Source organism: Mustela putorius, unplaced genomic scaffold (genome assembly GCF_011764305.1).
Source record: "Mustela putorius furo isolate JIRA1106 unplaced genomic scaffold, ASM1176430v1.1 tig00003853_pilon_pilon_pilon, whole genome shotgun sequence".
Classification (NCBI taxonomy): Eukaryota; Metazoa; Chordata; class Mammalia; order Carnivora; family Mustelidae; genus Mustela; species Mustela putorius.
This window is the reverse complement of record NW_025422005.1, coordinates 62,118,225-62,190,313: the sequence shown is the minus strand read 5'-3', so window position 1 is coordinate 62,190,313 and position 72,089 is coordinate 62,118,225. Positions and strand designations below refer to the sequence as shown.

General features: G+C 39.9%; 1 protein-coding gene across 1 annotated transcript; it reads right to left on the bottom strand.

Moving 5' to 3' along the window:
- Window positions 1-30,461: 30,461 nt before the first annotated feature.
- On the bottom strand, window positions 30,462-53,577 carry LHX8 (LIM homeobox 8). Its single transcript, XM_004758179.3, has 8 exons — window positions 53,442-53,577; window positions 52,885-53,046; window positions 48,902-49,023; window positions 46,670-46,890; window positions 46,066-46,169; window positions 40,808-40,903; window positions 34,863-35,046; window positions 30,462-31,173 (listed from the first exon to the last, which is right to left on the bottom strand). The coding sequence occupies exons 1-8, from the start codon at window positions 53,514-53,516 to the stop codon at window positions 31,097-31,099; spliced, it is 1,041 nt and encodes a 346-aa protein (XP_004758236.2). The 5' UTR covers window positions 53,517-53,577; the 3' UTR covers window positions 30,462-31,096.
- Between the last annotated feature and the right edge of the window lie 18,512 nt (window positions 53,578-72,089).

The following is a 72,089-nucleotide window of genomic DNA, read 5'->3' as shown; positions in this document are numbered from 1 at the left end:
GGGATTTCTCAGGAGAGGTGAAGAATTACAAAATAACTAGTCTTCTCTTAGCCTCTTTACTAAACTGTAAGAATGCCATGACAGTACTTTCTGATCTTCTTCCTCGCACAGGTAATGGATGTGTCTGTGACACTTAATTCTTAGGAGAATCACCCATGAGTGAAGGGAAGGACTGAAGTCCATGAGAGAAATTCCCTGCTTTCCCTCGAGGCACGGGAAAGTTAAGTATGTCAGCTTGGAAGAAACACTGGAGTGAATCATGAAAGCACAGGTGGTGGCTATAAATGCTGAGAGGAAGGATATCAAATGCAGACTTGGCATTACACTGAAAGCACATTTCTACACAAATCTTCATGGTGTTAGTTTAGTAAGTGTACTATCTCCAGAGCCATAGGCTTTTATAACAATTATGTCACCAACCACACTTACCACCTCTCCCCCCCACCCAGCCCAAAACTCTGCCTCAGGCAAGGGCCTAATAACCCATGGTGCTTCAGTACCTGGCTCCTACTGTCCTTCCCACCAGATAATGCTGGCCTTGTTCTTTGGGTCCCGCCACAGGCCTCTCAGGATGGGGTTTTACATAGAGACAGCACTCAGAAATGCAGGGTAAATTGAATAAAAGGTAGGAGGCGTGCCCCCAAAGTCCTAGTCACCCTCAGTAATGGCTAACAGTATGAAGCTATCTGAGCCTTTTTAGAATTTGTTTCATATTTTCAGCCTGTATGAGTTTAGATAATTAGTGACAGAGTACTTCCATTCATTTGTTTTGAACAGTTCTTTCTGCTTTGAAGCATCTCCTCAAGAAGCGCTGGGTCTGGGGCGCCTGGGTGAATCAGTGGGTTAAGGCCTCTGCCGTCAGCTCAGGTCATGATCTCAGGGTCCTGGGATTGGGCCCTGCATCAGGCTCTCTGCCTGCCTCTCTGCCTACTTGTGATGTCTCTCCCCCTCTCTCTCTGCCTGCCTCTCTGCCTACTTGTGATGTCTGTCAAATAAATAAATAAAATCTTAAAAAAAAAAAAAGAAGCAGCAGCAGCTCTGGGTCTGATGGAAGAGGTAGCAGATATATAAATAGAAATTACAGAGCAGACGGTGAATCATCATAAATAAAGTAAAAAAAAAAAAATACCCACTGTGAATTAAAGGAGAAGGTGATGTTTGAGGAAACAGAAAGGTTTCGTGGACTGAGGGTATTTGTGTGAAGATTCTGAGTAATAGAAAGAAAAAGAGCAAGACGACATCTTAAGCAAATTATAGAGCCTGAGCAAAGCATGAAAGGGAAGAAAGGGAAGAACACATCCTGAAAGGAACTAGTCAGATTAAATGTAGGCTACTTAGATAAATTAAGTTAAATGTACGCTGGGGATTGTAAGGGTTAAGGCAGAAGCACAGGTTGAGGTTTAATCGTGAGGAGATTTTATTTACTATTCAATTATGTAAGCCACAATATTTTAGCAGGAAGAACAGGATCAAAGTTTAGGAACACTAACCTGAAAATTGGACTAAAAAAGAAAACATCTGGATTCTGGGGCTCTCACTAGAAGACTAAGTGTCTTGCTTCCCAGAGTGTGGTAGGTAACCAGCAGCTTTGGCACCACCTGGAGCTTGTTAGGAATGTGGAAACGGGTTGTTCCAGGCCTACAGAATCAGAATCTGTATTTGAACGGGATCCCTGGATGATCGACATGCTTATTAAGATATAAGAAGCACTGGTCAAAGGAGGGCTGAGGGGAGCCTGAACATAAGCAGCTGCTCAAAGATGATCGAGGAGACCCAGAAGAGATGTGGAGAGACAATGCAAGCCATCTAGGGCATTTGAGGCTTTGCACTAGGACCAAGAGAATGGTGGGGTCCTTCTCAGGAAGGAAACGCTGTAGAGCTCATAGGATGATAGGAAAGGTGAAATTATGCATTCACTTACAGAGGTGGAGAAGCCTTCAGGGAATACCTAGGTATAGATGCTCAAAGGTATTTGGAGCACATTAGATTACAAAGTCCACTTATAGACATGTAAAAAGGTTTAAAAAGAAAGAAAGAAAGAAAGAAAATCACCTGTAGTGTTGGAATAGAATAAGAAAATGTCAGAACTCAAAGGATAACACGGATAACACAGATGTCATCTAGTTCAACCCTCTCTTGTAATGGGAGGAGTTGTAGGCCCAGGAGAGGGAAGTGATTTGGACAAGTGACGCAGAAAAAACTACCTCATCCAGATATTTGTCACCTGACCGCCAACCCAAGGTTTATTCCACGTCACTGTTACTCTAAAAGTATTGACCTTTTTTCCCAGGAATGCCGAAACTGGCTTCCAGAAAAATATAGCTAGAAATCCCAAAAGAATCAATGGAAATCTTAGCAAATGCCTCAGCAAGAAAACTTCATGAATTTTGTAAACTAGTCACCTTGTGTGGTTCACAGACTTCAGTTAGGTTTTAGGGTTATTTCAGAACATACTTAGTATTGGCATACCAAGACCAACTCTAATCTGGGAAGTTTATTATATGATAATCATATTAACTAGAATTTATATAGCACTTACTTGCCTGGGACTCTAGTATGTGTGTGTGTGTGTGTGTATGTATGCATATGTATATGGACTCACTTAATACAACTACATGAAATAGGCACTAACCCTCTCTTCCATTTTACAGATAGAGAATCTGAGGCACAAACACATTAAATAACCTATCCATGGTCACACAACCAGTAAGTGATGCTGCTAGGATTCAAACAGGCTACAGCTTAGGAGGAGATCAGATGTTTTTCCTCTTTTTCATGTAAAACTGTATAACTTTCTGCAAGCATCAGTTCTGACTCCACAGGCTGTTGGGCTAACAGAAGTGCTTGGCTTGGGGTCATGCATTAGACTATATCCTCTTTGGTTAATCCATGTGCAGTGCTGATCTAACACTGGCTTCTATCCAGTGATGTTAATCCACTTCCATATCCTTTTTAACGCTTTTCAGTCCCATTATCTTGAGGTCATTTCTAGTGACCACCTTAATGTGTTTGCCTCTCAGTGTGTTTCAGTAACAGGACTGCTTCTATTGTTTTCCAAGAACAAAGACTTCTTAACTGGGTTTTCCTTTCTTCATCTTTGGAGTTGAGATATCTGTTTCTGGGGAGTTGAGTTTCCTTAGATGGAAGTCAGGGGCACTGGCTATGATTGTCTCCCTCTTCCATCCTAAGGAAGATTCTTCCAGCGTGCCACCTGTGCCTCCTTTGCAGCATTGTTTGGTAACCATGCTCCGACTGTGTTTCCCTTGGAAGATGCTGGCACAGCTTCCCTGAAATAAATCCTCCCAGCTGGAGAGAGAGCCTGGGCTGAGGGCGGGGTGCAGAAGCAGAGACTCTCTTATGGGGACCTTCATTAATGGCCTTGTGGGTTGCCTTGATTTTCCACACGTCTGACCAAGTCAATTTCCTGTCTTGGATCTCTTTCCTTTTTGTCAAATCCCAAGTTTTCTGCTCTTCATTCTTGGCCTGCCTGTGTGGGTGATTGATTTTAATTATTCTGCTTGAAATGTACCAAGTGCTTGCCTTCTGGAAAAGAATCTGGAGCAGTGTCAGAAGAAGGACCCAAAGTTTAGTTTCCCCAAATTATAAAACAAAGTCTATTTTCTTCCCTTCCTCCCTCTCATCTTTTTTTTCTTAAAAAAAAAAAAAAAAGGAAAAGAAAAATAATTTATATACAATGAAATTGACCTTTTAAATCTATGATTCTCTGACTTTGAGCAAATGTAGAGTCATGTAAGCAAATGTAGAGTCATAATTAATTCTTTTTTTTTTTAACTCCAACTCTTGGAACAAAATATTAAACAAACATGCTAATACTCTGTATCATAATAAAACTATTATTAGCATAAGACTTGGTGGCTTTTCTTCCCCTAGGATTGTTATTCAAAACATTTTAAACATTGCAATATTTTGTTTCTCTTTAAGAGGACTTTCTAGTTCCTGAATATGCAAATATAAATAAACAAGATTAAGATTTTCATAGTCGAATACAGTTGATTCTACCAAGTGTACCTTTAAATTTCTTGGACTCGTGAGTATGAATGGTGTTTTGATCATTCGTTTTGAAGAATCTTGCTTTTATTACTTTGAGCAGTTACTTATTTAGGGCAAGACAGGTAAATCTTATCCAGCTGAGAAATGATGTTTACATTTCATAATGTAAGAAACAATGTTGTGAAAACAAAATAAGGGACACAAATGTAGTCAACTTTGACTCTCATGTAGAACCACAATTTCCAAACTTGGGGAAAAGTAATCATCATATGAGAATGTGGCTAAGGGGAACAATCTGTTTTCAGCTTTATATTTGAAGTTAAAAAAATATAGAGTAAAAAAGAATTTGATTAATGAAGAATAGTCTGTATGATTCTGAATGGAAAAACCAAAAAGCTCAGAAAGTCAACTTAAATAGTCTTGACTTTTAAGTTCTTGAGAAAAAATATTTTTTCCTTAGATTTCTTTACTGAAGAGTCTTTGCACACTCCATCCGTTTCTTCCTCCCACCTCTCATTCTCCAAAACCCAGCTGAGAGAAATCTTTCCCTGAAAAGCAGTTCTGATTCTCAGGGTAGAATTGGGTGTTCAGCTCAGACATCTTCTAGAGATAACCATCATGTGCAACAAACCTCTCTTTATAAGTCTGTCTCCCCCCTTGAGCTGTGGTAATGGCTTATTCACTCTTGTTTTGACAGAGGCCTAGCAAAGAACCCACTTGCTGATGAATGAAAAATGAATGAATAAATATCACTGAGCAGTTAATTAAATGGCCAATATTCATACTCATTTAAATTAATATTGTTAGGCACAGCAAGATGTTGGGAATACAATGATGAATAAAAAATTGTCTTGGTCCTTGTCCTTGTGGTGCTTACAGTCTGGTGAGGGAGAAGAATAATAATATCAATTTCAATTTCAGAGAGGTTTTTTTTTTTTTATGATTGGTAGAATGCATTTTAAATCAAGTGGGTTAATATAACTTGTATTACCATTTTTATGGCACTATTAAGTTTTTTTTAAGATTTTATTTATTTGACAGATATTGAGATCACAAGTAGGCAGAGAGGCAGGCAGAGAGAGAGAGGGGGAAGCAGGCTCCCCACTGAGCAGAGAGTTTGATGCAGGCCTCGATCCCAGGACCTCGAGATCATGACCTGAGCCAAAGGTAGAGGCTTAACCCACTGAGCCACCCAGGTACCCTGGCACTACTAAGTTTTGATATTATTCTGATGAGATTTTAGTTTCAGCAAAGAGCTACTGAATATGACACTAACATAATCAGAAAATATTTGGGTGTTTTTATTTCTTGGGTTTTCTTGTTTGAGTTATTAGGTTACAATATATAAATATTAAGTTTCATGTATTTAATATCAATGGAATCTTTATAAAGAGAACAAAAAGTCAGGTTAGAACATGGCAGTTCTAATTCTAGATCTGCCACTAAGCAACTCTGTGTCTTTAATTGTTAACAGATCTCTCTCTTCTCAGCATACAGAGCTCTAAGAAAGGATGTTATGAGGCCTAGATAAAAACTGCAAAATCTAATAAATTTAAAAATACAGTGATACCATAAATTTTAGAGAAGTTATCCAATTCAGGTAAGGGAGTATTTATTGAGTGTCTTCTCTGTTAGGCACACTAGCCCAGGTAACATAAATGAGAGATCTGAGAATAGGAGCTACTCTGTAGAGGGAGGAAAAGGAGTTTGAGTCTAGATTTTTTTTTTTTTTTTAGAATTAACTACAATTTATTTGGGAAAAGGGGAGAGGAAAGAAAAGGTCCAAATGGAATTTAATTTTCTCTTTTAATTTGAGTTCTTGAAGGAAAATTTTGAGATACTTCTTGACATTTCCACAGTACCCACAGTTGAAGGGGCTGTCCACTGAGAGTTAGGAATCCCCACTGCAGATAGAATCAGAGGAAATTATAAGTTACTCTTCAAGGTTTTAAGCAACTTTCATCTTGAGAATGTATCACATAGAAATAGTGTCAGCATTGATGTTGTTAGCTTCAGCGGACAAATGAGGGTCTTCAAATAGGCCATTCAATGGAGAAGGTAAACTTCTAAGGCAGAATTCCTTAGTAGAGCAGGTGGGAGGAAAAAAAACAAGCTTTAACCACCAGAGAGCCTTTTATTTATATTTTTGTTACATACTGGAATTTGATACTAAATTAAACTTACATGAGTACAAGTGAAAAAATAAAACTACTACTTCAACCTAATACTATTTACTCTATAAATTCTGGTGAGATTTGAAAATCTCTGGAAGGTTGAGGCATGACAGGCTTGATGTTGAAAACTTGCCTTTGAGACCCAATCCGTACGTTACATTGTAGCCACAGCTGCATGTGCTACATATAGTGACATCAATAGAATGGGATGCTAGTGCCTTTCTCTTCAAAAGGCTTGAGTTATATTTATGATGACATTTTTGTAAACTAGTGGTTTTCTTGGCTGATCTAGTAACTTGCATTCAAATCAGTCAAATGCTGATGGCAAACTTTGTCTTTAGAAAATAGTCCAGTTAAGGAGTTCCACCAAAATGGCAGAGGAGTGGGAAGACTCTGTTTCAACCCTTTCGACTGGTCCCCTGAATTTAGCTAGAAATCTACCAAGCCACTCTAAACACCCACAAAACCAGCCTAAGAATATGTGTCTGGATCTCTACAGGGGCAGAGTATCATCAGTTGAGAGGTACAAAAGACAGAGCTGGGATTGCACAGACAGATATTGGAGGGTAAACAGAAAGGGGAGGGAGCCACTAGAAGCTAGTCACTGGAAAGCAACATACCAGTGCTCTGCTCTTGGGGATCAATGATAGTTGGGAGCCCAGTGGCTGTGTGAGATGGGAAGGGACTGATAACAGTGCTCAGACAGAACAAAGGTTTTAAGGGACAACTGCTGGGACCAAGCGGCTGCAGGCACAGACCTACGGTTCCCAGGACTGACCAGAGCAAATGCCCACCCATGGCTGAGAGAACCCAGTGCAGACCTGAGTCAGTGATCCCTGGGCTGGCCATGGCTGTCACTGCAGCTAGCTCTGCTGCTGCAGCTGCAACTGAGAGGACCCAATTTGGACTGGAGACGATGGTCCTGGAACAGCAGCTGTAAGTGCCAGGCTCACCTGGACAGGTATTACTCATGGTTTTGGTGGCATGGGGTACAGAGACAAGCAGGGCCTTGGCTGATCACTGGGAAGGTCACTGGGGGGCACCAGTTTATTTTGCTCTGACCCTCCAAAAGGTGGGAAAAGCCACCAGGGAACAAAAGCCTCCAGAGAACAAAAGCCCCAAAAAACAGTTTCCAAGGAGCCCAGCCCCTTAATAGGGGCAGGGCAACTCTGCAAAACAACTTGGCAGGCTCCTCCCCCAGAAGAAAAGCTAGAAGAACAAGAGGACAACAACCACAGGGTCCCATTAAACTGTAAAACCCCAACACTAGGGGAAAACAGTATATCAAGCTCCTGGTATTGCCTCATAGCCTGTATATTTCTTAGATACAAATTTTCCCTCTTTTTTTACTTACTTATCATTTCAACTAAATGTTTAATACAACGTATTCCATAGTAACTTTTTAACCTGAACTTTTCATACATATACTTTTTTCCTTTTTCTTTTTTATATAATGCATATAAACTTCAATGTAGTCCCAATACTGCCTTTATGTATACCAGTTTTAACTTCTCTATCTCTGGGAAGTAGAGTTTTCCAACAAAGAGGACAAAATACACCCAGGAAGGACTGAAATACCCTTCCTCACCCACATCAAAGGATTATAACCACCTTCCTGTCACCTTGCCCTTTTAATTTTTTCTTTTTTTGTCAGCCTTTTGTTTTATTTTGTACTTTATAAATCTTACTCTTGGAGCTCATTTTGGCTGGATTTTTTTTTTTTTTTAAGTGGTAACTTCCGATTGCTCCAAAACTTCCCAGGGTGCACATTGTCTAGATAGTGATTGATATTTTCAGCTGTACATTCCTTCAACCACAACTCCACAGAATAACTAGGAGGAGGAACTTCCAACAAAGAAAGACCCAGAGACAATGGCCTCTCCCATAGATCTAATGGATATGGATTTAAGCAAGATGTCAGAAATAGACTTCAGGGTAGCAGTTATGAAGACAATAGTCAGGCTGGAGAAAACTATTATGGCAACATAGATTTGTTAAAGGCAGAAATGAGATCTGGCAGAACTTAAAAATGCTATCAGTGAGATACCATCTAATCTAATACTCTAACAGTTAGGGTAAATGAAGCAGAAGAACAAATTAGTGATCTTGAAGACAAACTAATAGAAAAGAAGGAGGGGGAGGAGGCCTGGAACAAACAGCTTAAAATCCATGAAACAGAATACACCAGTTAGAATGGCAAAAATTAATAACAAATGTTGGAGAGGATGTGGAGAAAGGGGAATCCTCTTACACTGTCAGTGGGAATGCAAGTTGGTGCAGCCACTTTGTAAAACTGTGTGAAGGTTCCTCAAAAAATTAAAAATAGAACTACCCTATGACCCAGCAATTGCACTGCTGGGCATTTAACCCAAGAATACAGATGTAGTGAAAAGAAGGACCATATGCACCCCAATGTTCATAGCAGCAATGTCCACAATAGCCAAACTGTGGAATGAGCAGAGATGCCCTTCCATAGATGAATGGATAAAGAAGATGCCATCCATGGAATATTACTCAGATGGGATATTACTCAGCCATCAGAAAGGATGAATACCGAACTTTTGCATCAACATGATGGGACTGGAGGAGATTATGCTGAGTGAAATAAGTCAAGCAGAGAAAGTCAATTGTCATATGTTTCACTCACTTTTGGAACATAAGGAATAGCACAGAGGACATTAGGAGAAGGAAGGGAAAAATGAAGGGGGATAATTAGAGGGGGAGAGGAACCATGAGAGATTGTGGACTCCAAGAAACGAATTGAGGATTTCAGAGAGGAGGGGGCTGGGTGAATGGGTTGGCCCAGTGATGGGTATTAAGGAGGGCACAGATTGCATGGAGCACTGGGTGTTATGTGTAAACAATGAATCTTGGCACACTACATCAAAACTAATGACATACTGTATGGTGACTAACATAACATAATAGAAAATATTAAGGAAAAAAAAAAAGAACAGACCAAGATGTTAGGAACGTATGTGCTAATGCCAAAGTCTGCGTAAAATAAATAGTGAGGCACAGAAAACCCTCTTTGAAGGACAGAGAAAAGGTTCAGAAGATTAAAAGCAGGCAATTCCCACAAAGTGTGTTGAGGGGGGCTAGTAAAACTGTCTGATAGTGGGACTGAAAATGGAAAAGCGGTAGCCATAGTTGCTGATGCCAGATTGTAGCATATGTTTTCATAATGGAGGTTAGGGAACTGATTTCAGTGATGGAGGGAAGAGAAAGCAAAGCCCAGAAATCTTCACATAGTTGGAACTAGGTAATTTTACCTGCATTGATCTTCCAGTGAAGAACATTAAGAATTCTTTCACAGTCACCCAAGAAGAATCAAGCTTCTACATATGCTGTACTGGTCCCAGACCTCCCAGGCTCCACTTGGATGACAGGCAAGACAAATGTTGGCATCAGTTCCAGAAAAGGGAAAAGGGAACCCCAGGGAGAGGGAACTGTGAAGCTAAGGTCCATGAAAAATGGAACAGGGAGACAAGGGGTTGAGAAGAAACAGGACAAGCTCCATAAATGTTTTAAGAACTGTCATATACAGTCTTGGTCTGTGAATTCCTGGAGGCTGGGCTAGAATCCATACAAAGAAGTCATAAAGTGTATAGTTCACCTGAAATTATGTTTAACCAATATCTTGGATAAGCAGAGTGTGAGGGTATAAACACAACTGAAAGTTGACTTTCACCACACACCATCTCTTTAAATGTGCTCTTTGAGAGCAGTCTTTCTCTATCTGGATGAAAACTTGGGCAATCCTACGATTTTTCTGTTCCCTTTTACATAAAAAAAGAAAGTTTTATGGCTACTTAAAGTAAAAAATACAACTTCAAACCAGTAATTAGAAATGATGGGGTCCAGAGAAAATGGCAGAGTAAGAAGACCCTAAGCTCACCTTCTCCCATAGATACCACTAGATAACACCCACATCAGTTTAAATAACCCAGAAAACTACCTGAAGATTGGCAGAACAGACTCTCCACAGTTAAATATAGAGAATAGACCACATGAAAGTGGGTAGGAAGGGCCGAGATTGGTGTCCTGTGCTAAGTGGACCCATGGGACTATCCACAGGAGAGAATGATGCTGTGTGGACATGGGAAGCTGGAGAGAAACAGACTCTGACTATAAGGGAAACCACTCTAGGAAGACAAATGCCCATGACATTTGGCTTTAAAAACCAGAGGGGCCAAGTTTCATGTGTTCCTAGAATCAATGGGATTGCATACCTAGAACTTTAAAATTAATAGGCTCATGGGAGATCTGTGAAGGTGAAAGGGTGAAAGGAAACAAAGTCCCCATGGAGACATGGCATAGAAGCAGTAGTTTGAAAAACACTTGAAATATACGGGAGAGAGATTTGTTTACTAATCTCAGAGTCAGGAACAAAGGAGTTGGTGGGCACCATTTACCTCCCCTTCCCCCAGCATAAACACACAGACACCAGTGTGGCACCAATACCCACTACCTAACTTGCTAACAGTGCACCATGCCCTTGCATTCTTCTACAGACAAGTTCCCTCCAGCCAGGCCTCATCTCCAGGTCCTTTCCCACAGCAGACTTGGGAAAACCTTGCTAACACCATGCATCCTGCCCCTGTGCACTTCTGCAGATCTACCACTTCCAAACAGGCCCGTCTTGTCCTGACAACTACAGGTGCACCCAGCTAGTGCAGATCTTGTTGGCATTGTGCACTCCATCCCCATGGTCACCTACAGTTCTGTGCTACTGCATCTCTGGCAAACACCTGGTCTGACTCAACTCAAGTTGAAGGCTTCCCTGGGCTGGACCACTAACAACACAGGGACCAAACACTGCCCACCACAGTCTACTGAAGATATCTGGACTGAAGACAAAAGTGGCTCAGCCACAATATCAGGGTGAACAATACATTTAAAAGAAACTCTGGAGGTGCCAGGTTCTGAGAAACAGGGGACAGTGCACTGCAGGGCACTACAGGACCTCTTCTTCATAAGGTCACTACTTTCAAGAGCAGGAGATGTAGCTGACTCTCCTAATACATAGAATCAGACATAGGGAGTTAAACAAAGAGATAGAGGAATATGTCCCAAATGAAATAACAGAACTAAATCAAATGGAGATAAGCAATATATTTGACAAAGAATTTTAAGTAATGGTTATAAAGATACTCACTGGACTTGAGAAAGAGTGGAGGACCTCAGTAAGGCCTTTAACAAAAAGATAAAAAATAAACATAAAAAAGAACCAATCAGAGATGAAGAACTCAATAACTGAAATTAAAAATACACTAGATGGATTAAATAGTAGGAAGCAGAAGAATCAGTGACCTAGAGGACAGAGTGATGGAAAGCAATCAAGCTGAACAGGAGAGAGGAAAAAATTAATAATAAATGAAAATAAACTTAGGAACCCCAGTAACATTATCAAGTATAGTAACTTTTGTACTCTAAGGATCCCGGAAGGAAAACAGAGAAAAAAGAGAGCAAAAACTTCACTTGAAGAAATAATAGCTGAAAAATTCCCAAATCTGTGGAAGGAAAGGGAAATCCAGATCAGAAAGCACAAAGATTCCCCAATAAAATCAACCCAAGGAGGGCCACACCAAGACACATAGTAATTAAAATGGCAAAAATATTGACAAAAAAAAGAATTTTAAAGATTGCAAAGAATCAGCAAGGTTGCATACATGGGGAACCACAGAAGCCTATTAGCTGATTTTTCAGCAAAAACTTTGCAGGTCAAAAGGGACTACCATGATATATTCAAAGTGCTGAAAGAAAAAACAAAACAAACAAAACAAAACACTGCAACCAAGAATACACTATGCAGCAAGGCTATCCTTCAGAATGGGAGAGATACAGAAAATCCCAGACAAAGTTTAATAAATCATGATCACTGAACCAGCACTATGAGAAATATTAAATGGAACTTGTTGAGTCAAAAAGAAAGACCATAAGTAGGAGTAAGAGAATTAGAAAACATAAAAGCAGTGAAATTAAGTATACATATAAAAATCAGTCAAGGGATTCACAAAATGAAAGGATGTCATGTATGACACTATATACCTAAAACATGGTGGTGGGGAGAAGAGCGAAGAATGAAATCAAACTTAAATGACTGTCAACTTAGTATAAACTGCTCTATGCATAAGATGTTATATACAAACCGAATGGTAACCAGGAATCAAAATCCAGTAATAGATATGCAAAAAATAAAGAAAAAGGCATCCAAGTATGTCACTAAGGAAGCCAGAAAACCATTAAAGAAGGGAGCCAGAGAAGAAAGGAACTGGGAACTACAAAAACAATGATACAAGAAGTAGTAAAATGACAATAAGGACATACTTATCAATAATTACTTTGAATATAAACTAACTAAGAGCTCCAATCAAAAGGCACAGGATAATGGATAGGAAAAAAAGCAAGACCCATCCATATGCGGCCTACAAGAGACTCATTTCTGACCTAAAAATATATGCAGATTGAAAGGGAAGGGATGGAAGAGCATTTATCATCAAAATAGAGGTGAAGAAAAACCTGAGGTAGCAACCTTTGCACCACAAACTTTCTAGTAAAGACTGTAACAAAGATAAAGAGCCACACCATATAATCATAAAGAAAACAATACAACAAGAATATATAACAATTGTAAATATTTTTTTTTAATTTTATTTATTCCTTTGACAGAGACAGATCAGAAGTAGGCAGAGAGGAAGGCAGAGAGAGGCGGAAGCAGGATCCCTGCCGAGCAGAGAGCCTGATGTGGGACTCGATCCCAGGACCCTGAGATCATGACCTGAGCTGAAGGCAGAGGCTTTAACCCACTGAGCCACCCAGGCGCCCCAACAATTGTAAATATTTTTGCACCCAACATGGGAGCACCCAAATGCATAAAGCAGCTAATAACAAACATCAAGGAAATGATCAATAATAATACAATAATAGTAGGTGACTTTAACACCCCACTTAAATCAATGGATAGATCACCCAAACAGAAAATCAGCAAGGAAACAGTGGCTTTGAGTGACACAATAGACCAGATAGATCTAACTGATATATTCAGAATACTGCATCCTACACAGCAGAGTACACATTCTTCTCAAGTGTACATGGAACATTCTCCAGAAGAAATCACAGGTTAGGCCAGAAAACAAATTTCAACAAATTCAAAAAGATAAAAGTCATGCCATGCATCCTTTCTGACTACAACACTATGAAACTAGAAATCAACCACAAGAAAAAATACAGAAGGAACATAAACACAAGGAGGTTAAATAAAGCATGAATGGGTCAACCAACCAATCAAAGAGGAAATTAAAAAATATATGGAGACAAATGAAAATGAAAACACAACAAAATCTGTGGGATACAGCAAAGGCTGTTCTAAGAGGGAAGTATATATTAATATAGGTATAACTCAAAACGCAAGAAAACTCTCAAATATATAACCTAATCTTACAATCAAAGGTCCTAAAAAAAAAAAAAATAGAAAAAAGCAAAGAAAACCCAAAACCAGGGAAGGGAAGGAAATACTAAAGATTAGAGCAGAAATAAAAGGCATACAAACTAAAAACAAAACAAAACAAAAGAAAAATAGCCAAAAACCCACAGTGGAACAGATCAATGAAACGATGAACTTGGCCTTTGAAAAGATCAACAAAATGGTTAAACCGTTACGTTTATAGACAGAGAGAAAACTTTAGGTTCATAGAGAGACAGAGAGAACTCAAATAAACAAAATCAGAAATGAAAGAGAAATAACTTACACCGCAGAAATACAAAGCATAACAGAATATTACAGAAATGTATATGCCAAAAAATTGGACAACCTAGAGGAAATGAATAAATTCTTAGGAACATATAACCTACCAAAACTAAATCAGGAAGAAATAGAAAGTTTAAGCAGACCAATTATCAGCAATTCAATTGAACCAGTAATTTAAAAACCCCAGAACCAGACAGCTTCACAGGTGAATTTTATCAAACATTGAAAGAAGAGTTAATACCTATTCTTCTCAAGCCATTCCAAAACATAGAAGAGGAAGGAAACTTTCTAATCCAGTCCATGAGACCAGCATTACTTTGATATAAAAACCAGATAAAAACACTACAATAAAGAGAACTATAAGCTAATATCTCTGAGAAACACAGAAGCAAAATTTCTCAACAAAATATTAACCAACTGAATCCAACAATACATTAAAACAATCATTCACCATGATCAATGGGATTTATTCCTTTGATATGAGGGTGGTTCAATATTCACAGCCTCTCTTCTGCAGAGGTTTTAGTGCTCTTGGGGTGGTCATTAAACAAACCCCCCACGATGGCTTGCTCTACACACACACAATGTGCAGGTCTTCCCCATATAGCAGCATTTCTCCCCTGTTCCAGCTGGCCAAGCCTTTCTCTCTTCCTCCTCCCTTGGTCCCTGCCCCTGCCAGCTGGAGGAGGCAAGTGGACCACTAAAGCCCCTTTCCCTTAAATTGAGATGATGATAAAGAGGAGACTCTCTAAACTTTTCCCCATAAGATCATATCCAATTTCAAAGAACTTGACCCTTTATACCCTGTATGTTGCAGACAAGTCCTCTAGCAATTGCTTAGCCATAGCAGTCTGTTTCACAATTCACTTTGGAATTTGGTGGAGAGGGCTTTTCAGATGTGTAGTATACTATCATGCTGAGTTGGGGGCTAGAGTCAGTTGGTACTTTCCAAACTTTATTTTGGCCTTGTTTTATCATTTTATGGCAGTGCCTCAGGTGAAAAAAAAGAGGAATGTCTCAAATGTTGCTCTACATCCTTCACTGTTACATCATCTGGAGCATCTCCACTATTATGTTTCTGACATATTGAGGTTTTATGTAAGATTTTATTGGAAAAGTATTATGCAGCCAAATAAAAGATGGCTTACGTGTTAAAAACATCTTGACTGATGACTCATTCACTTATTTGTCTACTCTAAGTAAGATAGCAGTTAAGGCAAGTTTACTCTGATCTTAAGCTAGCACAGCTAATCAGCTGTTTTCAATTCTAATTATTATAAAAATAGCTCTTTCTAGTTAGGCCATTTACTTGCTGGGGGAACTTGAATGAGTTACTGGAATTCTAAAAATCTCAACTTTCTCATCTGTTAAAAACCTGTCTGGTAAAATGCTTTGAATCTTGTACATTGAGTGGCTAACATGATGTCATAATCATTGTTGGTACTCAGGAATTCAGTTATATGGCCCTCTCAAAGCTGTCTGGAAAGTCAATGAGCAATGTTCCTAGAAACCATCCTCTACTGTGTTACCAGTTTGAAGAACTTTGCCCTAGTGATACCTGTGCCAAGGGGACACAATGTCCTCTCAAACCATTTCCTTCTCCTATTCCTTAAATGAGAGATTTAAACTTCTCAGAGAGTTTCCTTGGAGACTTTTATCATGGGTACAGGCACAAAAAGCCCATCTGGGAAGCTGCTCCTAAACAGAAAACTGAGCAAACATTACTGGTAGCCCAGAAATGTCCTCTCTAACTTGAGTGCAGACTAGTCCCAAGGAATGGAAAGAAAGCTTTATGACAAAAGAATTAACAACTGTTATAGATTCTATTTGGAAACTGCAGTTACCTCAAGTCTGCTAATTTCCAACACCTCTTAGTGTCCCCAAAGAATAATTCCCAATACCATAATTTCCAGATGAAGTGTGGATCTTGTGATGGTTAATTTAACATGTCAACTTGGCTAGGCTATAGTGCCCAGTTGTTTGGCTTAGAAATTGCTGTGAAAATATTTTGCATGTGATTAATATTTAATCAGTAGACCTTAAATAAATGGGGGGTGGGCCTCATCCAATCATTCAAAGGCCTGAAGGGTGAAAACCGGTTTTTTGGAGAGGAACAAATTTGGTCTCAAGTCTGCAACATAAAAACCCTGCCTGAGTTTCCAGCCAGGCTGCCCTGATCTACAGATTTTAGAGTCAAAGACTTAACATCAAATCTTACTTCATTTCCAGCTTTCAGGACTCTTGTACATATTTCCGACTTGTCAACCCCAACAATCACGTGTCAGTTTCTTAAAATAAAGTTCTCTTTCTATGTTGTATATATCTGATTGGTCGTTTCTTTGGAGGACCTTGACTGATAGAGAGCCCATCTCGTACTTCTTATAGTACCTAGCACAGTGCTGAACTGACTTTTCTTGGGAGAAGTCATCATTTCTCGAAAATGAACTATAACGCTATCTGGAAAAGTTCTGCTCTGAATTTGAAGCTGCCCTGCGACGTACTACCTCTATCAGACTCATCTTTTTGCTCAGCCCTACATCTTTTTGGCAACTCGACCATATGCAGCCTAGATCATTCCCTAATGTGGTGTCTGCCCACATTAAGCCCTTCACGGCAGAAGTCACAATGACTTCAGTACTAAGGCCCAACTGACAGGACTCATGGAGACTGTTTTCCCGAAGAGGCTGCCAAGAGGGAACAGGTGACATAAATTGCAAGTGCAGGGAAATTAATGTCACCTCAGATAGAGATTGATAAAAAGAAAGACTAGAGATAGAAAGGAGTCAACAGAGAATTGTTGCTCGAAGATGTGTTGTTCTGAGATACAATGGCTTCACATGGATATTTAAACTCCTTAGAGAAGCCCATGTAACCAAGCAAATAGTAGTGGAGTAAAACACCACTTTGAATTTGCTATTCTTTCTTCTGCCTCACTTTTTCTTCATTTATGATCTCCTAGAATGGCACAACCCCCCCTCTCCCGCCAAACCAAAGTGTTGGCATGTAAGTTTTGTCTAATTTTTGTCTTCAAAAGACCTGGGCTAAGACACTAGCTGTAGGACCTTAGTAAATCATGTGACCAATCTAAGTTCCAATTTCCTCATCTTTTTTTTTTTTTTTTGACAGAGATCACAAGTAGGCAGAGAGGCAGGCAGAGAGAGAGGAGGAAGCAGGCTCTCCGCTGAGCAGAGAGCCCGATGCGGGGCTCAATCCCAGGACCCTGAGATCATGACCTGAGCCAAAGGCAGCGGCTTAACCCACTGAGCCACCCAGGCGCCCCCCAATTTCCTCATCTTTAACATGGAAACCATAAGAGTAATTTCTCTGTAGGAACGTTCCGAGGACCAGATGGGATAATGCACAACTCTTGGGGATGCTTTTAATGATTGACAACCGTAGCTGTTGCTACCCCCTGCAGAAAGTGCATAGGGACAGCCCTACATGGAGCAGGGGCTAAAGCTTTCCAAAGATGCCAATAACCAAATGACTCAATCTGTCTAATTCTGGGGCCAAGCCTATTGCTGCTGTGTACCTAAACCACGTGTTGTAAAACGAGCAGAGCAGAATGCCTATTCCCTCAGGGCAGCTGGCCTCCAAGTGAAAGAGGAATGAGGAGGGCATTCCCAGCATTCTTCCTAACCTCATTCATCTAGTATCTCTGTTTCAGAAGGAAGGTGTAATGGGTGGGCCAATCAGCCAGCAGTGTTTAAAGAAAGTGCCTTTTCATGAAGACCAGGGGTGGTGACGACATTTCCCATCCGCTGCCATACTTTGTAACATTTTATCATGTCCTACCTCGGATTTCTTTAGAAGAAATGTCACTTATCCTGAAAGAGGAAATAGGATAGATTTTGAGGTGGATTTCAGGGTTAGAGTACAGAATTAGAGGAAGCAGTTGGTCTAGGTTCTAAGCCCTTGCAGATCTATCTTGGGGAAAATGGTTGCAGAGTATGGTGTGTGTGTGTGTGTGTGTGTGTGTAAAATAAAGAAGTTAGAGAATCAAGCATATAAAATGATTGAGAACTTGGGGTTTTGGGGATAAGGAGATTCTATAACTGAGTGTACCCAGCATGGGGAATCAGAAGAGAGGCATCCTCTTCTCTATACTGGAGAACACCCAGCTACACCAGGGACAGAACAAGCCTGCACCTGCTGTTACTGCCTTTCTTTAGTGGACAGGGGTTATACCAGGCTCCAGGATTTCTAGTCTGGAAGGTGGCAGGGAGGGAGGAGGTGAGATCCAATCTCTAGGCTACCAATGTTTCAGTTATACCATATGAAGAATGGGAGTCTTCAACAGAACAAAAAATGTTCTCTTTTCAGGACCATAATAATGGAGAGACCTTCTTAGACTGAGGAACTATAGTTGGGAGTCTAGAAGCTACTACAGTAGGAGGGAAGGAAGACACACCTGTTGATGTTAGAAGGAGGTCTTAGATTAATTTTATTAGAATATTTGAAAGATCAGATCCTTTAGTAATTCCCTGAGTTGATAACTTAAGATGGCTTCTTGTTTACATCTTAGTTTTTTGAAAAAAGGCTAGCATAATGATTAAAAATATATATTCTGGGGCACCTGAGTGGCTCAGCCAGTTAAGCATCTGCCTTTGGCTCAGGTCATGATCCTAGGGTCCTGGGATGGAGCCCACTATACAGTGGGGAGCCTTCGTCTCCCTCTCCCTCTGCTTGCTGCTCCCCCTGCTTGTGCTCTAAATAAATAAAATCTAAAAAAGAAAAAAGAGAGAGAGAGAGAATATACATTCTTGGGGTGCCTGGTGGCTCAGTTGGTTGAGAGGCTGACTCTTGATTTAGCTCAGGTCATGATCTCAGGGTTGTGATATGTACTCTGCACTGGGCATGGAGCCTGCTTAAGATTTTCTTTTTGCCCCTCCCACCAGCTAACATGCATTAGCTCTCTCTCTAAAAACAAAAACAACGACGTCAAAAAGAATATCTATTCTGGAGTTAAACTGCCTGCATTTAAATCCTGGCTCTGCCACTTACAAACTTTGTGACTTATGCTTCAGTCTCCTCAAATGTGAAGTCAGGATCCTAATAACTAACTCATGCGATATAGGGATGATTAAAGAAAGTTAACATATGCAAGCATTTGGCACAGTACCTGACACATAATAAATGTTCACTAAATGTCAGGTAGTAATGTGGTCTTTTTTTTTTTTTTTAAGATTTTATTTATTTTTTTGACAGAGAGAGATCACAAGTAGACTGAGAGGCAGGTAGAGAGAGAGAGGGGGAAGCAGGCTCCCTGCTGAGCAGAGAGCCCAAGGCAGGGATCGATCCCAGGACCCTGAGATCATGACCTGAGCCGAAGGCAGAGACTTAACCCACTGAGCCACCCAGGTGCCCCAGTCTTTTTCCCCCTCCCCCCCTCCCCGTGGGGATCTTCACTTCCCTCGAGGAAATGGAGGTTCCCAAAAGCCTCCCAGAAAAGGCTGAACATGCTCACAGTCAGCTCTTAACGATGGAGCCTTTCTTCAGAAGGAAGAGCCTGAGCGGAACAGAGTCAGAAAGATAAAATTCAGAGTTTGACGTAAGGGTTTCTGGCTCAGAGTTATTTGAAAGTACAAACAGGTAGCGTCCTGAAGACTTGGGAGCTGCTCAGTGATCCCATAGAGGTACCACGGGCAAACAAATCATTTAGCAGAGCCCGGAGTGTTCCTTGGAGATTCAAGCAGGGGGCCTGAACTGAATTATTTTTGTTTCCATTTCCAAAGAGAAGCTGGAAGGGAGGGGCATTTGGATTCAGAGAGTAAAATGGGGTTATTGGATGAGATGATCTCTAAAGACCGTTCCAGAATTCTGCAAGACACTGAGTCTCCGAGCATGACGAAAAGAAGGGGGATTAAAAACTATTCAATGCAGGAGAATTCAGGCAGATGCTCAGGAAAATATGTCCCAACCAAATTCCTGCTGAGCCCCAGAATACCCTGGTAAGGGAAAGGATGTGAGATTCATAACCAGAGTTATGGAAAATAAAATGAAGCACGAAAGGTTGGGGGAAAGTCGTACATTGGCAGAGAGGAAAGCCTCTTTTCCAGCCAGTCTCATTTCACCATGACTAAAAGTTATGTTTTGTCAAAGAAAGCTTTAAAAGGATTTGGATGATCAAGTTCAACAGTGGCTACGGACAAATTATCTCTATTCTCTTTTAAAATCTCCTGTTTAAGCAACAGTTGTTAGGCCCAGACTTACAAGGGTAAAATAATTCACAAATTATATTCAATTGTGACTGTCTAAAGATCTCAGGATTCATGTAATGGTCCCACATGTCTCTCAGAAGCAGTCCAAATAGTTGTGATATGCAGTATAGTTTGTGTGCTATAAGGTCATGAAATTAGACTGTAAAACCCCATTTGATGGATAAGGATATTAAAATGGAATTAAAGTATTATTGCAAGAGAGGAATTCTTGTGCTTCAAGAGATGAAAGATGGGGGAGGCTTTGGCAAGTCCAGGGATGAGACAAGCAGCTGCTGTACAAATCTCTATGCTATTAGTTTACCAGAGCATCCCTAAAGTTTCCAGTTCACAATCTCTTGACCTACACAATCACCAATCATTCTGCCAAGATGTTGACTCCACATTCAGTACAGAAGATGCAGCCTCTCTATTCAGTTGCTCAGCAAAGCCTCAGACTCGCCATGTTTTCTCTCTCTTAGCCATTGAATCTCTAATATGGCCTTTGTCACCCTGCTTCTTATTCTTTTCTTGGGAGGAAAGAGGAAGGGAAGGGAAGAGAAATGTTAAAAGGCATCAGCTGAAATCTGAGACGAGACAGCAGTCTTCCCCTAGTGCTGTCTTCCTGCTCACACCAAGTTTTACTGTCTTAAAAGCATAGCACAGTTTTCAAAAGCAAAGCAAACCATTAATGTTATGACTCCAGCTTGGGTAAACTTTTCTTCAGAAACAGAGGACATGCCTGTTAACATTGATTCCCTTTATCTCCAGCTGTCATCCTCTTTGGGAAATGGATTCTCATATGGGAATGACCTCCAACAACACCAAGCATATTGGGACCTTACCATTTTTGAAAGAAGTGGCTATATTCACTCATATCAGGTAGAGAAAATGTACACCACCCCCCCAAAAAGTGGTTTCATCTCTTGGTCATTCAGTGACTCAGATTTCCTACCTGAAAATTAGAAAACTAATCTCAAGCCAGTGTCTCTGTGACAAGCCAAAACGTCTGAATATTTGAAAATGTGTGCATGTAGGGTACCAAGTGCACTCATCCAAGGGACTGACTCACATTTGGCAACTGTGTAATGCCAAATAGCATCTCGGTCAAAAATTTCGTGGAATTAAAAAAAAAAAAAATCAGCACAAAGAATATTTGTTGTAAACAAAACAGACTCAGTTGTTTGTTCTAATTTTTCTGAGCCCCCATGGTTGATTTAGCTCAGAGTGTGCCTTGGTTGGTTTGCTCACAGGCCACCTGTCTCACTTTTGTCAATCTTTACTGTGACATATGTAATGGCAAAAAAATCTAAGACTTGGGTTCAAATTCCAGCTTGCTAGGAACATTTCTAACTACCCTAAATCTCAGTTGTATCATCTGTAAAGTGGAAATGAGAATAGTTTTCACTGTGATAGTGTTGTGAGGAGTAAACCTAAGGTACTTGAAGCCCCCAGTTTACAGCAGACCCTTGGTAAGTAAATAGCAGCTTAAGAAGGGCAAACATTGTGAATGAGTGATTTTGCACAGGGCGCAATCATTCATCTATTTAAAGCCCCTCCTGTTGCCTCAGGGTTTCTCAAAAGTGTGATCGCTGACCATTTGTTACAGGATCCCTCAGGGTGCTTGTAAGACACAGAGATTTCTGATCCCCATCCCAGATATTGTAAATCAGGAACTCTGGCTATCACTATATGTAACGCCCACCCCCCCACCCAGTGCCCACCGAATCTCCAGATGACACTTGAGTGCCTTAAATTTGAAAACCATTGATTTTAGGGCACTAGCTACAATCTATTATCCTTTTTATTCACTGCTTTGTAAAAGACATAGATAGGTTATAGGTTTCAATGACTAAAAAGGTTTCTGATTCCTGAGATCCATAGGTCCTCTGAAAGATTAGATAATATCATTTGGGGGAAGTTTAAAAAGCCAGTCAAGATACTTTGTAGGAAAGCTATTTTTTATTTTTCCTTTTTTGCTGGTCAACTGAGTAATTCTGTGCTATTATTTAGGCCCAATGGACAGCACTTACTCAATTCCCTGGGCTATTAAACACAATTTTATATTATTTGCTCATTTAGCTTAATAAAACACCAAATGCTATAGAAGACACTAGGTGTCAAATCCACTTACTCTTATATTCAATAGTCCAAAAGAAACATTTGACCCAGGAGCACTGAAGTCTTGAATTTACAGTTCAGTAGAGAAAATTATTCAGCAGACAGGAGACATCTGGCTAGGATGGATACATATTAGCACAAAGGTAAGAACAGTCTCAACAGCAGACACTGGCCACTCCTTCGGCAATGGAGAAGTGTGGCCCCAAGGTATCTACTGAAAAAAGCAAAAATAAAGTTGGCAGAGATGTCAGATTACCAGAGCTCATGTAGCAGTGAGACCAAGAAAGCCCCATGAAACCTGAAATATGGGCCAATGTCACTGGTGAAGACTAGAAGTTCCAACTCCACTTTGGTAAAAAGCCTGTATTGAATGGGACCTAGAGCTGAAGAGATACAGAGAACTTGGACAGGAGCCATGAAAGGCAATCAAGATCAATCAGGCTTCAGAGAAATACATTCTCGGAGGGACTGGCTTCTTTCAGACCAGAGCAAAGAGTTGTGGGCTGGGAGGATGGTTGCACAGAGGAGATTAACAGTGCCTTTAAATAGGTAACTGATAGTAGTATAAATGTTTCTACTAACAACATCAAATGTAGGAGTTGGGCTGAACTTCAGCAGAAATTGGGCTTGAAATTGAAGACCTGGTTGCCAGGGAGAGTGGTAATTCTGTTTTTAGTGTTTCAGGGAAAGCTCTAGTGCTGCTTTCCTGCCTCAGAGCACCCTCTCCCTTTAGCCTCATCTGTCATTCCAGTAGCCACCAGTTCCTGACTTAGGGCTGACAATATGCCAGGTACTGGGCTAACTGCTTTATCTGTCCTTTCTCATTTATTTAATCTTCATTGCAGCCCTGCAATGTGGGTAGTGGTATGCTCATTTATAGAAGAGAAAACAGGCTCCAAGAGCATAAGCAACTTTTCCAGAGTCACAGAGTCAAAAAGTGGCAGACCCAATGTGTCTTCTAAATCCTGAAAGCACTATTTTATCCTTTTTACTTGTCTGAAGCCCCCTGGAGGCCAGTGTGACTGGAAGCAAGAGAGCAAGGGAGTGAGTGAGTGGGGACAAGGGGAAAAGACAAGGTCGAAAAGTAAGAGGTTAGAACCAGGGCAGCTACCTGATGAAAAGTGCCTTTCAAGGCCATGCAGAATGTTGGATTTTCTTCTGAATGTGAAGGGAAGGCACTAGAGACTTTTGAGAAGAAAAGTATTAACCTAGGTTTCAAATAGATCTGTGTGAACGTCTTTTAAGGGAGAGGAGGTGGAAGCCGGGAAAATAATTGTGTAGCAATTTTAATAGCCCCGATGAGAGAGGGCGGCTTGCACTGTTAAGTGTTAAACAGCATGTGATATACTGGTAAATGATATATCCAAAGTCACATAGGTAATAAGGCTGAACTAGGCTAAATTCAGAACAAGGCTCTATCTGAAACCAGACCCTGTGATCTTTCCCTGACTACAGTGAGCCAATGGTCACAGGTTAATGAGAAAGGGATGTCCTGAACCTGAGGCCAAAACATAGACAGTTTCCAGTGTGCAACACTTATGACTGAGTTGTTTGGTTTTACGCGAATATATGTGTATGTATCCTGTATGTCCCTGGATCTTCTTCCCTCACACCAAAAAAAAAAAAAAAGGAGAGTTGACAGCTGATTATCCAAAACACAGAAGAAAAAAAACAAAACAAAACAAAACCCCTTATCCAACATGTCAGCCTACTTTGAAGATTAATGGAGGTCAGCTACAACCCAGAACAGTACCATGATGATGGTGAAAGGTAAAGTTGTTTTAAGCTGTATTCAGTAGAGGATGGGAGGAGCCACTCAACAAATGAAAAGACTCTGTAGCCACATTTGCACAGCAAAAGCCAAGTGGAAGATTGAGCAATTACCTAGTAACTGCAGGCTGGGGAGTCAGCCAATTTGGGTAACTCAGATAAAAACATGTGCTTTGGCTGCTTCTCTTGCCTGAATTACTCGATAATGGCCCAACTGTCTGTTTTGCTTAGCTGAAGAGAACAAGAAACAGGTCCATCTGAGTTGGAGACCTTCCATGGGTCATGGTGCAGCCCAGGCTGAGGAGGCAGCATGGGAAAGGCTGCCCCTAGGAGCCTGCCTTCAGGCTGGCATGAGGTAGTCAGCCTGGTAAAGACTGCTTTGTTGGTGTCCTCTGCCACGTTCTGGACACCCAAAGATAAACAATCCTTATTTTGATGTTTCTCAAAACTTAGTCTTGTGACAAAGTTGAGAAAATATAATTACAAAAAATCTGTGAAATGTAGAGATATTCTCTGAAGAGATGATGGGAAGACAAAGGCAGTAACTGACCCATTCTGGGATGGGGTAGATGGTGGGCAACAGCTATGGAAGGCTTCCTGGAGGAGATGATGCCTGAGGTGGGACCTAGAAATGAGTAATTATTAGCAAGAAAAGAGGGAGGGGAAAGGGTGAGTGAAAGCTAGTGTGAAGGCTTGTGGCATTTTTCCCCACTTGGTAAAAGTTAAATTCCCAAACAATAATAATTAATAATATTCAGGCTTTACTATGCCCATGACATTTTACTAAGTACTTACCAGGAATTATATTACTGCATCTTCACAATAGCCACGTGGAAATGGGCTATTATTATTCTGTTTTGCTTATGAAAAAATTGAGGCACAGTTCAATAATTTGCCTATAATCACACCAGTGGGATATGGCAAAACCTTCAGACTATCGGACTTCAGAGTTTTTTCAGTTTTGATTATATCTGTAATGTGGCTCTTCTAGCCCTAGGTACCACCGTGCAATGTCCATACCGGTCCATGATAGGTCAGATTAAATGCATGCTTCACAGAGGCCAGAAATCTGCTCTTAGAGTAGAACTATCTAGTAGCCGAATGGCCTGCCTGCTCCTGAGTCAGTTCAACACTACCTGAATTCTCTTTGGTACCTGGCACCTTGTTCCCAGCGCTATGTGAGCTCAGTGTGCTCTCAGAACCCATGAATTCCCTGTAGACTCCGACTGCCTTCACTTAGTTCCACTACAGTCTCCCTCCTCCCATTGTAGCAGAAGTGCAAGCCTGTCTTTGTTAGAATTTTCTTGATCCCTATCCCACCTTCCATTACTGATCTCCTGCACGTGCCAGGCTCTGCTGAGGACCCTGTGAAGCTAGCTTTGCCCACCAAGACTTGTAAGACACGCTTTTACAGTTGTCATAAAATGTACCAGGCCATGTTCTGAAAGATGAATGATGAACTTGGAGAATTGCACATGGTCTCGCTTGGAGGAGTTTCAACCAAAGATGAAATTTTGTGGTTCAGAACCATACTGGCAAAGTAGCAGACTCACTCCAGCGCATCTGAAAGAAATGAGCTAGTAACTAGTAGTGGTTCTCTAGAGACTTTACCCTGGTTCCGGGAAGTAAATATTTTGAAATCGAATTTGTAACAATGGTTTCCATCTTCAAATATAGCATCATAACTCTGTTGGGTTTAAAAAAAAAAACATTTTTGCAAGCATTCAAATCACCTCTGTAATCTAAATTATATAGAGTTTTTCTATGCCCAAATTACAGAAGGTGACACCTCTACTGGTCTGAAAAACTCTTTTAAGATCAAGAAGTGAGTTTATGTGGAAAGCAAATAGATGTTTTCCATTTGTGCTGAGGTCGGGATATGAGAACATGGAACTCATTACCAGCATAGATACTCCACCTCTGACTTTATTTGAAGAAATGGATAGAGCACTGTCCTCCTGGGGTTGCCTGGGGTAGGGCAGGGCTTGCCAGACTTCTGGTGTTCTAACAGCCCGGCCTGGGCTTGCCTGATCTCCTGTCACGAGCTCCACCCTCCTAAATTAATAGATCATATTTTTACTGTGTGTTTCTCATTCATCGTCTCACTTTTGCCTCATACAAATCTTCCTTCTACTGTTGAGGAAACTGCCTTCAATGAGGTTAGAGTTTTTATACAGTTTATTGGTGTTAAAGAATGAGCTAAAATCCAGGTGTCCCATCTCATACTAAGTGATATATGAATATGAAAAATGTCACAGGTATAGACAAGATCTTTGTTGAAAAAAAAGGATATTTTGAGACTTTATAAAGAGCTCTTTCGGAATTTGAAGTTTTCTTAGGGTGTTCAGGTATATTATTCTGATTATTTTCCTTTCAAACTTACTCTATTAACTGAGTATTTATCTAGTGTTTACCATATTACACACCGGAATACAATGGAAAGCAAGTCCCTCCCAGGGCTCACTATCCTTTATTTATTTTTTATTTTTTTAAGATTTTTATTTATTTATTTGACAAAGAGAGATCCCAAGTAGGCAGAGAGGCAGGCAGAGAGAGAGGAGGAAGCAGGCTCCCTGCGGAGCAGAGAGCCTGATGCGGGACTCGATCCCAGGACCCCGAGATCATGACCCGAGCTGAAGGCAGTGGCTTAACCCACTGAGCCACCCAGGCGCCCCTATCCTTTATTTTTTAATATCCTTTTCTCTTGCTGTCCACCCCTAAACCCTGCTCTCAGCCCCCACCAGCTACAGATGCTAGGTAGATCCTTGGTAAGCATTGTAAATGTTGATACAATTTAAAAAGGGAGAAGAGCCTTCCCTGCAGGGGGCTTCACATACTCTGAGCCTTTGGAAATCTATCTTCTTTGGAATGGCTTAGGAAACCCAAACAACCAGAAACCACTTACAATTTTATTCTCCTGAGGTCTCCACAGATTTGTAAAAATAATCTGGTGCTCTGGAGAACTCTTGGATATTAACACCAAAAGCCTAATTATGTTAATCAATGTTCCTTAAATTTCAGGTCCCCATTTGTCACATGAGGACATGATATACAGAAAACCATTAGAAAGGTGTAAAGGACCATGTAAATAAAGGTACCAATGTGATGATCAGTAAAGCTAATAAAATACCACAGTATAAAGAGTACCAGGTACTAAAGTAAAGTATGATAAACTTTATCATATTTTAAATATGATAAAATATCATAAATATATGATTTTTGAATAAGTCCTAAAGAATGTTCACTTAGCCATGTAAGCAGAATAACTAAAAGAAGAAATGTCACCAAAGTGGTAGCTTATGTTTAACTTCATCCTTTTTTATAAGAAACTAGTTCCCCAAAATGTAAATTAAAACTTTATATAAAGAAATAAATGAAATATAACACTTTAAAAATTATCTATTAAATTAGAAAAATAACTAAGACATTAATTCCACTGGTACACAGGAGAGACAGTGTTTTGAAGAATACCTCAGACACTGCTGGTAGGGATATAAGTTAGTGCAGCATTTTGGGGACAATTAATGATTTTTAAGAGTCTTTAAATTGTGTATGCACATCCATTCCAGTTCTAAGAATTTATACTTGAGAAATACAGATGTGAATAAAAAGGTAGCTAGGAGATGTTCATCATGGTCTTACTTAAAATAGTGCTTAAAGTACAGAAATTAAGAATATGGTACCTGATATCATTGAGCTGCTAGATTCGAACCCTGATTTTGTTATTTCTTACTGAGATTCTAGACATACTGCTTTATAACTTCTAAATTTGCAAAATAAAGCTGATAATAACAGAACCTGTTTCATGAGGTGGCTATGATTGTTTAACAAAATACATTTAAGGCACTTAGGGCATACTAGGAAGTGCTCATGGTGTTAGGTTATGTTCATTATAATGAACAATTACAAAAAATCTACATATCTAATAAATTGTTTCCTCCTAGCAATATAGTGCTATATACCAATTAAAATGATACTGTAGGTGAATATTTGACTTAGAAAGATAATTATTATGTTAAAGAGGAAAAGCAGGCTATAAAATAGTATTTACTATGTGACTGAATCCAAACAGATGTTAACCAGACATTATCTAGTCTACCTGAACTTGTTTTGAATTTAAATGCATTTATGCCTCTAAAAATGTAGTTGTGTTTCACAAGGGCAAAAATCAAATAGTGCTAATTTCAGTTCCTTTACCTTCTGAGGTGGGGGGTCAGTAAGATTTTTTTCTGGGCTAATATCCTTTTGGTACTTAGTGTGCTGCAATCCAAATGACTTCTAATAATAAAGGAGAAGCACTTCTTTTACTAACTGGTGAAGTCCTCCATGCCATAACAAAGTCCCAAAATACTATCTAATGTCATAATACTATTAGAGTAATTATATACATAATTTACCAAGTCAAGAAATACTCTACCTACCAGCATTCAAGTTGCTATAACAATTTTTAAAAGCTTGAACTATGATTCTAATCATGTTTATTATGAGATACTTATAACAGATATCATTTACAATAATGTGGGATTTTAAGAATGACATTTGCATAATATAAAAGTACTGCTAAATAGGAATGCTCTCTTGTCCAACAAACAAGATTCACTTAAGGGTACTTAAGTGAATATAGTTTATATTGTTTATAGTTTATATATTATATAATCATAATTTCTATTTGATTCATATTTGATGAATCATATTATGATTCATATGAATCATAATTCATAATTTATTCATGAAGTACAGGGTCTTAAGTGAATATAGTGAATATATCACTTAAGTGATATAGTGTGACTTCAGTTTCAATGTCTGAATTTGTGATTCAATTGATTTACATACCAAAAATGTATCCTTACTCTCTCAGATTATGAATCTCTGAATCCCTAAGAGATACTATTTGTTACTCAGGTCTTTGCTAATTCAGTGATAAAAAGTCTTCCTCCAATCCTCACAAAAGTTGTTTGATCACCCCCCAATTCAAGCAAAAAAGTACTGTGCCTACATGTGTACTCTATTACTAACATGGAAACACTTCAGTTCTTTGTTGATGTTACAAAATTAGGACCTCTGACTTCTACCAATAGAAATGAAAACATAGGCATATGTTTGTATCATATGGAATTTTTTAGTACTTTCAAATCTATCTCATTTCATTATTAATATTAACTTTATATGCAGGATATATAAATCTCATTCACTTTGACAACTTTGAGCCTCTTTGTTATGGAAGTTCTACTTCCACTTTGGGCATTCATCTTCGGAAACAAAAAGTATAGTGATGTGGTTTATAAAAATTCTCTGAACAGTTAGAGGGTGGTGAGCACAGGAAAATGACAAGAGAGGAGAACTAACACTCACAATCAAGCACCTCCCAAGCTAAATGATGCCAATTATATCCAGCTGGGAAATGCTATAAGCTGCTAACAGTGCAGAGCTTGGCTAGACTACAAGAGCTTTCCTCCACATCTGGTAGAGGTAAAGCTGACCTCACTACTTCATGCCTGGGACAGGTAGACAAAAACCCAAGGAGATTAGCATCAATCTCACAAGATCAGATAGAGTGACTATTGGCTACGTTCTTTGTTTTTGGAAAAAAAAAATTCTAACTGGAGTAGCAGGTTTCAACAAAACAAAACAAAAGCCTTTTTTCTTCCTTTCTCTTGTAGTGAAACTTAGGCTTATTGCCTCTGGTTTGAGGCAGATAGTGAGTTCCTTACACCCACGTGATTGCTTTCTGGTTGCATTTATGATTACTAGAATAGAATTACAAATACTCCACTATTACTTCCAGTCCTCAGCCAGATGTGAATCTGCTAAGTTAAACAAAGACTTAAACTTAAGATTCTTAAGATTTTTTTTCCGCCATTACCTTTTTCCCCCTTACTGGTCTATGAAAAACAAGAAGTGAGTACTGATTAAGTTCTTTAAATCCAAAAATTAGTGAGGGTGGCACCACTTACTTTTGTAATTCCAAGATAAGCGTCCACGGCTACATATGATAAAGTCCTGGGATTTAGATTTCAGCTCTCAGAATCACAATCCCTAAAGAGTGTTCACTAGGAAGAAAAAGTAAAGAGTCTGCTCTAGAAACATTGCTCATAAATTCCAAATACTTTTAGTTCTCCTTTTTCACCCCTCAAGAATATATTCTCATGACCCATATTTCATTTCTGACTTGGGATACCCAAAAAGGTAGTTTTGAAGAGTGCTCTTTTCTTTCACATTAATTTTATTAGCTAGTTTGAAAGGGATAATTTGCCTGATTAGATGTTTTCATGTGTTCTTTTGTTAAGTGCAATCATCTACAAATAAGTTTCGTATTAAAATGTACTCAAAACACAGCTCAAAACAAAATGACTTTCTAAAGTTAAGAGTTGTGATATTTGAGACTAATGTCAACTTAATGCTGAAAACACACACACAAAAGGACAGATTGGTTGAAACTTTCACAAGAATGGAAAATGTTTAATAAACTTAGAGTGGTGGGCTTATTAAACTATAGTGTTATTTACAGCCATAATTCATCAACCACAAACACAATAATGTGTTTGCATGGCATGCTACAACAAAAGCTTTATTCTATTCATTCAGAAAACATTGGCAAAATAAATTTCAGTTGCGAATTCACAGATACAAGCTTCAAAGTATAAAGTTGTATATAACAAAAAATACAGGTAGTATTTATAACAATAACTTACAGATACAAACTAATGATAAACTACGATTTCACAAAGGATTGTAAACATTTTGCACACTTGTCAGTCCTTTCTTTTAGGCAAAGTGCTCTTTTGATGACAAATAAATTAACAGATACACACTAGCGTGAACTATTTCCAGACAATACAAAAAAAAAGTTCTGATTTATTTTCTTCTTGTAAACATAAATTTTACAAAAAAATGAAGACTCAATAAAAGTGTCTTGCAGGCCAACTATAGATACATACCTGGTTAGCAAAGTGATGTTGAAAATGCTTTGAGTGTTAAATAAAAAATTAACATTAATATCTTTTCAATGGTATTTTATACATAATAAATGACAAGATTATATCCTTAATCATTTCTATCCCTGAAAAAAGGAATTAGGTATGACTTATTGGCAGTTGTGTCATTGAATGGGGTAACAAAGGCTGGAGTCCAAGAGTTGTTGGTGAATGAGCTATAAAATAGAAAGAAATTTGTGAATCAGTTTTGTAGGGTGAATAAAACTGATTTAAAAACAAACAAAAACAATCCAAGGCAATGTGATTTCATTACTCATTATAGCTGAGGGCACCAAGCTACACTCATTCCACTAACCTCAGCAGAAACATTAACTTATTCAGCATAGTGAGTACAGTATTAAATGAGAATCCAGGAATAGCTTACCCCCAAAACCTTTTTTGGGGCCACAAGCTTTTGACACTTTAATGTCCTCCATCCATACCCCATTCACTGCACTTTACCCTGCAGTTAGAAAACATAAAAGCTTTGTCTGCAGAGATGCTGCTGTCTTCCATATAAAAATGTCTATAGGATGATCCCCCCCCCACACACAATTTTCCTTTATGAATGCTTAACCACCTCTTTCCCAAACATACATCAAAGCGCATTTGACTCGGGCAACACTATAGTCATTCATGTGAACACACACAATTTTAATGCTAGTATAATAGCAACAATGGTATAGGTTCTGGTTTTTTATTTAACCAAAACTTTAAATGAAGTTTCCATTCTCTGCAAGGTCTATGACACTTCAAACCAAACCTCCCTCTGAGAGCAACTAGGAAGCCGGCCAAAATTTTTAAAAATCTGTTGGAAGGCATCTGAAAGATACCAAGATAATGAAAAATTACAAAGCAAGTCCCAAAAGAGAAGGGAAATAAAATGAGGCAACTTTCCACCATCCACCCCCCCAAATTTAGTGACAATTTTAAAAGAAAAGGGATGTCTGAGAGGCTGAGAATTTGAGCAGACTCTCAGGAGTTAGATTGGCTGGGTGATGGGGAATAAACATGAAAGATCAGAGACCACTGAAGAGAAGGACCAGTTTAAAACAACAGGAAAAAAACACAACAAAATGAAAGCTTTGTCTGGGATCCCCAAAGGCAAAATCCAATTAGTGACCCAGAAATATACCAGCCTTCATGAAGACTGATGCTCATTGGATTAAGTTGATCTTACCCTAACCTAAATTCCTGCCAGAGGCAAAACCAAATCCTCTCTGGTGGAGGATCAATCCAAATTTGAATCCAAAGCTTCAAATTATTTCTAGTTCTTCATACCCAATCCAACATCTGAAGTGCAATAAAAAAATAAAAAGGTAAAGAAGACATGACTTGACTGAAAACCAAGAGATCCAGATATTGGAGTTATTAGACATAAACTTTAACTAATTAATATAACAATAATTTTATTAAGGAATAAAGCGGCAAAAATAGAAGATTTCAATAAAAAGGTGAAAACTATGTAAAAGAATGAAATGGAAGTTCTAACACTGAAGACACAATAACTGAAATTAAGAACTTAGTGGGTGAGTTTTATACCATATTAGAGACTTAGTGACCTGGAGATAGGTCAGAAGAAAATACCTAGATGAAAGCATGGAAGGTCAAAAACTGGAAAATACAGAATTTTTTCATAAAGAGCAGAAACAATATCTGAAGAGACAAAAACAGACGTTTCCATAATGAAATACATCAAACATACTCAAGAAGCATATCATTATAATAAAACTGAAGACCAAACACAAAGAGAAAACCTGGGATAAAACAACATTTACTTTCAAAAGAGCAAGAATAAGATATTTTCAATATGAAAATATATAGTCCAATAAAATAGAATGTATAGAAATTAACACCTACATTATATGAACAGTTGATTTATGAGAAATGTGTCACTACAAAACAGTTGGGAAATTGGTATTTTTATCAATGTAACAAAAGAGTTTTACTTCCTATCTCATACTACACATAAAAATTCAATTCCAGATGGAGTATAACTCTAAATGTCAAAGGTAAGATAAGTGTCAAGAAGATAACATTAGAGGAATATATTCACTATCTTTGAGGCGAACCAATTTCTTTAATAGGTTACAAAGAAAGCACTGTCCATGAAGGAAAAAAAAAATTGATGAAATGAACTACATTAAAATTAGGAACTTGTGCTCAACAAAACATACCCTTAAGAGAGTAGAAAAAGGCAAGCCAATGAATAGGAGGGGATGCCATCAAAAAGCTTTTCTATATGCAAATTTAGTGAGAACTAAGAAATCAAGAAAAAATCAAAATGGACAAGCCAATAAACCAACAGGCAAAAGACATGAAAAGGCTCTTCACACACACACATGCACACACAGGGTTTACAAATGCCCAGTGGAAACATGCTCAATCTCATCAGTCATGAGGGAAAAGAAAACTAAAATAATGAGCACTACCCCACCATCAACTTGGTTAAAATTAAGAAGTCACACCATACCAAGTGTTGGCAAGGATGTGGAGCACCTTGAACTCTCACACAGTGCTGGTCCCAGTGTAAACTGGGTCAGCCACTATGGGAAACTGGCAGGATCAGCTGAAGTTGAGTATGGGTAGCCTATTACCCTAAGTTCCACACCCAGGTGCATACCAAACAGAAGTGTGAATTAATGTACACCGAAAGGCATGTACAATGAAGTCCATAGCAGCATAGTCATAAAAGCCTAAACATGCTCAATCACAAATGTTATCTACCACAAAATGGTTAAATTGTGGTACATTACCACAGTGGAATTCAATAGAACAATAAAATCACGGATTCTTGCAACAAATACAAGTGAATCTCACAAACAATGTAGTTGAAAGAAGTGAGATACACAAGAATACATTCTATACGGTTCAGTTTATATAAAGCTCAAAAACAGGCACAACTAAAACATTATTTTAGAAGTCAAGGCAATGATACTCTGGAGGAAGAGGATAATAATTGGAAGGGGGCATAAGAGAGGTTTCTGGGTGTTAAGTATGCTCTACTACTTCATCTGGTATTTACATGGATATGTTCACTTTAATAATTCATCCAGCTGGATACTTGTTGTGTATGTATATGTATGTTTTACTTCAGTAAAAAAGTTGAACAAAACTCAGTATACTAACTCTGATCTAAAATTCTGAGTGTGCCACTTGCAACAACATGGGTGGACCTACAGGGTATTATGCTAAGTGAAATAAGTCAATCAGAGAAAGACAATCATCATATGATCCCTCATATGTGGAATTTAAGAAACAAAATAGAGGATCATAGGGGAAGAGAGGAAAAAAATAAAAGATGAAATCAGAGAGGAAGACAAACTGTAAGAGACTTAATCATAGGAAGCAAAAGGAGGGTTGCTGGAGGGCAGGTGGGTGGAGGGATGGGTAACTGGGTCATGGGCATTAAGGAGGACATGTGATGTAATGGGCACTGGATATTATATGCAAAACTGAACTCTATCTCTGAAACTAATAATACTGTATGTTAATTAATTGAATTTAAATAAATGAATAAATGAGTAAAACTATGTGTGTGAATACTTTCTCTGGCCACAGGAAAATAAATTATTTAACTATTGGGTGAAAACAACAAAGAAAGTTTTTTTCTAAATAAAAAAATCAAGCACTGTATTATCAATATTTGTATTTTAGCTGTGAAGTGGGTGTTAAATTTGTCCCTACAAATGTAGTCACAGAAATAAGAATGTTTGGACATTTCTGCTCTCTCCTGCACCCCCCCCCCAATTTTTCAGCTACGACTGAGGTAATATTTCAAAATATGCATCCTATCGATCAGCTAATGATAGCAGTTAACAGTTACTGTGCCTGAGCAACAGCTGTTAAAGGTCGGGATACCTACCATCCATGTAACTATGCAGCGCAGTTAGCATCGTCCCATCTTGGGGCACATAGGCAGAATAAACCATTTCTTCTAACATGGGTGGAGATAGCCTGGAGGGCGGGACTGCTGTGACTGGGGCAGAGGAGGAGTGATTAGGACTGACGTGTTTCTTATGGCGTGCTCGACAATTCTGAAACCACACCTGAGAGAGGAGAAAAGCAATGGAGGTACATCACATGTCAACTTCTGAGTATATTATCAACTTAGCTTACAAAGAAATGTATCCTCAATTTCTCTACCAGATAACCACGGTATAAATCTATAAACAAGCTTTCTAAACAGTTCTGTAGGCAGAAGAGAAACATTTGCATAAATATCAATGGTCATTTTCTTTGCTCATATAAGGACCATCTGGTGATTTACTTAAAAGCCAATTCTATACTACACCAGCATCTTCCAAAATAAAAAGGGAGAGAAGAAGTTCAAGAATTCCAGAGACGTTTCCTTGGCTTTCACTACTGGCATTTGGGACAAAAAGAAAAAGAGAAAAAATCCCTTTAAATCAGAACTTAACAACAACAACAATAAGAAACCCAACTAAACGTATTCTTAGACACCTGCTGGACTTATTTCAAATCCCTTTCCAAATGACTAATATCCCCACTGAGAACTTAAAGCTTTCTACAAACCTCTTGATTCAGTTATTCCAATCACATTTTAGCCTGCTGAGTTCAATTTCTCTTAGTGAATGCACAGACTATTCCCTACGAAGTATGTTAAGGTCAGGCTTGTAATAAGAAAAAATGAGTAATATTTAAGCAGAATAAAATACAAACACATCCACTAGTGAAACAGTTCACAAAATGTAAAGAGCTAATCATCCTGTTGTCTACCCTGCCACAGAAATAAAGGAAACAAATTCAAGGCAAGCATAGTTTTGCATCCAGGTCAGGATGAATGAATCTAGACTGCCCAGAATGCTCCCAGTAATTAATTTACCTGTGTTTTGACTCCCTGTTGTTAGAGAAAACTTGACTATAGAGGGTTACTCTATGAAAATATCATAGCACTTACTTTCTATCACTCCAAAGAAGTCTGTCATGAGGAGAAAGAGAAGTGAAGGAATAAAAAGTTTAAGGAGATAAAGATAACATTTTAGTGTCAGGGGAGAAGGCCAGGGAGAGATCAGGGGCATAAATCTCTGCCCAAGGCTGGTAGGAAGTTATCCGATGGCACAAGGGAATCAGGGCTGAATAGTAGAAAGAATCTGCAAAAAGTTTTATACAAAAAAGCTGACCTGATTTCAAAGACACATCCTGCCCTGAGGACCCAAAAACAGAAGACTGACAAAGTACAAACTCTAAGGGTTAAAACTAAAGTAATAAAAAGTGATCAGGTAAAAGGGTATGCGGCCCTGGGCAGATGGATGGAAGGGGACACCTGAGGAATGTTTCAGGAACAAGACATAGGCATATATCAAGGAAAAGCAGTGGGAAGTCACAGCCTTCTCTTCCATTTCTGGAGTATTAGACTCTTGGATACTTACACAGACACCGAACCCAAAGTGTTCAGTCACAGTTCTTCCACAGGCTCCTTAATAACGGGCGTCACTACTGTCGCTCACCCAGTCAAGAAGATATACTCACATGTTCTCCAACTTGTAAAAGAGAACTACTGCCACCAGCATTTTCCCCAACAGTACCCAGAAGAGATGCACCCCAATGGGCCACATATAACCTAATGGACACGGCACTATGGTTCCCAGAGTTTCTCTAAAGTATCTTATGTGTCCAATAAATTATATCCTGGGTGGAACCTACTCAGTCGTTTAAAAAAAAATCCAGACTTTGGAAATAATATGAAAAAGGCATGACATATCAGCAGAAAAACTACCTTAATTCTGATTCAAATAGCTCCTTGGAAAGATCATCAACAGGTAATCAAGTAGAGAGAGGTTTATAAACACAAAATGTCATGTAACTAGCACAGAAAAATATAGTTGACAATTCCAGACCATCAGAAAATAACTTCTGGCTTGGGGGCATCTCAACTTCAGAATTCATATACAAGTCATTTTGATCCTCCTCACTGACTTAAAATTCTTCTGTTTTGCAAACTTCCAAGAGTTAAAATTTCTTCTGAGCAACATATTTAAAAATTTTTTGAGTTCTAAATTGTATACTATATAAGCTAAGAGCAGGCTTATATGGACATTCTGGAAAAGAAAAGACTAATCCATAAGATGGATCTCTGAAAAAGCCCAAGGAGCCAAATATCAGACTTTAATGTAGAAAAAAGATGGAAGTTTAAATTGTTGGAAAAGCATAGCATAACATTGATTTAGAGAAACTGGCTAATCATTTGTGAGGGGGGAAAAAAGTGGTAAAATTCTTACCTTAATAATAACCAAATGTTTAATTCCAGATAACTTAAAGATTAGATGTATGTAATTGGAACCATAAATATTTAAGGGAAACAACAGTCAATATTGATAAACCCTACAGGTGGAGAAGCCAAAGCTAAAAGAAAAAAATACTGAGAGATTTGAATATGTAAAAATATAAAACTTTTGGAGCTCCTGGGTGGCTCAGTGGCTTAAGCCTTTGACCCTTGCTTTTGGTTCAGATCATGGTCTCAGGGTTGTGAGACTGACCCTCACGTGGAGCTGCGCACTCAGGGAGAAGTCTGCCTGAGATTCTTTCCCCCTCCCTCTCCTTCCCCTCTGCTCTTTCCTCCTCTCTCTCTAAACTTAAATAAATAAATAAACAAATGAAAAAGAAACTGTTGAACTATGGAGGTTTAACATGATAACTAGAATAAAAATCAGCAAGATGGAGAGAAAAGGAACCACCCAATAGAAAAGTGGACTAAAAACATACAATTTTTAAAATTACAAAATAAACAAACATGTTATAAAGGTCACTGATACTCAAAGAAATATAAATAAAAACGATTTTCTACCAAAACTGGGAGGAATGTAAAAGAATGACTGAATTCAGGATTTGCATGGGTTGGTGAAAGAGAACTTGCCTATGTAGCTCCTGGCAGAATAAACTGGTATGAACTTCCAGGATGGTAATTTTTGTACTATCAGTTAGTCAGTTAAAGGCCTTAAAAATGTTTTATCTTTTGACTCAACAACCCCACTTTTAGAAATTTAGCATATGAAAACTAAGCAACAAGGGAGCAAGGTGTACATACAGTGATATTCATTACAGAATTTTTAGGATAATGAAAACATGGAAATAAACACACACACACACACACACACACAACATATTTTTGCATGCTAGTACTCCATCCTTTGCTATCCTATCTAAAATAGTTAATTTAATCCTCACATATTAAAAACCACCATCTAACAATATATTCTTCAAGTTCTAGTACTTGGAATCAAGATAACTTGCCCATGATACTGGTGAGCTAAATACTTGGAAATTCTGTGACATTGTCTGGGGGCCTTACTTCTTCAGATAATAAGAAAAGCTCTCAGAAAATCCTTCATTTTCTTTTATTTCCAATTTCAAAATAATCTAAAACATAATAGTCATGAATTGACTTAGCTGGAGTAGTCATTGTCATTGAAAGTATAGACTCTTGGATTAGAAGGAACCCTCAGCCCACTGAGTCTGTACTACCTCAACAAAGGAAGCTCCATTTCTAGGCTCGGAAACTCACTACCTCCAATGGCAGCCCATGTCATTTTTGTAGACTTTCATGCTGAGAAAATTCTTCATCATGAGTGAAATCTGCCTTTTCCTTCATTCCCCTGCAAAAACATGATTCTACTATCTGCAGGACAGCCTTCCATATATATTTAAAGATACTTTTTCTGTTTATACCATTCCTTCTCTTACTTTCTCATCTCCTGAGAAATATTCCTATTGCTGTTAATATTAGCGTATGATTTCTAATTCTTTCATGACTTATTAACTTGTCTCTAAAGGAAGCAGTCTATTTGGGTTGGTTTCTTGTTAGACCCTTTTTAAAAATTTGGTACTCTGAAATAAACACAGTATCCTGAACATTTGAAAAGCACTGAGAACTCCTCAGAGAACCTCATTACACTGTAGTCAGTCCAGTCTACTGGAATCTAAGTCTTTAGAGAAGCTATAGCACCACCAGGTCTTTCCCAATCAGATTTTTTGTATAGATGATTTAACTACAAAATATTTCAGGCTTAATAACAATGAATGAAGCCACCAAGGGCGCCTGGGTGGCTCAGTGGGTTAAGCCGCTGCCTTCGGCTCAGGTCATGATCTCAGGGCCCTGGGATCGAGCCCTGCGCCAGGCTCTCTGCTCAGCTCCCGGGGAGCCTGCTTCCTCCTTTCTCTCTCTGCCTGCCTCTCTGCCTGCTTGTGATTTCTCTCTGTCAAATAAATAAATAAAATCTTTAAAAAAAAAAGAATGAGCACCCCATTTAAAAATATCAGCCACCCAATTCAAGAAGTAAAACATATAAACAATGTTGGATTTTACCTGCCCCCCCCCCCACCTAAATTTCATCTTGCTGGTTATGTTTACTTTCCTTAATTCTGGAAACAGTTCTGAACCCTGAATGTTATTTATAATTATTTTCCATTTCCCTGACTTCTCTATAAGATCTTGAGACAGCTGGCCAGCCCCATCTTGGGACACATTCCTTTGGCTTCTATGATGTTTCCTACCTTACTCATTCCTTAATCCCACCTGTTACTATGTCCCTTCCTAATAGCATCACTTACCCTCCTCTCTCTAAAGTCCATTCTTCCTTTTTTTACTGTCTATGATCTCATTCCAAAGGATCTTACCCAATTTCATGGCATTGGATCTTTTTGTATGAGTCCTCTTCATCTTTTAAAATATGTGCTTATAGGGGCGCCTGGGTGGCTCAGTGACCTGCCTTTGGCTCAGGTCATGATCCCAGAGTCCTGGGATAGAGCCCCACGTCGGGCTCTCTGCTCAACGGGAAGCCTGCTTCCTCCTCTCTCTCTCTGCCTGCCTTTCTGCCTACTTGTGATCTCTGTCTGTCAAATAAGTAAATAAAATATTTTTTAAAAAATGTGCTTATATGCCCAACTGTCCAAGACAGACCTAAAAGAAAATTCATCTCCCTCCCAATTACCAAACCACATTTTTGACTTGAATATTCCTGTCAATAGCACTATTCCTATGGAGACTCGGACTTCAAATTTAAGAGTCATCCTTCACTTCTCTCTCCCTCCTCATTTATAGTGTCCAGGTCCTCTTCTTGTCTGTCTGCCACCAGCATGCATGCAATAAAATGTTTCTCAATGAATTTCAGGTCACTACCCCCATTTAAATCTCTTCTAAAAATATCACTCCTTTGCAGGGCATCCCAACAAATCTGAATCTCTAATCTAGCCTCTTTCAACCCTAATTCTTGCCATCTACTGCCATCAGCTACCATGGCTTTCTCCTGCTCAAGACAGAACTCATCTATAGTCACATGTCCCTATTAGTTAGTTTAGCTCCAACAATTTCAACTCTCACAATTTGCAGATATAAAATTAACATTTCGATGAATTTGCTCTAATTCATCCTTCCCTAGCTTTGTTCACATGATTTCCTCTACCTGGATCAAGCCCCCCTACACACACACACACACTCACACACTCACTCACATATACAATCACAGAAAAGTGGGGGAAAAAATTACTGGCTTCAGAACCAGATCTAGCTTGGAACCACAGTTGTGTTTTTCAGCTTGAGTATCTTAGGGTTGCTCCGAGCACAGAATGAAGTAACTTGTACACAAAGTCATTTAACAACTGATAGCTCAGATCAAACAGGCTAATTATCAGGTGTAAAAAAAAATTGACATAGAGTGTAAAAGAGACCTAAAATGGGAAGCTAATGCTTTGATATTTCTGCAAACACACACACATATACACACACTGAACATTCATAACGACCTAGAATAGATTGTTTAGTATCTCTTGATTAACCTTTAAAATAATCACCTGTATCACACGTCTGCTCAAGCCTGTCCTTTCTGCCAGTTTCTGAAGGGTCTGTGCATCTGGGTTGTTGTCCTGAGCAAATTGTGCTTGCATAACCTGTTTAAAAAAAAAAAAAAAGTAGTAAATAGCTAAATATAAGAAACTCAATCTTCTGCATTGATGACCCGAGAGATAAGACATGCATAAGAAAATAAGATACTTGTATTTTATGAGTTGAAAATAAAAATGGGTGAATACACATAAATGAAAAGAAAGCATATGTTGCAAATTTACAAACAAGTCACTACATGGAGATCTGTAAGAAAAAAAATCCATTTCAACATAAAACTTGTCTCTCAATTATGCTGCTAAAAATGAGCTCACATTTGCTCTTCCATTCTTCTATGCGCAAATGAAATGAATAAATGGTAAGTCCATTTACTATTTCTTCCATTTTGTTAAAAATTTTTTGTATTAGAAAACTTAAAAACACAAAAATCCTATCAAATTTTTCTCCAGCCTCTACAAAGCTAAACAGACCCAGATTACAATTTTTCTCAGTCAGCAAATAGTATGGATGGATTCCCTTTAATTGTAATAACTCCAACATTAACTACAGCATTTGCACTCGCTCTATGCAAAAAAGTATCAGGGATCTTAAAAAAGGATATCAATCAGCCCACTGAATAAGAATTTCCTGGGATCTAAACATCTATATATTGAAAAAGCTCTCAGGTGATATGATATGACCCTTTGGATTAGAATCACTGTGCTAAGTGTCATGAGACACAGTGATATGTCCGTGGTCTCAACTTTCTGAGACAAAGATGTGGACATGCCAATAACTACAATACAAGGTAAAGGGGAGAAGTACAGAGCGTGAGCGAGTACCAGAATAAGCTTAAGCCAAGGGTTTTGGATTCTTTCTGAAGAGGAAATCATGAGAATTAAGACGGATATTTGAATTTTATTACTTAAAAGTCAATCAACTGAGGGAAGTAGAATAATATATGAAGAAAGTATTACAAAAAATGGGAGAGCAGAGCCTGTCATCCAACATAATTGTGCGATGGGGTTAACCAATCTACCCAAAGACTGCAAGCTACCACGGGCCTCAACACCATTTTCCATAGGCAAAATTATTGCATTGTCCACATGCTTCTCATATGCTTCTGCCACTGCACATATCACAGCAGCTAAATAACTAATGGCAAGTCTAGCTCTCATAAGCAAAGTAAGCTTCCTGAGGACAAAGGGAATGTCTTATTCTTCATATCCCCAGGAGCTAATACACTTTCCTATCACACAGTATGTGCTGAAGAGTTTGTAACACAACGAACCCTGACAATTCAAGGAAAAGTTGAAGATAGTGTGGAGAAAAAGACCAATGTTGTTCCAGGAAATTTATGAAGTTTACAAATTCTCTTTTTCAGTTAAGTTTTCTCTAATTAGTGACTTCTGGAATAAGGTATTCCTGCAGATCTCAACTCCAAAGTTTACCCTTAGAGAGAACTCCCCTGGCCCCCACCAGCTAAAGCTTTTCTCTCTCCCCATACCAAACCACTGTCTTCAGAGAATTTCACATTATTTGAAGTTATTTTAACTGATCACATCATTAGATATCATTAAATTGTTGTTACGTGAATGAGTTTAGTATAGGAATTAAGAACTCAACTAGGACCTGATCTTCCTAAGCAAGTCTTGGCCCTGATATTTGACATCCATAAGTCTGTGGGCAAATAACTTATCCTCTTTGTGAGTTTCCTCAGTTTCCCTATCTACACAATGAAGATACTCAGTGGCACCTACTTTATAAAGTTAAGATTAGATAAATGAACACATGCGCTAGAGAGGAACAGTGCTTATGCAGAACATCATATACACTGAGGAAAGTCAGTTCGTAATTTAAAGAATTACATTTACATTTCTCACCATGATTAAAGCTGAAAAGCATTATAGTAACTACACAGGTTTAAGAAATGTTAAAGGTTTTAGGGGGAATGAGAACTCTCCATTAAAAAAAAAAAAAAGAAAAGAAAGGGAAAAAAGAATAAGGTATTCCTGGCTTCCTGTCCAACCATATTTGTTCACACACTTACTGTAAATAGCATGTGTATTTTTACTTTAAAAAATGGGCAGAACTGGCCTAAGAGTTTATAATTTCACTCAGTTCACCTCATTCTTCCTTTCTTATTCCAAATGCGTTACTTCAATATTGTCATGTACAAATAGTTGTGTTCCTATGTAGCTGAGCATGTAATATCCCAAAGAGAAAAAGAATGAGCAAATTAATGGTCTTTGTTTTTTTAATTTTTCAAGAGGAAAAGCTAAACAGATATTTAAGGATTTGCTTATTAGGCCATTATTGATAATTTATGAAACAAAAAAACCAGCATGCTTTTTCACAAATATATTTCAAATTCACAAATTTAATAATGAAACCAAGTTATACGTAATAAAGCAATTTCTCATAAGGAATAAAGCAAAACTTAAATGAATAGTGATGGTTTAGAATTGGTATATGCTAAGGGGAAAGATGTGCTTTTATCAATGTTTAATCTCATACACACACACACAAAAAGCCTTTTAATTGCTACTTAATTTCATTATTCTCCAGTCACTAATGATGTTGAAACCCAGCCCACTTCTTTTCTGAAGGCTTTTTTAACATGATCAAGGAATGAGCCTTTGTAGACACTCATCATTTTAAGGCCAGGAATTCTCAGAAATGACAGGTATTTGCATAGTAGCAGCTGACCAAGTCATTCTGAAAGTAGATTAAAATAGGTGATAACCTTGGCATGTTTTATATTCATCATCATTGAGCAAGAGCTTCCAACTACAATAAGCAAACCACAATATTGGCAGCAACTTCTTAAATACCATTTCTACAAATGGGACAATATTTGAGATACTCTTGCCAACACAAAATGTTACTCTGTTGTGAGCCTTAAACTAATTTTTCTTCCCGTAAATTTCTAAATAATTTTGGCAAATTATCTTGTTTATTCTTCCCATGTTAACTCTCCTCTGTCCAAAGCAGTACTTTATGAATAGTTTTGACTTATTGATCACCTATAATATTTTATTATTTTGCTGAATTCAAGCACTACTTGAGTATGTTCAGTTTTCAGAAAGGACAATTTGACAATGAATGTACATTATGTGATTTATTAGAGGTTCTAGCAAAATATAACGATTTAAGTTTTTTAAAAATTTACAACTATGTTTTCCAGATTCTTAAGGTATAAGGAACCACTTGAGGACAAAGATTGTGTCTCATTTGTTTCAGCTGTCCCTGGCAAAAGACAGATACTAATAAATATTGAAAAAATGAGTATGTGCTTTGAAAGCATATCACTTCTAATTTTGTTTTTTTATTTTCATTTTTTAAAACCTATGGTTCCACTATACATCTTTAAAAACTAATGAGTGAGATCACATTTTCATATAATAATGGATATGATGATGCAAATAGCTTAGGTATGTTTGCAATTTAAAACTATAAAGCTATCCACAAGATTTAGGAATCTCATTCTTGTTTTAGCTGCTGCTGCCATTAAGTGGAGCTTTTATTCCACTCATGGTCTGGTGGTCAAGAAAAATGAAAAGACCAGAGGATTGGGGAAGTTTCCAAATCTCTTCTCTGTCATTCCCTTGGTAGTCTGCCTTTAAGGGAGTTCCTGCACTTCTTGGATGAGGCTACCTACATCAAGGAATTATTGTTAAGAATTAAAGGAGAGAATGTAGATAAATGTCTGGCATAGGACTTGACACACAAAAACCTTCACAAATATTATTCTCTCTTTATTTCATTAGTACCTGTAATTATTTTCCTATATGAAATTATAGTTTTCACTATTCTAATTTTAATAAGCTTAATTTCATATAAACTTTCATTGTCAGCCTTATAATTATTAAAATTATAGCCAGTCCTTTATGGAAGCAGCCCATTGTAAAAAACAATATATTTATATTAGAAATTCTATTTTAACTCCGACATCTTTTAGCTACTGCATATTTTGCTGCCCGGTCTTCCACCGGTAATCATATCTCCCATTTTAGGGTTTTATGTGATCTAAGTTCCCTTGAAATACTTGTATCACATGAAGGATTCTTTCCTAACCACTCCCCAAATACAAGTTCTCTCTTGAAACTCCTTTACTGTGTTCATCTTAAACACTGACAAGTCTTAGATACCATAGGTGACTTTCAGAATATTACTTTTGCGCCATTGTTAATGCTGTATAAATATCCTTTAAAGTTTGAGCTAAGATATATCCTATGTGTAAAGCACCCAGTAGTGCATGGTAGGCACTCAATAAATGTTACTTTACCTTACCATAAAACAAATACCTCATCCACATTACTGTTTTAGGAAACGTGATTTCTTTATCTGAAAAAATTCTGGAAAGAATCATCATATGTGTAGACTTAAAGTAAGGAGTAATTATTTAATTTTTTTTGACAGTCGACTTGAATTGATCTTATAACAATTATATTTAATTTTTTTTTATAGTTGACATGAATTGAACTTATAACAATTATAAACTGAAATAATCTCTCCTTTTTCAGGGGACATAATCAACCTTCAACATCAAACTATAGAATTAGCTCCCTCTATACCTTTTAAAAACAAGTATAGGCTTATTGGTTGTAGAGTTAGTCAATAACTAGATTCCTGTTGTAATTTTATTATAAGGCATATTTAATTCTCTCCTATTCAGAAAGCTCTATAAACTTAGCCATTAAAAGGCTCATTGTAATTTGTTAAAAAGGTGAACACATTAGTGTTTCATAGGCCCACATACTGTATGTCTCTTTCTGTTAATAGTCTTAAAATATTTTGTCTTCTATCCCCATTGTATGTAGTAATGTAAATAGATGCCTGGGCTAAACTGATTTTATCAGGAAGTCAGGACCGATCAATATTTTGTTTGTACTTTGACGTTAATGCCAATAAAACCGAGGGAAATAAAGCTTGAATGACTAGTTCATACCAGGTCAGGACTCTGGAAATATTGACAAACATTTTAGAGCTATAAATATGTTTTCATACATTCACCAAGTTAGTATTCATTAAAAGCACAGGCTGATCTTTTTGAAAACATGAAAATGTTCTTAGGCAGCAGGAAATTGTTTTGGGCATTTTGGGGAGGGGAGAGGAGAACTGGGGGGGGTGTTTATATGAAATTAAAGTTATCAAAATTATGTTTTTGTTGTTTGTTTGTTATGGTCAGGAGAGACTTGAAAAATCATAAATTCATTATTATGTCTACCTGGAGCTGATCTGCTGTAAAGCTGGTCCGAGCTCTTTTTGCTGGTTTTGGATGATTAACATCTTGCTCTGTGAGGAGGGCGCCTTCAACACTAATCCCATTGCCTGTATTTAAAAAAACAGCATACATGTTGGTAACTCAAATGGGTCCACTGATCAAACAATAATATGTTTCTTGCATTTCTTGGCTTTGTGTGAAATTGTAGATTGTCCAAATCTGTCAGTTAAGTTTTAAAACACACTAAAATATTCTGTGGAAATAATATACAGGCTTGTATAATTACTCAAAAGCACAAAAAGTTAGGAGAACACACATTTAAGGTTCATGCTTAAAAGGCAAATCCAGGAAAACAACTGGCTATGAAAGCAAAACAGCCTTAAATTCAAGGCTGCTGCCTGAGAATATGGTACAAGGCTAATCCACATGCTATGACTTTTCCTGCATATAAACACATGGAGATCATCACTAACAGGAGAATGCTTAATGAGTTTTACCACAATTACACTGCACAAAATAATACACTAAAATGACCTTAGGAAAAATCATTTTATTCCCTGTATTCACTGTCCCAAAAGACTCCAAAGTATTTTAAGTGTATATTTACCATTTTCCACTTCTCTTTTTAAATTATCCAGCATACAGTCATAATGCACTCTGCAGAGGACTTTCTCTTCCACCAAAGCAAACTCCTCTCCCGTAGAAAGCTGCCTTTTGCAAGAAAAGCAGGCAAAGCATGCCAAGTGATAGACATTCCCCTTGGCCCTCCGGACCCAGTCAGTAGAATGGATGTGCCTCCCACAACGAGAGCAGCGAGTTCCATACCTTCTACATAAATAGAAGAGCAGGAGGTGAAGATTTTACTATTTGGGGAGATATTCATCAGCCTGAGTAAACTAATACACTGTATTACTTATTGGATAAGTTTAAGTGTTTACATCTTTTGAAAACGAAACAGGAACCAGTTATTTTTCTTTAAGTCAATATGGGAAGCAATCAAGACTTGAGATAGGGCCATAGTTCAAATCTGTTTATAAAACAAAAGCTTCTCATTACTTTAAAGGAAGACCGGATTTTTTTCTTTTAAAATAAATGTGCTATGAGTTTCAATACCTCGTTTGTAACAAATATCAATGCATTTATAAATTACCTAGAGATTCAAGATACAAACACACATATACTCCAGACTGAAACCTAAAAGTGCAAAAACATACAATGAAAATATAATGACTTCCTAAAACTAAATTGAGATAATTCAGAAAGGTTTTAAATATCATTTTTTAAGTTAAAATATTTAAACATTTAGAATTGACATTATCAAACAATGGGTAGAACAAACTGTTCACCCTGAAAGTGAGGAATGAAAACTCAGACATGTTTCCATTGGTGAATAAGCTATCGTACTGCTAGTCACAAGAAGGGGAGAAATACCTAAAACTTTCAGAGACCTACCTAGACATTAAATGCAGGTTAACTCTAACAGAATGCCAGATGGAACTATTTCTTTTTTCTCCTGGTCTGAGTAACTGGACATTCTTTGCTATGTCTCCTATCATAATCACAGTCATGGCCTTCATATCCACATCAAACAAGATATTCTGTTTCTATTCATTAGCCTATCTTTAGAGGTATTGCCAGTTTTGTTTAAGTTAATCTGAAAAAGTGAATCCTAAAACTAAATTTCAGAATATAATATGAAGTATAAAAAAATCCAGAAGAACGAGACTTTCAATAACTTGCTGAAACTAAACCTTTCAAAAAGCTTTAAATTATCATGAAAAAATTAAGATTTGCATATCTTAAGTCAAAGAGGAGGTAGATTGCTATGATTTTTGAGGAAATGGAGAGTAAACCTGATGAGAAATATATGTTTTTGGTAATTATAAAATTCTTTGACTTCATAAAATAAAGCATCTGGGTTTTATGAAGTGTTTTTAATTAGCAATTTTATTCAGTCACTAAACTCTCTGAAACCAGTTTTTGAAACTGAGTATAAACATAATTAGTATTACAAACTTCATTATATAGCATTAATTTCCCAATTTCACGATGAACAGTTTTCTTCATTTGGAAATTCAAATAAAGAAAAAATATATGGTAATTTAAAAAAGTCATGCTTAGGAATAATTTCAATTTCTACACAGCTATCCATTAAGAACTGAATTATATCCTACAAGAAACTGTGCATTTCAATAATTTATAAAGAGATCTTAGAAAAAAATGTTACATTTAATATCTTAGGCAAATACAATCTCAAAAAACAAAGATCAAAGAACAGATAAAAAGAAACAGGATTTTTAGACAGAATAATCAGACTTGGTATATTTCTGATACTGAAATCCTCTAAATTATAGGTTTATCACAGTCTCCAAACTGCTGTTATTTTAAAGGTATAACTGGGATCATTCTTAAAAACTGGTAAACACTTAACAAAACCTTCATTTTTTTCCAACCATAATTATTTCATTTCACCTTAGCATCACCTGCACATCACGGACTTTGTCACAATAAGTCATCTTACATTTTATACTTTACCTATGCACAGCAAGGAGAAGTTTCCCTGTTTTTAATATCTAAACCTTTCATTCCCAAAGAGGAAATAATTATTTTAAATTAGTTTTTGTATACAGAATTCTTAAAACACACAAACATTATTTTTTATTTGTTGTGAGAGAAGTTAGACCTCAAAAATGTGAGGTATTCTCATTTTGAAATCCATTATATAAGAAAAACTGGTTACAAAAAACCGGATACATAAAACCGGACAAGAAAGCTTGTTTACAAAACTCTCTTTTGTATTATCTTGGAGTGTCTACTAAAAAAATGTTTCACAGTTTACCTGAAATAATCAAGTTTGCAGAAAATGTCTTTGTCTTTAATATAACAGCTGGTATGCCTTCCTAAGGAGGTCCTGCAGACACTGCATGAGAGACACCGAACATGCCAGCACAGGTCATTCACCTGTAAAGGAAAAGGGGGAAGGGTAAGAAACAATTTTAATACCACACTCACAGTATCATCCATTGGTTTTGTGCAGTAAGCAATTTTAAAAACTGACTTCTTGATATTTTAACATATGCTCTTCAATGCTTCTACCTAAAAGGTGTCATTTACACAAACATGTGTCTAAATGTATTCTCTTTCAGACCCCAACCAGAAAAATCACAATAACATATTTTACACTGTGTTAAATTCTTTATTCCTTTGAAGAATTCAGGGCGTGTACTTTTTTTTTCCTTTTTTCTTATTGAAGTCGAACTTCTATGAACACGGAAAATTTGGGTCACTTTAAAGTCCTACATACAGGCTTGTTTTATTTTTTCTTTTGCCAAATTCTTTTCACCAGGAAACCTGAGAGCAAAAGAAGTCAAGCCACACAACATCTCAATGTATTTTTTGGCCAAACAATTATATTTGGTGCAGTAGTTGAAGTGAGAGAGAAAGAAAATTAGAAAAGAAGCTTTGTAAGATACTTACCCTTATAAAGAAGGCAGGCAACATTTCCCTTAACAAAGAGAAATTGCTAAGGTAGATTTAAATGTTGATCTGGCAGAAATCCTGGATACCTTCTAACATTAAATAATAAACTCAAGGAATGAATTATTGGAATCCTAACTAATGATTTGGCTACTGGACAAAAAAATAAATCTGATGATAAGTGGTTCTAAAAAGGCACCCAAATATTGTTTGCCATTTATACTTCAAGGAGTAAGGCACAACATAGTGTCTAATAAATCATACCACTTTATATTTTCTAAATAAGCACATGAAATATTGTCAATTCAGGAAACAAATCTTAATAACCCTCACCTCAAACTGTTGCTGTAATACTATAAGCACCACAACTTCATCCCTCAAGAATGAAGATGTATATATATTAGATTGAACTTGCTTATAGCAGAGGCTTCCAGCATTTGCTCTTGTTAAATGGACACAAGAATTGGGTTTATGTTTAATCAATTAACTATAATTTCATTTCATGTAAAAGAACAGCAATGATGTAAAAACACTAGTTACACCCTACAAATGGATCTAATATCTTAAATAGTAATTAGGAAATTGTGAAAAGGGGAAATTGTGAAATAATCTTTATTATGAAATAGTGTAGCAAAAATCCTATCTGTCCAATGATTCTATCAGATTAGCACTACTGTTCAAAATTTTTTTTCCTAAATGTTTGTGATACAAAATATAAAAAGTCCTTTGAAGCTGAAGGAAAAGTTTCACTTGCTACTAATTGTAGTTATAGGCCTCTTTCCAAGGCATTAATGAAGAGTAACATTTTGATGAAAATTTTTTAAATATTAAGTTTTGGTCTGGGATTACATGCTTACTACATAAGAAAACTTGGAATATACAAACAAGCAAACAGAGGAAGTCAGAATAAAAAATATTAACAATGGTTAATACTATCCTAGAAATAAATATGTATTTTCCTTGTATTCTTTCCTAACATGGGACAATTAAAGTTTAAAAATACAGGCTTCCTTTAGCACTCCAATGTTTAGGGACGTCTATGTTTTTGATCTTATCCAGGCTCGCTTTTCTCCCCCTCTCCCCAAGCAAGTGTAGATTCAGGCTACAGAGCAGAGTCATGGCTATCTTCTAACTCCCTAATGCCAAACCTAATGCCTGGTTTACCACCTTTCTTTAAAGTTTATTTAAAAAAGAAAAAAAAATGTTCATTTTCAATTTCTTTTCCAGGGAAGAAAGTAAGGTAAAGAGAAAATTCTAGAGAATATCAAACTTTCCTGATGGCTGTTATTGATCCAATCTGTATATGTATATGAGACCAAGCCCGAAAAACCATCCAAACAACAGGGCACTAAAATATTAGAGGAGGCAAAAGACACATCTAATTCCTCTCCTACTTTTTTGTTTTAACTCCATTTTACTCACCTCATGAGATGATGTTTTTCTATATTAAATGATTTCTATATTTTCCATAGAAAATAGTTGTACCCTCAAATACTCTACTAAGTCTAGCAATTATTTTTCACCAGTGACTCAAATTGAATTTAAACTACTCTTTTAGAATAAGTACCCAAATTAAAAAAAAAAAAAGAACTCAATAATCATATAATGTCAAACTTTCGTTAGAACTAAGATACTAATAGGTACAAAAAGGGATAGAATAAGCCTGTACATAGAAGACTTCACTGGGAGGACAACAGTCCTACAACAAAAAGTTTTATGTAAGATATTTAGATAACTTAGGTATTTTATGTAACACAAGTAAATATAATAAAGAAATGTATTTTTAACATATAAAAGTGAATATTAGCAACAATATCTATTTCAAAGGTGTGTTAAGAGTCACTTTATAATGCCCTTTTTTCCTAAATCCTCTCTGGTATGAAGTATTAAAGCCTTTATAGACCCATTCAGAAACACTCTTAAATATTATGTTTATTATTGAGAGGGCTCATTGAAAATAACAAACTAGTTTTGGTCCAAAAGATGATTTTGAGATATCTAAAAAGGCTCAGGTCTAGAAACAGTGAAAAAGAGTATCTTAATGTAGATTTAAAGGGAGAGCCATGTTAATTTGCTAGCTTTAAGACTCAATCCCCAAATAAACTTAATTTAGTTAATTTCAATTTTTCACCAATACTTCTTTTGGTGATTTATCTGGGTTGTATCTATAACTTATTATTTCCACCTTACATTTTAAATAGCTTTCTACATTGAGGTAGAAATTTGAAGAAACCCAGTAACTTGCTTTTTGAACTCCTACTCTCCATAATTAATCCTTCTGAAAAAATGGGGTAAGGGGGTGGAGGGAGATTGATGAGGAGGGAATAGAAAGTGAACTGGTTTGCTACTAATTCAGTGTATGAGAGATCATTATTTTAAATAGTGGTTTTAAAGAGCTGTTGAAGTTGAAAAACCCATGGTATTAGAATTAAGACACAAGGGACCATGACCCTGCTCTCAATGATATAGTTAACTGTGGCCTGCCAAAATTTCTACTTCAAAATCCCTGCACAATATTTTGAGAGAAGTGAAACAAATTAAGACCATCAAATTCTCAAACTAGCACTTCATCCCATGCATTCATCTATCCATCTATCTTTCTTTTGGTTTCCCTTCCTGCCTTCTTTCTCTCCTGCGTGCATCCTTTCTTTTTTTTGGGGGGGGGGTGGGTAGCGGGGTGGGAGGGTGTCTAACCATCCATTTCCTTTTTTTTTTTTTTTTTTTTTTTTTTAACAAGCACTGGAAGGGACATTAAAAAAGCATTGGGTGGCCTCCAAATACTAGTAACAGGAAGGAGGTACTGAAAATGCTCCTACAATCTTTTACTTTGAAAAAGTCTCAAGCGACTGCTACTAAATATAAAACTATGTAAAGGCTCTGTCCAGAAAAGACACTTTACCAGAGTCCTTAACAAAGGAGACACTGCAAAGGGGAATCAACCAACATATACTAACCAGAAACTCTTAGAAGCAGGCAGGTGTAGGGGTGTTGTTGGGGGTGGAGGGACAACCCAGTCTCGGTAAAAATAATCAGGCAGGACCCTGTTTCAAAAGTGAATAAAAGGATTACCCACTTTTGCTCCCCTACAAGTCGGTGGCTGACGCTAGTACAACCAGCCCGGCGTACGGGCACTTCTAGAGCACGACGTGTCATATGCACAAGTTGTTTTGCAGCAATGTGGAAGAGTCTAGGATTTCTTCTCCCGCTCTTTCGACTTGCCCTGGACTGGGCTGCTTTGCTGAGAAAGCCTACAACCTGCACGAGAACTTGAAATTGAAAAGAGGGGGAAAACTTTTCTCTTTTCCCAGAGTTCCCGCTCCCCTTGGGCCTCACCGCTCCCCCTACCTTGAGAAGGTACTTGTCCACGATCTCCAGGCCGCAGCTGTTGCACACACACTTGCCAGGGGGGCAGACAGAGCCCGAGGCCATGGACCGGGGCGAAGACGACGGGGACAGCGGGGCCGAGGAGGAGCAGGAGTCCTCGTCCCCCGCTCCCTCGGGGCTCACCTGAAAGAAGCCGGGAGGCACAGTCGCGGGCGGTTCTAGACCCCTCCTCCTCTCCTCATCCTACCGAACTCCCGGAGCTCCCCCACCCTACCCCTCCTTTTTCCCGGGCCACCCTCAGTTCGTGAGTTCTCGCTCCCCGCTCTCTCCCCACAAGCTCCTGCCACGCACCCGCTGGGGCTGTCGACCCCTGACCTCAAGGACCCAGGGAGCTTTACAGCCCTGCGCCGCCCGTCGCGCCGGTTCGGCTTTCCACCCCGCCCTGCCCCAGGCCCTCCTTCCACCCGCTCCCCAAGGGGCCAGCTGGGCCCTGGAAGGAGCGCGGGAATAGCGGCCCTTGGTTCTGGGCCGTCTCCACACGTCCAGTCTTGCCAAAAGCCATATCCCTCCCCACTCACCAGTCCCTCTTCCCCGGCGCCTTTCCGAGTCCTCCCGGCCGCCAGGGCTGCAATCCGCCCGCACTCCTCCGACATGAGCCCCTGGCACTGCGGGGTGGGAGGAGGGGGAAAGGGGGAAAACGGAGAGCAGAAGTTCAGAGCCGGCACGCTCAGCCCGGAGCCGCGGCTTCCCGCACGCGGAGTGGGCTAATGAAGGCCCCCAGCGCTACCGGCCGCGCGTGCACCGTCAGGGCTCCAGGAACGCAGCGCGCGGGTAAACCCGCGGGAGCGCAGCCTCTCTTGTCAGACGTGGGGCGCCGCGGCGTTGACGGAGCGCGCGGCAAGGCTGCCACCGCAGCGCTGAGGGCTCCCCCGGCGCGCTCCGGCGCTCTCGGGGCCGCAGGTCCCTAGCGCTCACCGGAGCAAGTCGGTTCCCCGCCCCCCTGCCGGGGGTAACAAGTTAATAACAATCATCCCAGCACAAAGCATTTTCTTTCTAGACGTCAATCACGGCGGAGCGGGGATCACCAGGCTAAAGCGGGTGCAACGGGCGGGGGGGGGGGGGGAGTGGTAGAGAAGAAAAGAGGATTGAGGAGGGGGTGGGGGAAGAAACTTGATTTCTTTAATAACCTCAATTAAAAGAGCAAGACACATATATATTTTTAAAAGGGGGCTTTTTGAATTGGATAGCCCGAAAGGTGAAGAGGTTTAATAGGATACTTGAAAGCTAATTACAGCGGGATTTAAGAAGCCTGGTGTTTGTTCCGATGACAATTTGAATGAAAATGCTTCAGATTACACCAAGCCAGCAGCTCTTTCGTAAACTTACAGCAATTAGAGCTGCGAGTGATTTACACTCGTTTCTTTAAGGTGTAAATTGCCACTTATTGCTCAGTAAGTCAACATTTGAGCTACTAAAGGATTATTTTTAACCAGCGCGAAAAGCGGGACGAATAATGGAAAATATCCAGCTGAATTTAATTTGTGCCATTAAAACTCACCCAACCTCGGTCAAAATGTTTTAAAGCAACAGCGCGCATTACTCAAGTGTTTCCAAGCCTTTGCTGGAGTTTTGTTCTTAAACGAAAACGCAGCCTCTGCAGGCTTTTTCTGCCTTCGTTCAGGAAAACTCCAGTTTGGGGGAGGGGATGCGGAACTCAGGCGACCCACACCTGCGATTCTGACTTTTCACCTCCCTCCTTCCGGCTGCGCCAGGCAAGATACAGTCCAAACCCGAGAGCCCCCCGCTCCCTGCCCGGCCCTCATTGGGGACCCTCGGGTGCGCTCCCTAGTGCGGACCCAGCGCCGCCGCTCAGAGGCCGCATCCTCTCAGACACAAAGCAAGTTTAAGCAGAGAAGTCCCGCGTTCGCTGGGTATTCCCCGCCAGAGTCCGACAAAGTCAGCGGTTCCCAAGGCGGGGCCCTCTGAGGAGCTCAAACAGGCTACAGATGATTTTCAAACTTAAAACGCGAGACACCAACGGGCCTCCAGAGAGAGGTGAGCGCTTGTCAGTTTTCCCCATCTACTCTAGGAAAGGTGTGACTCACTGGTCCTGGGTTTTGACTTTTTGGGGGGGCGGGTATTTTAAGTAAAATCTCGCGCCCTGGGATTCCCCCAAGGCCTTCCAGGAGCCACGACTCTGTTTCCTCGTGGGCCCGCGGCGCGGCGGGTCGCCCAGCTGCGAGCCTGTGCGCTGGCAAACGCCCGCGGGCGGCTGGACGCAAAGAGCCAAGACTCTGATCCCACCCGGACAGCCGCCCCGACCTCCCGACTCGCTCTTCCCACCGCCACGATCACCACGGCAAATAGAACAAAAGCACGACTCACATGTACCCGAGAACGCCTTAGGCTTGAGGCTTCGTCTCCCAAATTACAGTCTCCATGCCTCAGGTTATGTGAGCTTGTGGGGAGGGGAGGCAATGATTACTGACTAACGCTACTACGTAATAAAAAAAAAAAAAAAAAAAAAAAAAAAAGCCAAGTCTGAAGATGAGGCCGTTACAGGTAATTTCTGAACCTCGTTTAGGAGCCCAAACAGCTCGCGTTTCAAGGGAACTGCAATTCAGCTGGTCTGGCCAGGCGTCGGCTCGCTCACCTTCTCAGTGGGAACTGCCAGCTCCGGCACGTCCTTTTCTTCTAGTTTACACACAAACATCTGATCGCTTTTCCAATACATGGCACTGCTAGGGCTGCTTATCACATACCAACTCCAGGGTCAGCGGCCGTCCGTGTCTGCCGATCTCCTCCCCTCCCCCGCCCCAAAGCACTAATAAAAGCTGACACCGAGAAGAGCAGGAATGCTACAAGCAAGTCTTCGTCCAAAGAGGCCGCTGTGGCTGTTACCACTCTGGTGGACTGTTCTTAAGATTCTTATCCCAACTTCACTGAGGTCTGTCCCTCCAGGAAAAGAAAAAAAAAAAAAAAAAGTTTTGTTTTCCAGAGGGTGGAACCTTACATAAAGGGAGGGAAGGGGGTGTGTGTGCGGTGGGGGGGGAGTCTTCTCCTGGAGGAATAGCCTCACCTCCTTAAGGAAAACCCGCCTTCTGTACATGTTAAGATCTTTATCAGAGCAAGCCAACTTACTCCAGATTTAGTATTAAGGGGGGGGGGGGGCAACACTGGGAATGGCCTGTTAACTTTTGACTTAAAAAAAAAAAAATCTGCTCTCTGCATTTGCCCTGGCTTTTTAATTCTCGCTCTCCAACCAAAACCTAAACAAAGATTCAGGTTACATCTCTTTCCGCAGCAAGCAGAAGGGGAAGCGGAGGTCTAAGTGACTTAAACTTTTTAGTCATTCTCCTGAAACACGGAGCTCTGGGTCTAGCCGGGAACTCAACCTCTCCCTGGCAGCCTCGGGGCTGACTTATCTAGTGGTTCGCGCTCCCTTTGCGAAAAGTTTTCTCATTAAGATAAAAAAGGAACATCTGAGCAGCACAAAAGCTTATGATTTGCGACTAGATTTGAAATCAAGGCTACAAGAAAGACAAAAGTATGTTGCTAATAGTATTGCTCTTTCATCTCGTCCTAGACAAAATTTAAGCCCTAGAAGGGACCAGTTCCTGCCTCAAATGTTGGCTGTGGGTTTGTGGAGGGGGGCGGTGTTCGCAGAATACCTAATTTTGATTAGGATTGGAGGATTGCTAAAGAAGTTTCTTGGTTGTGCAAATTTTACTTCATTATTTAGTGTGTAAAGTGGAATTTAGTTAGAGACCATTTAACAATATTTTATTTCCAATTCTTTTTTTTTAAAGAAACGAAACAAAGCAAAACGTAGCTTAAGAACACTTGGAAGTCTCTGTTTCCTAAAGGCCTTTAGTAAAATCATGTGATGTTGCTCCAGTTAGATGGATATATGTATCTGTGTATCTACTTATCTATCTATAATCAGATATTCTTATCTCCTTGCCTCGTTTGTCTAGAAGAGTAAGATGGCTCTCAGGCAGATACCTCAATAGCAGAACAGAGTAGGGGCAGTAGGCAGAGCTAGGTAGCCTTTCCTGTAATGAAGTGAGATTATATAACCCAGGACTGAGCAAGGACTGCAAATTTAGTTTTACCTCAAGTACATTTTTCTCCCATAAACACGAGGGTCCCTAGAGCATTTTCCTATTGCCATTGTGTTCCTTTTCCTTAACTGCGGACACGTTAATATTAGCCATCCCCCTTCCGGTCCTTTCTGGGAGATCTCGCTTAAATTTATGAGTTGTGAGGTAGAGGACGCTGGGATCTGTGCCCTCTTACAGAACTGAAGGCTTGGGGCGGACCTACTTCTCCTCGAAAAGCTAACCTGTGCGTGGAGAACAGAAAGTCTTGAGTTTTTCATCAAGTGCAAAAATTAGTATTTGGGGGGAAATCCACCTAATGCATTTTCCATGAAATAGCATCAGCCTCGAGATGGCTCTTCCGAATGGAAAGAGTCGTCAGAACATTGGCTCTATCAGGGTGTTCGTAGAGAACAAAATTGAAAGTGGAATTAAAAATAAAGACCCAGTTCAGATTTAGTTACTATTCATTAGGGTCTGCAAAATGAATCTGGGGTACTGCTTGGCTACTCTCCGGGAGAATTAATCGCTCCGGTCATTTGGAGATCCGGAGAGAGCTGGAGCTGTTTGGGGGAAGTAGGGCGGGGGCGCGGGCGTTTGTGCGGTCGTTTCACCCACCCTCGCCTAATCAGTCCGCTGGGCTCTCAATCAGGTTTTCAAAATACTAATCTTGATCTAAGAGCCCCTATCTCTACATCAGTGGAGGAAATGATCATTTTTAGAGGCTTCTGGGCATGGGGAAGAAGAATGGTTTTCAGATCGCAGAAGACCTGAAAGACTGGTCTGGCGTTCTCTTTACTGTGGACGCACTGCTGGACGAGGACCTTTTCCCGGGGTGTGATTGTGTGCACACAGCCTTGCTCTGTAGGCCTCCCGGCGGCGGTGAGTCTGTTTGTGTGTCCTGAGCATTGTAAACCTTTGGCAGAGGTTGTATGTGGAGGTGGGAGGAGGGGGTGGTGTGCAAGTATTTGCTGTGAATGTCGGGGCTGAGCCTGTTGGTGATGGGCCCAAGGACCTCCTGACCCTTTGTCAGGGGTGAACATATGCAGGGGTTGCTCCTGAACGTGGCCCGGCTTCCTGGAGCTCGCGTCACACCTCTTACCCACGCTCCTCCTCCGCTAGTGCAAGGGGAAAAGTTCGCCCGCCGCTTCTCAAGAGTTGGGTTCCTGTGCTAAAAATAAGGGCTCTTTTTGTCTTTCTAATAAGGGTTTTGAGCCCAGACTCCAATTGAAACCAATTTTGGTCGAAGCAGGACATACCAAAAAACATCATCTTGTGTTTCTGCAGGTGGGAGAGGAATCACCCGCGTTGGGTCGATTCCTACCTTCTAACTTAAAATTTCTAGGTGGCTACCTCCACTTAAATAAATCAGAGACCACAAGCCCACCCAGGGGACTAACCAACACCCCTGGACTGCAAAGGGTCTTTGCAAGGCAGGAGGAAGAAACCCAGAAGACTTGGGAGGACGCCCTAGCAAGTTGGGAGGCGCTGGGTGTGTCTCCCTAAAGTCCGAAGGGGTTAGGGAAGGGGTCTGGTCCCCTGGGGTCAGGCCTTGATTGGAGGTCCGGGGATGGAGAGCGGAAACACCAACCCGCTCTCACCCCTACAGATTCCACTCACCGCGAAGAGCTGCCTAATTGGGCTGCGAGCAGCTGCGAAATTTGTAATCGCCTAATAAGCCTTCCACCTCGGTAATTCTTATCAAAAGGCATAAAACTGATATTTTCACACTTGGCTTCCTCCACAGGAGCCGTTTATAAACATCCTTCATCAGTAGGATGAAATTAAGCCTGCATTGACAAAGGTGTCTGGAACTCGATATTTAAAAGCAATAGATCCGAATTAGCAAATTACTACTTTAAGTAGGGGAAGTCCCCACCAACTTGACTATTGAACCCTTTGCCTCTGAGCTCCTCGCCGTGAGTAACCACACGTTTGAGGGAACTTAACCTGGAGTTTCCGCGTTACTCAAGCAACCTCCGGAATCTCGCTTCCCGAATCCGCGCGCGCCCTGGCTCCCAGCCCTTCCCCCAGCCTTCGAGGACCCACTCGGGTCAGAGCTGTGGAGACCTGGGCGAGGACTGCTGGGGGCCTGGTCGGAAACGCGGTTACTACACCAGACGCTCCTAGGACTCCCGGGCCTCAGGCGCAGGGCCAGCGCCAGCCATGGCACCTCTACGCTTTCCCCCCTGCGCCGGGGGCCAGCCCGGAGTCCTGTGGGAGGTTGAGGCAGGGGAGACCTCCGCACGGATAAGAAAGCGCAGCTTCTCGCTGATTCTTGTGACGACCTCTTCACCCATGAAGGTAAAAGCCAAGAGAGCTCTGAAACTGCGAAGGTCACGCTTGTTTCAGGGTTAGGAGTGTGTCCTTTGATTTTTGCCCACCCCGTCTAACCATTATTCATACATATTTGGAAAGAAACTGAAGGAGATAACTTCCAAAGACCTCCCACCAACTTGAGCAGCTCAGAACCCACGTCACCCCTCAGAGATCGCGCAGCTGGACGCGCGCTCACCTTGGGACTTACCGGTCCCAGGCTCCTTCTCAGTTTCTGAGGGAAAAGGAAGGGCGTGTTTATTCACGGCAGTGGGCAGTGGAGGACGCCCAAAGGTGGAGAGGGCCTCCGTCTGGGACCTTCTGGTGTTTGCTGCGGGCCGAGCCGAGGTTCATTAAACTTGCCGGCGAGGCTACCGCGCTCCGCGTGGGACAGCCGGGGACGCACTGGCGCGCCGGCCGCGCCTGGACTACGGGGCCGCGCCGGGCGTCTGTTGCGCTCGCTGCAGTCTTGCGCGCCTGCTGGGGCCAGCGGTCTCCCGCGGTTCTAGAGACCCAACTACCGAAAACCACGTTCTGCGCCCCTGAGTGTGGGGCGTGTGGATTCGGTGTCTCTCTCCAGCGGGTGCCCCTGTTCCCCCACAACGCGAGTAAACTTGCCCAGTCCTCTGCGGAAGGAGAGAGGGGAAGCGTTTCTCGCCTGATACGACGGGTAACAGGCGTGATGGAATTGGGAGCTCTCTGGAGCCTGAAATTAGTCAAGACGCAGTCTGGGACGCTCTGGACCAAATGCTACTGGGCAAAGCGCGAAAGTCCACTACACTATTTTCCCACTGTAACATTTCCAAGCCCACAATCTTCGCCTTGAGCACACTTGTGGTTTAGAGCTGCTAATTTTATAGGCATTTTATCGTTCAGAATAAGCAGCGCGGCAGGACCAGGGGAAACCTGATTCTAACCTGTTTCTGCAGACCTCAGCCCACACAACGATGTAAAAAACCGAGCTAGGAGGTTGGCGGCGGGGCATCTCACCCCCAATTCCCCCGCCCCGGGTTTTCCTACATGTCCTAGTAGGCTCTCCGGGAGGATCTAGAGTGGAGCTCACGAATCTAGAAGGACGACGGAAACCCTAGCCCCGCAGATACCCTCCTCCTCCACTCTCCTCTTCCCCTGCGATCCCTGAGCGGCGCACTAAAACCCGGCCAGGGAGCCAAGAAAGCCAAAGTTGATCTGAGTGTAAAAAATGGGCGCCTGAGAGTGTCGGGTGGTGTGGGGAGGAGTGGTGGTGGCTGCGGGGAGCTGTGTGAGCCTCCTATTCGCAGCCTTCAATCCGGTTTTGATAAGGGAACACAGGGCTCCGGTTCTTAGCCGACCTGAGCAAACTCGGGTCGTCCCGCCCACAGTCTCAGCAACACTGATACATCCCGTCGTTGCTTTACCGATGGATCCTATAAAATGATGCTATTTTAAAAATCTCCGGAATAATCTTAAAATATAACTTTAAAAAAGTTAACTAATTTTTTTTTATATGGTTTCTCCTTCAGGAGACTTGGTTGTGTAACTTTGGCAGTGTTTTCTTCCTTTCCTCTTTGTCCTTTCCCTCTCCCTCCCTCCTTTCCGTCTTCCCTACTAGCTTGACTGCCCGCCTGTCTTCATGGGAACTCAAGGTTTAAGAAGCTAGGCAACGTGCTATTAGAGTGAGATTATGAGATTTGAAATTAGTCTAACCTGTAATGGATTTCAGAGTAATTTAACAATTTAACAATTTAACACCTCGGTTTTCTCATCCAGAAAATAGAGATGACAGCACTAATGTTGAAAAGTGTTCACTGATGTGCCGTAGATTCTCAATCTCATGCTCTTCCTGAGCCCTTCTTTTGCTGTGGTAAGAGAGGTCTAGATGCAGAGGCATCAACAAAGGTCTCACTCCCCAGGTGAAGGGGACAGGCCAATGCTCCTCCTCAGCACCCAGCTGGCTTCCAGTTGGCTATTTCTGGGAGTTCCACAGATCCAGTGGCCAATGCCAGATAAGCCTCCCAGAGCTGCAGACTCTGGAGAAGAGCTGGCGGCTGAAGCCCCTCTGCTATGGCAGTTTGTCTCAAGGAAGCACAATGAAAAACCTTTTCTCCTCTTTTGTCACTTGTTTATTGGAGGGTTAATCTGGCTCATTTAAATGCTTGGCACCCTGACTCCTGTCAGTTTGTATAAACTTCTGAATATTGTGAAAGTGGGAGCAATCATAGTTGTTGCTTGCTACCTGTCCAATGTCCCCAGTGATGCTGAGGTGTAAAACCCTGCTTGATTTACTTGCCTGCGACCCTATCACCAAAGTGGGTTGGAATTCAAACCCAGAGGCCAGATGCGAGGTTCCCATGCCCATGTTGCCCTATTTTGGTCAGTTCAAAAAACAGACACCTCTGTTAATGGATTCATTTACCCATCTCAAGATGGTTCTTTATATCGTCCGCTTGATCTGAGTTGCAGCTCCAGCACATCTAGTCCCGCTACAGGCCTCTTGCTGACACCAGCTTCCAGCCCAGCTTCAGGCTTTCCCAGATGCAAGGCATCTGGTATCCAGTGGGAAAGAGCGCCCCCTTCCTACCCCCACTCTTGCTGTGTGGAGGTTAAATAGCATAGAAGGATTTGGAGCGTCAAACCAGCTACAAAGGGGGAAAGGGAGCCAACCTAGGCTTTAACTGGGCAGTAAAACCTCTCTCTTCTTGCAAATTACAGAATCCAATGACTAATCATCAGCAAGTGGATCAAAGCCTGGATTAAACAACATCGCTCTCTGTATCTCCTGTGTTACAAAGGCCTGCGCTCAGTTCTGGAACTTTTCTTTGGCTTGGACCAAAGTTCGGGTCACTGCGTGGAGTCCAGCAGAGGCCGCGGTGCCCGACTCTGTCTGGGCACAGGTCATCTCGCGGCACCCTCTGGCACCCTCTTTCATCTCTTCAGAGAAGTCTTCGGAAATAGTTTTCCCAGACACAAACGGGTGAATAAATCTGACCTCACCAGACTTTCCTGCAGGCTGCGAGCACCCTAGAGGCAGGAAACTTGCACTGTTCCTGACTCTGGAACCCAGTTCAGTGCCTGGCACTGGGCAATAAAGGATGGCTTTTTGAATGAAACAAAGTATGTGCTGGCAAGTACAGATGGTTTCAAGTCTGTGTATTTTTAGTTCGAGCTTGCTACATCTTCACATTGGCCCTTTCTTGTCCAGAACTTAAATTTTTTAGTCTCATAGAAGAGTGAGGCAAGGAAGGGCATGGAGATCCCGACAATTTAAATTAAGGGAATTCCTGGACTTCATTTTTCTTTTAGGGGGAGGGACTTGCAGCCTCCACTGGATCTTCTGGCACAGTGGTTCATTTTGACACTTCTTGAGAGTCCTTCAGACCTTATTATTTGCAATTAAATGGGAAACCTACTCTGGGTGCCTAAGAGACCATACAGGTCTGAACCTCAGTTATAGAAAAGGAGGCTATTGAGAGTTGGAGTAGGACCATGTTGGACCTCAGAAGTCTCCATGACACCCTGACTCCTGTCAGTTTGTGCAAACTTCTGAATATTGTGAAAGTGGCTGAGTAAGCTTCCATGGCCCCATTTTGATTGCATGCATGGAGATGCTGTGCATGTTGGCCATACTATAAGTCAGCACAAGTTTGGGTTTGCCTGGGAACCAGAAGGGAGCCTGGGGGGACAATCAGGATGGGAGCTGAGGTCATACAGAGCCACATACTGGTGCTCTCAGACTTCCCTGGCTTGGAAAGGAGATGCATACCTGTTTTCAGTCTTTAGCAAGGCAGAAGAAGAACATGGAGGAGACATGTGGGCTGTAGATGGAGTCTTAAACAGGACTGATCCAGTCTCTGTGCCATGTCATAACCATGTGTCTTGGGTTCCCGTGTGGCTTGGCCTAGTCTCTTCCCAGATGCAGTCTATCTCAAACACAGGAGTATGGAGGTCCTGAGCAGGAACAGTAACCCTAGGACTCAGAGAGTAGCCTGGGGTCTTGGAAAAGGGCTGGAAGAGGTCTCTAGACCTGGGATGATTGCACCAGCCCTCTTGGTCATGAATATACCCAGACTCTAAGGGAGGAAAACATTAGGGTTCTATCTGAAAGACTATGGTCTCTTGCCAGACACATCGGACAGTTTGCAAACTGAGTCACAGCTCCTACAGGCATACCAATGTGTCAAAAATCATTTCAAAAGGGTTTAATACCAGTTTTCCTCTGAGTAGCCGCCCCCCCACCACTTGCAGCTATCTTGTTTCCTAAAAAAACTTTATTTTAGGGGTAAGTGTATACATGTATGTACTACACTTTTATAATAAGAAATATCATTTATTGTTTCATATCACCCACCTTTCGAATATGTTGTAACATATATTCCTTAGAATTATCTATGAGGTATGTATTCGTATGCCCAATTCACAGATAGGGAAACTAAAGCTCAGACAGAAGGGCCAAGTTGTCGCGCTAATTAAAGACAGGATACGAATGCAAAACTATTCCAAGGTCTTAACCGTTGTGCTTTATATAAAGGATATTGTGTGAGCCTTGCAAAGTGTAAAGTGAAGTCCCCACTGCTGGCTGGTAGGATGTGTGGCTCCTCCCTTTCTTCTGGAGTCCTGGAAACTGGAATTCTTTTAGGCTCCGGGTGCGCGGGCGGGGAAATGAGACTCAGGGACCTGACCTCCGCCTTTGGTCAGTTCTTTAAGGTTCAGATGCCCTCGTGGAGCCCGCGGGGAAAACGGACTAGAGGGATGAGAAGTTGACGGAGGATGGGGGTAGATCGCAAACTGGGAAAACGCTTTTTCATCTCCTGCTGGCCATAAATATTGTTGTATTTCCTTGGTAACCCCTCAGCCCGAGGCGGAGGCCTGCAGGCTGCCTCCTGTGGGTATAAGACTCTTCCCCGCCCGCGGCGGCCTTTGGAGGCGACCACCCCACGCAGGTCCTCACGGCGTTCAGACCTGGTCCTTCAGCCCCCTGGGTCTCGGTCCCAGCCCGGCGGCAGCCCGGCCGGGACCGTCCCCGCCTCGCGGTGCACTCCGGGAGGCTCCGCGGCGTGTGGGCGCCGCGCGCCGCGAAGGGCAGACGCCAAGAAACGTGTTCTAGTCGGAAAGGCAGGCGGGGGGACCTTGCGTGAACCTGCAGCTCACCGACCCAAAACGGGGAGGCGGGTGGCCGCGGCCCGGAGCGCCAGAATGCCTGCCTCAGACCCGGCTCCGCGGCAGGGTCCTGGCCCGGGCGGGTTTGCCCACTGCCCTCCTCGCGCCCTTTTCCGTGGGCGACCCTAGGGCGGAGGCTTGGGTTTCAAATGCGAAACATTCGTCTCCTGGAATCAGATCTGGCTTCCAGAGGGTGTTAGGACTTTTCTTTCCTGAGAAAGTCAGCGTCTGGAGGAGACCGAAGGCCCAAGCCTTCTTGCCCTCAGCCGTATCTGCCCATAAATAGGTAGGTAACATTGGCTCTACTCTTCCAAAGCCCCGGAGCGGTCGTCCTGCTACCCCACAGAAAGCTGTTCAGTGAAAAGGTAAAACTAAAAACCCCAGCCAACCACAAAGCAAGGAAGGGGGCAAGGCCTAACGAGGCCAGAACAACGTGTGTCTGAACTGTCCCGCCAAGTGGACAGGCTGAGGATGCCCAGTCGGGAAGGGGGGCTGGAGCGGGAGGCACGCCATCTCCCCGGCCCACTTGTCTTTCCCCGAGGCGCGGGCCTGACTCAGGCAGTATGGCCCCTGGAGAGCCAGGTCGTAGGGGCGGGAGGCCTGACCTGAACCCAGCGGGGAAATGATGACAGCCTCGGAGGGCCTCTGCGGGGTTCCAGTCTCTCCTACTTGGCTTCAGTTTTTATGCCAGTCCTAGTCGCTTGGCCCTTAGTACTTTTAATACTGTTGTGTAACGCTTGGGCAAATAATTTTAACCGACCACGCATTTGTATACACTCTACTAAAAGGAGTGTGTCTGTGTGTGTATGAAAGGGGGAGAGAGAGAGATTACTTTCCGGACTGATGAGAATATTTTCAGTTTCAAATGCTGGATAGGCGGAGCCCAGAGATCTGCTAAATTTCTCTTATTTTCTTTTAATATTGGTTTTTAAAAATGTGTCTAATAAAATAATTTGGCCACCCTGACAGAGAGGAAATATCAGTGTATAAAGGGAATCCAAAGCAAGAAATAAGTGTGTGCCAACCTTGGTGTGAAAAAGTATTGGTAGCATTTCTTATTTGACAAGGAAATGTATTTGCTCAGTGTTTTTTTCTTTCTTTCTTTCTTCTTCTTCTTCTTTTTTTTTTTTCAGTTGGCAGGAACATCATTTTTAATATATATCCATGTTTATTGTTTCTGTTTGGTACTTTGGTCATTTGCGGCACATCTGTTTCTGATATTGTTCCTGTGTTAAGCACACACTATTGTGTTAGCAAGATTTTACACCATCTGTTTAAGAAAATTCTTGCCAGTGCTATTTGATGCCCAGTTGAACTTTAGCCAAACTTCTTCATTTTATAATGTTCTCTCAGTCCTGAGCATATATAATACACTTTAATGAAATTATGCTTTTATACTTGCTGACAGACATCAGAAACACATTTATGCAAGTCAACAGCAGTTTAGCTAAATGTTGGATAGGAAGAACAATATTAAATTTTAAAGATGCTAAAAGTGAAAATATTTGGAAACAAAACTATTAAAATCAAATAATCGCCCAAATAAACAACTGCTACACACACATGTACACACACAAATGTGGACACAGTGGCTATTGAGAGTTAATGTATGGTTTTGATGATTTGTATATTTCTGAAATATGTTTATGTTTCACTATATATATTAAACCTAGGAATTTGGGTTCCTGATGCTATTCCCAAGGGTGTAAACTAGTTTAAATAATAAAGTAGAATAACCTTGTAATGTGACTGTATCAAATATATATTAAGTGTAACACATGCAGGTAAACTTAATCATTGAGCTAAACTAAAGTAGTATTTTTTTCTTTTTATCCTATGGCCACTCATATAGATTTTACACAGTATTATCAAAAGCTAACAGGCAATGTTACCCACTTCCGAACTCTTTAAAAGGAGAGCGATTTGTGACAACTCAAAAAATATGCAAGTGTCATATTTGGTGGCCAAGCATATGTAGCTAATAATGGCACAAATACAAGACCAGGCTTGGCTTGAAAAAGCAAATACTGGCTGCATGTTTTCAAAATTTTTTCTAAAATGTAACATTCCTATTGATAATATTACTTATTTTGTTTATACCTAATTTGTATATCCTGCTGTAAAACTTAAAAACAGTTTTACATGATATGTTAGTTGTAAACCCAGAAATATATGCCTTGACACTTGGGTTAATAAGCTTCTGACATTTATTCTGGGAAATCAGTATTCTTCAGTTGACAAAATTTGCTTTGACTGAAATCTGCCAAAACAGTTTGTCACATTCTTTAGTTGTTACCTGGACAGACTGCTTTTATTGTAGATGCAGTGATTAAAGTTATGCCCATTAGATAACTGCTTAGAGGTGTATAGTCTCTTTCTAGTTGTTTCTTTAAGAAAACAAATCTTTGTTTTGGTTACTTAATTTGTACATAAAATGTATCTGTGGTGATGTAGATAATTGGCATTATTTATGTAAGACTGTTGGAATTCAGTATATTGTTACTGTGAGATAAATCTGGTTGAAGAAAAGAGAACCATTCTCATAGCATTTCTGCCTCTATACACTTCTAGGAAAGTATTTATCAAGTTCCATACTTTCCTTAAACTATTAAGTTAGATGTGCTGAAGTGCAACCTATAAATTTTGTCTTTAATAACTGATATTACAAAGAAAAGCAAACCTTACGAATCTTCACCTGTCTGGTTCCAATTAATCTGCTTAGACTATTTAATGGATAAAATAGCCTGATTTAGGGGCACCTGGGTGGCTCAGTTGGTTAAGCAACTGCCTTCAGCTTAGGTTGTAATCCCGCAATCCCGGAATCAAGTCCCACATCAGGCTCCCTGCTTGACAGGGAGTCTGTTTCTCCCTCTGACCTCTCTCCTCTCATGCCCTCTCTCTCTCCCAAATAAATAAATAAAATCTTAAAAAAAAAAAATCCTGATTTAGTCAATTTAGAGTTTTGCACCACCAATTTTCTATGTGCTTCTTTAAGGTCTGATGCTTTTTCCTACACATATTTAGTTCATAGCTATACTCAAATAAAACCTAGGATTAGAAAAATAATTAACTAGATATATTTTCTTAATTTTTTTTGCATTTATGTCAGTATAAAAGGGAGATGTTCTCAAAGTTAACATCAATAATTATTGAAAGAACACTGTATACATCTTTGTGAGTTCAATTAATCAAACACCAACAATGTATCAATGCTGGGGTATAAAGAAGAGTAAGACATGGGTGGTCCTTGTTCTCAGAAAATTACCAATCTATTAAGGAGACTGACAAAAATACAACTAGCTCATCCCTGTGATTGTATAATGATCTCTATCTACTCCTTGGGCTCTGAATTGACAAAGTAGATGATCTCATCACAACACTTTGTATATGTTTTAAAAATTTTAAAGGCTTTCATTTGTGTGGAACAAAATGAACAAAAATGAACTATCCCCAGAAGGCTGTATGGCTTCTGAGATAACATATCTTCTGTACTTTTTCAGGTTTAGGAAAGGGACAGTATTAACTTCCTGAAACATCTGCTCGATTATTTTGAGAATTGCATCACAATTATTTCTTTGGTCTGCTGTAGAATCTGCTGAGAGAATAGTGGTGGGGTCCTGTATTGAGCTAGAAAATTTTTTTAGTTTGTTTAATTCTAAAATTTAAAATAGTTCTTTTCCTCTTACCACTTCCCTCTCTCCTACGTAATAATTTTATATTTTCATCACTGTAAACTTTTGTAGGTGACTGGGAAAGGAAAGAAAGATTCTCAAAGACTAACATTTAAGTCTAAAAATTTGCTTTTTTTTTTTTTGCTATTTTTTTTTGCTAATAAATTGCTATTTTTTCCAACACATATTTACTAGCTTTGAGAATTATCTTTTTTAAAAAAATATTTTACTTATTTATTTGACAGAGAGAAATCACAAGTAGGTAGAGCAATAGGCAGAGAGAGGGGAAAGCAGGCTTCCTGCTGAGCAGAGAGCCCAATGTGGGGCGTGATCCCAGGACCCTGAGATCATGACCTGAGCTGAAGGCAGAGGCTTAACCCACTGAACCACCCACTGAACCAGGTGCCCCAAGAATTAATTATCTTAAAACTACAAGTCTGGGCTTATTTTTCACAAAAACAAATTTGGGGATTGACTGTTTAGCAGACTTTTTAGAAAGTTTGGTTTATAAAAAGGTTTGTTGGGAATTTAGAGTAAAAAAATGGAAGTTTAAAGTTTCTTTAGCACTTGTAAGAATTAAAGCCAAGTTGAAATGAATTACTCTCTCTAATACTTTTAGAGATAAATTTTTAGAGTATAATTTTAGAGTATAATTTTCTTCTATGTATATTGATGAAAAATATCAGGAGAGAAAGGAGCAATCATTTGATTGAATTAATTGAATGCCTTTTACCCTTGAGAAGACATTGCCTTTTAATTGTCTTTTGTTTAATCACGGTTTTTGGAGTAAGTCTGTATTATGTTTTCCTTTTAGAGGCTATTTCATCTCATTTTGCCTCCCCATAATCACAGATCTGTTTAAGTGATCAGTTGATTCCTACTGGGTATTGTCACACTTTTCATTTCTGATTCTCTCCATTTTCCTCAACCCCTTGCTTCCACTCCATCATAAGTGAAAGTTCTTATTGTTATAGTCTGCTGACCTGTAGTTCACGTTCAGCTTCTGATTTTTTAGCTGTGTGATGACCTTGGGCAGATCACTTAACTTTCTGAGCTTCTGTTTCACCAGTTTTTGGGGGGAGGGTAAAGGGTCATAAGAGTAATTTATCACTGAACATCTTTCTACTTTTTAATGGTAAATCACTGCTCACAAATTTTCAAGAGCTTTTCTCAAAACAGCTTTGATATCTTAGTTATAACTGTCCTCCACAGGGAAATTTTTCTTTAGGTTATACCTCTGTTAAAGAGTACCATCATATCATACATAGTTTATTTACTGAGACTAAACTCTGATCTATAACCAGCAGCAGTTCCTTCTCCAAAGATAGGCAGAATTATCTTAAGAAAACTTAGCTGACTCCTGACAAGAGTAAGAATCCAGGTCTAACAAAATGAGAGGATTCCCAAACAGGCATCCTTTATCCAGTGCTCCTCCCTCAATCTTTAAAGCCTGCCTTAAATGCTGCCTTCTTCTCAAGCATTTCCATCCAAACTGGAGGTGATTTTTCTTTGAGCACCATATTCATCAAGTTGGGCAGTTGATAGCTTGTTTAATTAATGTCCACTATAGGAACAGCTGAATGTGATTCTTCTAATGTTATGGTGCTGGCATCTTATTTTTGGTGGTTCAGCCTTAGAGTCTGATGTGAATAAACCCTGCTAATGATGCAGATGAAGCAGAGGTAAAAATTGGTAACATGATCTGATATGTCGTTTGTTAATAAGCTCAACATATTCTTCTTTGTGTCCTTTATTTCAAGAAGACTTTTTACCCGTCATGAGTATGACATGCATTTTTTGCTTGTTTTCTGGTAGTTATAATGAATCTGGCCATCCTCTATTCGGGCCTCTTTAGGTGGTGGACTACAGTCAAGGGTGGAGACTGTGGCCATGGAAGAAAGTGAAGGGGGAACTAAAACAATGTAGGCTCGGTCTGGAGCATGATGATATTTTACTTTCTAAAAATACACATTTAAAAAAAAAAGTTTTACAGAATAGTTCCTGACATTAACTGTGGTGGTAAAAACAGTGGCGTGGCTAATGTTTTATTTTAGGTGGCTGACATCTCGATAGTAGCTCGGTAAAACAGAAGTCTCATCATCCTGGGGATGGGATTTGTAACCTATTTCACAATTGCAGGAGATTACTTCCATTCTCCTCAAGGTATGGGTTATTTCCATATAAAGTAATTCTATACATGCATTTTCAACTCATATAGAATTGTATATTAATTGATCTCAATAATTATCTATATCCATTGCCAAAATATTATCAGGTCAAGTGATGAACAATGCAGTTGTCTTACCAACATCTGTTCCTTAACATTGTGTTGTAGCCATGTGGTTTGATTAGGATTGATCCTAACACTAAGTCTACAAGTGTCAAACTAATGGAGGTAAACTAGTCCTCACTGCGATTGATTCAGGGATGGTTTCAGGAACTTAAGCTGTGCAAAAATAGGGAATATGTTTTGTTCATTGCTATAGTCCTAGTACCAAGAATAGTACCTGATATACAGTATGTGATCAATAAGTGTTTGTTGAAAGAATGAATGAAATAGGATTGATCAAAGCAATCCTTGGGAGTTTTGTTTGATCTTTAGAATATTGGAGTGTCCCTCTTTTCTGTATGTATAAGCAAGGAAGCATGTAGCTAATGTACTCATCATGTGGCCATGAAGGAAATACCTAAGGATGAAATTGACATGGAAGAGAGATGGGGGTAAAGCTCAGAAAATGAGTGAGAAACATCTTCTGTGTTAACTTATATCTCTACTCCTATAGTTTATCTTGAAATAGATATTTTTGATTTAACCAAGAGCATCCAGAATGATGTATTGAGAAGGTTCAGAGTGTAGAGCAAAGAACAGTTAGCACCTTCTTCTTTCTCTGTACATACTGAGTCTTGACGCTTAGAGTTTAAAGACTTGAATATAAAACTGTCACATGCCAATCTTTGACTGAAATAGGGTTTTTGATAAAACTTCCCAAGACATGTGAAATCTATACAGTTTTCATGTTGTGGTTGAGCCAGAGCCCTTTTAACAAATCGACAAATAGTTTTAAAAATATAATTTAGTTTTTCTGCATCCACAAGCTTAGAGAGCATTAGTAATAATACATAGAAAAGTGGATATATTCCTTTTAGGTAAATTTTTGTTATGTGGCTTTTTACCTTCCCTAAATTTGGTATAAGATCATATGTACTTAGAACACGGTAGTATACATAGTGCTAAATAAAACATTTGATGTGGCTTTAATCTAGCAACAATGTTGAATATAATTTTCTTTGTTGATCAGACAGAAATAAGACAGGTCTCTTATCTGTCTTTTCATTGTATTTTGAAAATCTATTTTTAAAAATTCTTAAATCTGCGGTAGAGCTGTAACCTTAGGCTCTCCTCCAAAACATCTTTACCAAAATTTAACACAAAACTGTAACAATTTGAACTTAACCTGAAGCTATGTCTGTAGTCCTCATTCTATATGACAGAATGTTAATAAATACTCAGAATTTAAATTTTGAAAGTTGCAGTCTGGAATGCCTTCGAATAGTGGCTATACTGTGATGAACAAATGGATGGATCATTGAATAAATGAATGGCTGTTCTTTATTTATTTTTTTTTTAATTTCTTTATCTGACAGACAGAGATCACAAGCAGGCAGAGAGGCAGGCAGAGAGAGAGGGGGGAAGCAGGCTCCCTGCTGAGCAGAGAGCCTGATGCGGGGCTCCATCCCAAGACTCTGGGATCATGACCTGAGCCGAAGGCAGAGGCTTTAACCCACTGAGCCACCCAGGTGCCCCGAATGGCTGTTCTTTTTGATGAGATCTCAGTGCAAATAACTTCAGTGACCAGGTAGGAACATGATGTGGGTAGGGGCCCAATAAAATTCTATAGGGAGTGGTAAGCCTGTAACATAACTTGCTTATGCAGATTCAAAATAATTTTCGTTTTAAAAACAATGTCAAGGGCACCTGGGTGGCTCAGTTGGTTAAGCAACT

What these genes read in the sequence shown, in the direction of transcription:
- LHX8 (XM_004758179.3), bottom strand. Translation starts at nt 53,516, where the DNA reads ATGTCGGAGGAGTGCGGGCGGATTGCAGCCCTGGCGGCCGGGAGGACT. An exon ending in TGGACAAGTACCTTCTCAAG is followed by an intron (nt 49,024 to 52,884) that starts GTAGGGGGAGCG and finishes TTTCCTTTACAG; the next exon opens with GTGAATGACCTGTGCTGGCA. An exon ending in TGAGCAGACGTGTGATACAG is followed by an intron (nt 35,047 to 40,807) that starts GTGATTATTTTA and finishes CTCCTCTCTCAG; the next exon opens with GTGTGGTTTCAGAATTGTCG.